This window comes from Trichosurus vulpecula, chromosome 3, assembly GCF_011100635.1.
Source record: "Trichosurus vulpecula isolate mTriVul1 chromosome 3, mTriVul1.pri, whole genome shotgun sequence".
Lineage (NCBI taxonomy): Eukaryota > Metazoa > Chordata > Mammalia > Diprotodontia > Phalangeridae > Trichosurus > Trichosurus vulpecula.
In genome coordinates, this window is record NC_050575.1 from 21,305,686 (window position 1) to 21,377,774 (window position 72,089).

The 72,089-nt window shown below is 42.5% G+C and overlaps 1 protein-coding gene across 4 annotated transcripts; it reads left to right on the forward strand.

Moving 5' to 3' along the window:
• Positions 1-8,071: 8,071 nt before the first annotated feature.
• C3H14orf180 (chromosome 3 C14orf180 homolog) lies at positions 8,072-51,650 on the forward strand. 4 transcript variants are annotated; one of them, XM_036748315.1, is made up of 8 exons: positions 8,131-8,554; positions 14,183-14,472; positions 29,640-29,762; positions 35,383-35,509; positions 36,438-36,572; positions 46,125-46,151; positions 48,385-48,471; positions 49,765-51,650. In XM_036748315.1, exons 3-8 carry the CDS (start codon positions 29,745-29,747, stop codon positions 49,965-49,967), a joined length of 597 nt encoding a protein of 198 aa, XP_036604210.1. In that variant the 5' UTR covers positions 8,131-8,554; positions 14,183-14,472; positions 29,640-29,744; the 3' UTR covers positions 49,968-51,650. The 4 variants fall into 4 exon arrangements, with proteins under 4 accessions (XP_036604213.1, XP_036604212.1, XP_036604210.1 ...); XM_036748317.1 differs by lacking the exon at positions 36,438-36,572 and having other exon boundaries at positions 8,110-8,554; XM_036748316.1 differs by lacking the exon at positions 48,385-48,471.
• Positions 51,651-72,089: the final 20,439 nt, after the last annotated feature.

The window sequence follows — 72,089 nt, forward strand, 5'->3', positions numbered from 1 at the left end:
GAATATTTTCCCAAGGAAATCATGTTGGTGGTACTGCCAAATAACTCCTTCCCTAGACAAAAACATGCACAGACAGACAGACACACACACACACACATGCACACACGCACACACACATCTTCAAGTTGATGCATCCTTTCTGTGCCTAGGATTGTGCTGTTGTTCTGGGAATCACAGGGCAGGAATAATTGGGAGGGTCTTTGGCCCTAACACCGGAGAGAGAACGTGGCTATGGCATCCCTCTGTTCCCCAAACATGCTTGGGATCTTCCTGCCTCTGTCATTCTTAACACCTACCCATTCCTTAATGTCTAACTCAAATGCCATCACTGATGTTCCCAGTTTATAATCATGGTTGACTTTCTCCCTTGAACTTTGCAAAGCATTTTGTTCCCACTTCTTGAGGGATCATAGGAACCAGAACTGGAATGCAAATATTTATATTACCTCCCATTTTCATAAAGATTTAAGATTTACAAAACGTTTTCCCCTCAAGAGTCCTTTGAGGTAGGTAGCTCGAGTATTATTAACCCTCTTTTGTAGAGGCAGAAAATGGGGTTCAATGAAGGAATAATTAGTAATAATGATGATAACAATAAAGCTAGCATTTATGTTTGTTGTTCAGTTGTATCTGACTCTTTGTGACCCTATCTGGGGTTTTCTTGGCAAAGGTAGTTGAGTAGTTTGCCATTTCTTTCTCCAGTTCATTTTGCAGATGAGGAAACTGAGGCAAACAGGGTTAAGCAACTTGCCCAGGGCCAATAAGTATCTGAGGCCAGATTTGAACTCACAAAGATGAATGAGTCTTCCTGATTCCAAGGCTAAGTGGTCTATCCACTGCACCACCTAACTGCCACCCAGCCTTTATACAGAGCTTTAAGTTTTTCAAAGTACTTTACATATGCTATCTCATTGGCCCTCACAGCAACCCCAGGAGATAGGTGCTGTTACTATCCCCATTTATATATGAGAAAATTGAGGCTGAGTGGTTACATAGGAATGGGACTTTCCTGAGGGCATGGAGCTTATTAATAATACAGATGGGATTTCAACCCATGTCCTCTGATTCCAAGTCCAGTACTCTTTTGAATGTACTTCTTCTACCTCCTGAAAGAAGGAAGAGATTGATATGGGCTTGGCAAGTCAAGGGGGGCATCCTGGCAACCTCTTGGGGTTGAGCCAGTGGAGAAAAGGGTGAAGGTGGGGTGAAGCAATGTGATCCAAGATCTAGTGCCTGGAGGGGACAAGACCAGTTGGCTGATGGTCCAGGGAGCATTTCTGACAGGCAACCTCGGGCAGTCACCACCCCTGGCCTCTCGCCCTGGTCTCTAGTTTGTTTACAGAATCATGTGCTAAGCAGGGTGGCCACAATGTGACACTTTGCTAGGGGGTTATTTTGGATGCAGACACTCTGGTGCAGAGATAATTATAGGGCTCTGGAGCCAAAGTCCTACCCTAGGAATCCCCCCCTCACACACACCCCATCTCACTGACAAGGGCAGTCCCTCCTCCCTGGAGGGCAGAGAATCATAGACTGACAGCCTGAGGGCCTTCAAAATCATTTGGTCCATTCCCTCTCATGTAGAAGGGTAAATTAAGGTCTCAAGAAGTAAAGGGACTTACCCAAGGTCTCGTATCAAGTTTCTGACAGCGTGGGATTCAAATCTACGCATACATCCTAACTCCAAGCCCGGAGTTTATTCTGCTAGAATCTTAGAAAGAATCACAGACCTCTGAAATTACATAATCCAGTACATGCTATAAGGTGACTAGGAATATAGAGTGTAGAATGTCAGAGCTGGAAGGAACTTTAGGGCATGCAATGCCAGAGCTGGAAGGAACACTGGAGCATCGAATATAAGATGTCTTATTTGCAAAGGATCTTAGAAGTAGAACATCAATGACTCCCCAATCTACGTATCCAACCCTAACTTCTCTCCTAAATTCCAATCCTCTGTTCAGTCTTCTGCTGGACATCTCCCCCAGATATCCCAGGGGTACCTGACAGTATGCCCAAAGTAGTATGATTATCCACTCCACATTGAAGGAGTTAGGGGCATGGTGCCCTACAACATGGAAAATCTGCAAAAATAAATTTGGCCCTCCCTTCGTACCATAGAAGAAGCCTTAATTATTATAGTACTAAAAGACAAAATATGATGATATTTTACAATAGTATACACATATTTTATGCATTTCTGAGTTTCTAAACTTTTTCTGGGTCATTTGCTGGCCTTTGAGTTGTCATCTGCAGCAACTTCTACAAAACTCCCCCCAAAAATCCCATTTAATTCCTTATGCCAACCCAAGATATATAAAAACCTCGACAGGGAAAGTGGCAATGTGGAAGGGATACTTGTACATATTTTCCCAAAAACTTATTCCTCTTCCAAACTTTCCTGTTTCTGTTTAGGGAACAATTATTCTTTCAGTCACCTACGTTTGCTCCCTTAGAGCCATCTTTGACTCCTTCCTCTCCCACATCCCCCGGATCTAGTTGAGTATGAAGTCTCATCCATTTGACTTCCACAGCACCCTTTGCATGGACCACCTTGTCTCCACTCACTAGGCCTCCATCTTTATTCAGACTCCTCCTCTCTTACCTGGACTCAAACAATAACCTCCTCATTGGTCTCCCTGTTTCCAGTCCCTCCCACCTATTATTCCATCCTACCCGAATTGATATTCCTCAAACACAAATCTCACCCTGTCACTCTTGCTCAGAAACCTTCGGTGACCTCCTATTGCTTCTAGGATAAAATATTAAATCATCAGCCAGGCATTTAAAGTTCTCTGTAAAGCGGTTCTCTTTAAGCTGTAACCTGTGCATGACATTGCATTTCTGTTCTCTGTTGTACCTTTGCGCAGGTTGACTTCCCTTCTAGAATATTCTCCCATTTCCTCTTGGAATCCCTAGCTTCTATCAAAGCACAGAGCAATGCAACCTCCAAACAAAGCCTTTGTTCACTCTTCCCCAAATTATTGGTATTGTCTCCCTCTTTGAAATTTCCTTATATTTACTTCTCTGTGTACATGTTATTATATTCTCCCAGATCGTTGAGAGTTCGGAATGTTTCATTTTTTTTTGTTTTATCCCTAGCATCTAGCCCAGAACTTTGCAAATGGGAGGTGTTTGTTGCTGAATTGAATAGAATGTGTGAGCCTGAACGAGATGTATATGTCCACATGGGCTGTTAGAGGTAGTACATGGATAAATATGCCTGGAATCTGGAACCCTAGAACTCTCTGGAACTCCTTACCAAGGGAGTCTTTGATTTCTACCTTGAAGGGAGCAGGACAAGGTCTATATATTACTAACGAAGAGGTACAAGTCTGGTTCAGAACAAATGCTACTTCCTGGGTTGTTCTTAGTGGGTAGGGTATACTCATGCCTACACATGCCAACTTGACTCCTTTCCACCAAATACTGGTTATATAAACTATCATCACAAAAAAGCAAATGGTGCAAAAATCCATTTATCCAAGCAAACAGAAATCAGAGAAGCTGTACAGATTAGAATATATAAGAAAATAGAGGAGTAAGATAAGATCTCATATCAAACTAAGAAAGAGGATTCACACCAGCAGAAATTCACTAGCTACAGTCTCTAAGGAGGCAAGCTGGAATTCAGGGACCTGTTGAGGACTCGATTTCCCCTATGTGTCTGTAGCATCCAAAGTCTTTTTTTCTCTACATATCTCTTCTGCATAGTCTCTGGAACAATCCCTGTTTCTCTGTCAAGCAGCTCAGAAACTAACTCTACCCCTTATAGAGAAAGTCTCTCTACCAGTTAGAAGTCACATCTCATTCCACATACCAGTAGCACACAACATATCCAGGCTTAATTGGAAGTCCAGGTAACAAGAATATAGACTGCCAGAGAAGCTTGGAGATCATCTAACCTAATCTTATCATTGTGCAGATTGAAACTCTAAGGGAAAGAAGGGGGAATGCCCAGGGTCTTACAGTGAGCTTTTGGTGGCTGAGCTATTTTTTTTTTTGCAAATACCCAGAGAACAGAGTCTTGGAGGGTCTAACTCTCTTGGACAGCTCCAGGTCCTGCTGTGATGATGTGAGATAATAGTTAGGAAAGATAAAGAATATATTGATGAAAGTTTCTATCAGAAATCAAAAAAAAGGAAGGAAAGAAATAAGATTTTTTTAAATGCCCAATATGTGCCAGGCATTGTGCTAATTACTTAAAAATTTTTCCCCTTTAATCCTCACAACCTTAGGTGGTAGGTGCTATCTCCATTTGACAGTTTAGGAAACTGAGGCAGATAGAATTTAAATAACTCACCCAGGGTGACACAGCTAATAAGAGTCTAAGGTCACATTTGAACTCAGGTCTTCCTGACTCCAGGCTGAATATTCAGTGTATATACTTTGCCACTTCTCTGTGTGTGTCTCTCCTAAAAGGTCTCTGGAACCACCCTTTTTTCTCTCCCAAGAAACTCTAAAACCAATTCTACCCTTTATGCATATAGGCAGCATTGCCTAAGCATTCTCTCCACCAATTAGGATTCATGTTCCATTCCATATACTAATGCACAAAATGTTCTGAGGTTAGAAATTCAGATTACAAGAACAAAACTCCAGAGAAGCTTAGAGACCACCTCATCTAACATATTGTACAGATTGAAATACTGAGGGGAAGAGGAGAGTAAATAAGGAAGTAAAATCATCCTCTGATGTCTCACTATAATGTATCAGGGAACCTAGGCTCTTAAAGGCCGCAGTAGGTAAAGATAAACTTATTTGTAAAATGGGGTCATTGGCCTGGAACAGGAGTTCTTAACCATTTTTGTGTCATTGACCCTAATGGCAGTCGGATTAAACCTATGAACCCTTCTTATAATAATATTTTAAAATGCGTAAAATAAAATGCAAAGGATTCCATAGGAAGCCAATTATATTAAAATACAGTTATTAAGAAAAAAAATTTAAGTTACTGGATCCCAGATTAAGAACTCCTAGACTAAAGGGCAGCTAGGTACCACAGTGAATAGAGCACCAGTCCCGGAGTTAGGAGGGCCTGAGTTCAAATCTGACCTCAGACCCTTAATAGCTGTATGACCTTGGGCAAGTTACTTAACCCCTGATGGCCTTAAAATGAGAGAGAACTCCTAGACTCCAAGTTTGCTAGTAATCTTTCCAGCTCTGTATCTATAAGACCTTTTCCAGCTCTGAATTTTTTAGTTCTAAGGTTCTAGGATTCTTTATAGTATTATGCTCTAAGGATCCTTCTGGCTCGGCCATACTATGTTCTGTTCTAAAGCCTCATTGTCAACTCCCAGATCTAAATCCTATGATCCCACAGATTAAAGCCTTGTTAGTAAAGATATTTTTCAAGCAACACCATTTGTCAGTGAATGACATCTCCCTGCCCCTCCCCTCCCTCTTCATACTAGCATCCTGGGCCTCTGGCTTCTGGCATTTCTCACAGAACAGCTTCACAAAATACCAGAGTCAGGGACCTTTGAATGAATTCACCCAGGCAGAAGCCCATACTTTTCCTTCCTGGTTCATTCTTAAGCTGGGAGAAATTCAATCTTCAGTTCGATTCTGGATGATTGCTTATTGGAGATATTATAGAAGGGATTCCTGTTTACGGATGGATTAGACTAGTTGGTCTCCGAGATCCCTCCCAACATGGAGCTCCTATGATTCCATGACTGCTCACACAGGGCCTTGTGACTAACTGTTGTGCCACTGAGAATAAGATTAGCTACCGAGGGAATCTTGTCAGAAAGCCATTAGTTGGGCCTTATTAGATGCTTCTCATTTGGGTTTGACTTTTCTAGGTCTCCTTATTGGGTTACTGTGTGCTCCGTAGACATTCACTGATAAGGTTGCTCACTGTTCAAATGTCTCCTGCCAGCTTTCATTTGGGTCACCCTACCCCACCAGGCCCCCCTACTCACCTTGCACTAATACATTTTGAAAAAAAGTAGAAATTCTGTGCTAATACATTATTGCTGAGAAGAGCCTTGGAGACAAACTCCCTCATTTTATAGACGGAGAAACTGAGGCTCAAAGAATGGGAGAGGCTTGCCCAAGTTCACAAATTGAGTTGGTGACAAAACAAGGACAAAAGCCTGGCATTCCTCACTGCAAGTCTAGGGCTTTAAATAGTGTAGTGTGAGAAGAAGCTGTAAAAGAGATAGAAGAGTCCTGCATTCATAGTCAGGAGACTCTCGGCCACTTTCTGGGTTACCTTGAGCAAGTCATAGAATTTCCAAGCTGCAAACTCAGAATCAAATCCACCTGTGAGCAGGGATCTCCTCTTTAGCAGCCTTGACAAATAGTCACTCAGCCTCCAAGGACAGGGAACTCACTACCACCCAAAGGAGAGCATTCCATTTTAGGACAGCCTCCATTGTTAGGAAGCTTTTCCTTACGTAGAATCAAAATCAGGCTCTGTTCAACTTCCTTCCATGGCTTCTGCCCATCTAGTCATTTCCCTATTCCTGGACCTCAGTCGCCCATTGGGATGATTTCAAAGGCCCCTATCAGCTCTGCCATTCCATGATTCTGTTGTTGCTTCATTGTGATAGACTTTTAGAACACGGTGATTACAGAATGAAAGACTGATAAGGCCAGGTCATTGTTGGTGTCCACTCTAGGCCTGACCTTTTAAAACTAGAACAGACCTCTTCCATACTTTCCCTTTAGCTTCCTTCACAACTATAATGCATATATATAATATTATACAGTTATATATTGTGTTACATAATACCCAGAGTATATGTATTATTACCCTTTTTACAGATGAGGAAACTGAGTCTCAGAGAGAAGTGACTTGCTCAAATTAACACTGACAGTAAAAAGATTAAAACCCAGGTCTTCTACAAGTCCAGGGTTCCTCCCACTATCCTATTTTGTCATTCCTGGTCACTTGTATTTCATATCAGTGGCCCCAGTAGTTTCCTTAACATTTCTCTACTACATGCCCACCATCAGGGATGGGGTGGGGCCATAGGGGAGAAGGAGAAGCTAAAGCTAAAGATTTTTTTTTAATGGAACAAGTCAAGATATCTGGAGCAGTGGAAAGAGTCCAGAACTGAGAGAAAGAATGCCTGGGTTCTTGGCACTAGATTTCTGGGCTAAATATGATCAGACTATGTGACATCTGTCAACTGTTTGAGGGCTTTTCACGTGGATTCAACCTGCTCTGTTTGCCTCCATAGGGCAAAAGTAAAATCTAGGGATAGAAGTTTCAGAGAAAAAGATTTTGGCTGGATACAAGGGAAGTTCCTTAAAATGAGTTGCCTAAAATCGAATAGGCTGTCTCAGAGGTAGAAAATTTTCCCACATCAGAGGCGTTCAAGCTGCCAGTGGAACCTAGATGGTAGCTTGTCGTCGACGGGATTCCATTCCAAGCACGTTCTGCAGTTCCATCTCAGGTCCTGTTCTGCTTGTCCCAGTTCTGCCATAGACTTATGGGGTCATACAAAGGTGTGACCTTTCCCCTTTCCGGTCCTCAGTTCCCTCTTTGGCATAATTAAGGGGTTGGATTAGGTAGGCTCTAGAACCCTTCTGGTTCTGACATTCGGTGTTTCTGGTTAATAGTTTTACCCCCATCTGTTAACCCTGAGGGGACCAAGGGGAGGAGACAAGTTGGCTGGTACATTGGTTCTCTAGGGGATGGTCCCCGAAGGCTTCTAAGAAACACCAAGGCCACTGGGTGAACCAGAGAGATTTCCCCCCTCAGAGCCCAGCGGGCCCTGCTCCTCTCCTGGGGGCATTCAGCCCAGAGCCTGCTGCTGCTTGTATGCAGATACCCCATAGCAAAGCAAGAGGATGAAATGGGCCCTTTCCCCTCCTCTCTTCATCCCTCTTCTCTCCCATTCCTACCCGTTGCCCCTCCCTCTCTTCCTCCTGGCTTTAAATTCTCCCACTTTTCTCCCTCTCCCAGCTCCCTCCGTCTCCCCATCCTCCCCTCCTTCCCTCCCTAATTCTCCCCCGCCCTTCCTCCTCCTTCCCCTCCCCCTCCCAGCTCTGAAATTCCAATCCCGGGAACCTTCTCCAAAGAGATTTGGGATGGAGTGGGGGCGGGGAGGGGGGAGGAGGGAGAGGGGGGAGAGGGCAGGGACGGGGAGGAGGCATGGGTTGTGTTCGCAGTATACTACCAAGCAGGGCTCGAGCTGGGAGGTTCCTCCCCCTCCGGGCTGTTTCCCCCGAACCTGGCTGAGTCGGAGAGCCGGGGGCGGCAGAGCGGGAGGAGAAAGGTGCAGGACTGGTCCCCGGCTTGGGAGAATCGAACCCCACCTCCCGATGCACCCTCCCCGCCAAAATAGGCTACAGGATCCGCCAGGGAGGAGATAGGCCTTGGCCTGGGAGAGCCGGACCCAGGGAGGATCTCCGAACCCCAGCGGCCGAGAGAGGGGCCGCTGTACCCCGAGCTTCACGGCTCCCTCCTAAGCCGCTGTGCCCCGCCCCTGGAAAGCTTGGGGCTAAGCAGCCATCCCCCTCCCTCCACCTTCTCGCCATCCCCATCCCCCACGCTGACTTTCCCTTTCTTCGTGCTGCAGCTGCAGCTGGAGAGACTCAGGTAAGACCTCAAAGAGAACAGGGCGGGCTCAGTCTACTGCGTCCTTTGGGTTTTAGAAAAACAAGGCACAGTTTACAAAATATCCATTTTGCTGGGCTTAGAGCTAGAAGCGATCTTAGCGATCACAGGCTTTAGAGCCGGGAGGGACCTAAGGGACCTCGTCCAACCCTCTTATTTTATAGATGGAAAAGCTGGGACATCTCCATCCTCAGGTTAAACTAACCAAGTAAAGGTTCTGGAGGGATGACTCGGCCAGGGAATCATGAGAACGGAATTCTAACCTCAGCTTGGCCATGCGGTGTGACCATGGCCAGTTTGGGGGAGGGGGACGGACGGTCTTAGTTCCCTCAAAGGCTCAAAAGAGAATGCACTTGGAAAGTTGACCAAAAGGAGCAAGGCTGGAAGAGCCCCTGGGGATCATCTGGGCCAGCCCTCTTGTTTAAAAAAAAGAGACAAGGCATAATCCTCTGTTCATCTGTGGGAAGACCAGTCCTGGGATTTCTCCTTTTTCTGTGTGCGCCAAGAAGGGACAAGTTGGGGGAGAGGGGAGAAAGAGATCGACAGAGAAAGAGACAGAGGCAGAGAGACAGAGACAGAGAGACAGAAAGAGACAGAGAGAGAGGAAAACAATTAAGGGAAGTAGACTTAGACTTCAACTCAACACAAGGAAAAACTTCCTGACAGTCCTAACTGAAAGAGGAAGTGTAATTGTAATCCTTCTGTCCCTTGAGGTCTTTAAGTGAAGGATAAATATAAATATTTGTCCAGAATGGTATAGACAGGCTTCCTGGTCAGGTAGAGGTTGGGCTAGATGTCCTTGGAAGCTTCTAACTTTGCAATTCTGAGAAAGCCTAAATTCCCTCTTTCCTGTTAACCTTCCTTTGTGTAACTTAGATTGGGCATTTAACCTAGATGTAGAGCTGCTCTGCTTCCTTCTCTCCTTCCTTATCCCTTTAGGTCTCAGACCTGCCTTGTCCATTTGTCTAAGCTGGAAGGGATCTCAGAGAGGGGGGTGAAGTGATTTGTTTAATGTCACAGGATACATTAGGGCCAGAACTGGGTTGAGGACCCAGGTGCCCGTTTCCTCCTTGCTTCCATTCTAAGAGGCTAGAATTCTAGCTTAAACAAGGTTTGGGATCAGTTTCCAGTTTGCCATGAAGGTGTGAGGAATCTTTCTCCCTGTGCCTGTAATGCTTAACTACTTTTGAATGGTCCCTATGAATCATCTTTCAGTTGATAACAGACAGCAGTCAAAGGCAGGCATTGACACTTGAGTTTCCTTCTGGCTTCTTCTCTCTCCTGTTCACTGGAGTTTCCAATTCCTACACCTAATAAGATAATTACTCTTACTCTAGACTCCCTGAGGGGAGTCAAAGATTAAAGTCATCAGGAAGTTTTCTCTATTCAAAATCAGCTGATAATTAAAGTCTGTATTTTTAGACATCCATTTCATTTTCCGAGAGGGTTATGACTGCCAAAGCAGGCCCCTGGGGCTATTGGATGGTCCAGAAAACTAGGCTGAAACTTAATGACTCATTTAGCGAAATAGAAACTAGACCTGTGTTTTCTAGCTAATCAATATTCTGGAGCAAAATTCTCTTGAAAGACCCACCTCTCCTGAGGGAGCAAAGGTTTCTATTTTAGATAAACCTCAATGGGCACTCAATGGGTAACTTGGGGCACACTTGATGTAGTGTTAGAGGGCTTTGGTTCAAACTCCAGTAGGCAAGGCATTTAACTGCTGTGACCCTCAATTTTCCCACCTGGAAAAATGAGGGAATAAGACTACACTTTTTAGTGTTGCTAAAAAAATAACTGCAAAAAGGTTAAACTCGCCTGGTTTTAGGTTAAGGACAGAGTGTTAAGACTTTAGTCAATAATTTAACACATTTTATTGTTGTTCAGTCATGTGTGACTTTCCATGGCCCCATTTGGGGTTTTCTTGGCAAAAATACTAGAGTGGTTTGCCGTTCCTTCTCCAGCTGATTTTACAGATGAAGAAAGTGAGGCAAACAGGCTTAAGTGACTTGCCCAGAGTCACACAGCTAGTAAGTGTCTGAGGCCACATTTGAACTCAGTTCTTCCTGCCTCCAAGTACCTAGCTTTATCCACTGTGTCACCCCATTGAAGCCATAATCATTTCGTAGCATGGAGCCTTTGTTGAAATCAGTCACATTTTTGGATTAGGGATAGGGAGAAGAGAGAATGGCAAAAGATAAAAGGCAAAGAGAAAGGATAAAAGGAGATGTAGGCAGTAGATGCAAGCAAGGGACAAAAGCAGCTTCCTGAGGGGGAAAAGAAGGAGCTGGGAGGTGGAGGAAATTCTGAAATATTCAGTAGTAAACTACTTTTTTCCTCACCCTGCTATTTATATAAACTATTGACATACAAGTCAGCAGTGGCTTTTAATGTGAATTAGCTGATTAATCACAGCAGTGATCTTAAGATCATAGATTTAGAACCGGAAAAGGTCTTGTAGATCTTCTATTCCAGTCCCCTCATTTTACAGATCTTTATCCTTAAAAGCAAAAATACTCTGGGAGAGGCAGCTAGTATGGTGGAAATAGCACAGGACTTAGAGTCAGAAGACCAGGATTCCTGGTACTTATTTGCTGTGCAACCATGGATGAATCACATCATTTCTCTGAGCCTCAGTGTCATCATCTATAAAATGCAATAATACCATTTGCCTTCCCTACCCAGGGTCATTGTCAAGGTAAAATAAGCCAATGCTTGTAAAGTGCTACGGAAATTTCAGCTGTGATCATAATTATTATTGGTGAAAACATCCAGATTACCCAAGCTTCCCCGTCAAAAGACTATGCTTGTTTCAGTTATCTAATTTATGAGGAATGCGGTATGTTTTGGCCAGTCAGTAGATCTGTATTCTCGTACCATCTAACCCACCTGCTAGCTTTGTGACCTTGGGAGCTTTCGTTTGTCCCTCTAAACTGGCAATGGCAGTCCTTGCCCTGCTTCCCTCTCAGCACTGCTATTAGGATCCATGGAGATAATGGGTGGGACCTCCCATACCCCGTGACACCCCACACACACTTGAGGAATTATTATCCTTGTCTTTGCGTTCATTAATTGCATGTCTCACCATACATATCTACATCTATATGTATATATACACACATACATATATATATGTATATATGTACATACATACATACATACACATACATACGAGTGTGTATGATTAACACCTCACTGTATGTTAAAGTCTGCTTGGGGCTCATATTTCTCATGCTATTCTTATTTCCTGACTCCATCACATCTCAGGTGAATAATAGGGTTATATATAGAATGTCAGAGTTGGAAGGCCCCTTAGAACATAGAACATAGGATGTCAAGACTGAACAACAACCTTTGGTTGTCCGGTCATTTTTCAATTATGTCCAACTCTCTTTGACCCCATTTGAGGTTTTCTTGGCAAAGATGCTGGAGTAGTTTGCCATTTCCTTCTCTAACTCATTTTACAGATGAGGAAACTGAGTCAAACAGGGTTAAGTGACTTGCCTAGGGTCACACAGCTAGTAAGATGAGTCTTCCTGACTTCACGCCTATCACTGCCCCCAAAAAAGACCTTAGAACCAAATAATGTTAACTAGTATTTACGTAGCACCTTTAAAATTTGCAAAGCACTTAATATATGCTATCTCATTTGAAACTGTCAGTGACCCTGTGAAGTAGGTATATTATCTTCATTTTCCAGATAAAGAAACAGAGGTTTACTGACTTGATAACGAGTTACACAGCTAGTAAGTGTCTGGGAGCACAGGCAAGGTTGTGATAGAACCAGCTCTTGATCCTATGATTAAATATTAGTGTAAACATTAGAAATGTTTGCAAATCAGGGCTTGAATTATTATATTTAGTTGATCATGTAGTCTTAAGAAAGTGATATAGAATATAGTAATGATGCCGATTAACCTTAAAGGTATCTTGTGGACTTCTATTTCCGGAGACGCAGTTGTTAAATATTTATCAGCCCACCACTGACAAGTCTCCTGCCTCCAGAATTAGTATGTTATCCACAATACCACAGTGCTTCTCATTGTCATAACTGACAGGACCCTAAGAGTCCATCCATCCTGCCCAACCCCCCATTTTACTGAGGAGAAAGCACTTACTAGCTCTGTGACCCTGAGAAAACTGAGAAAGGATTCACAACTCATTGCTTACTGCCATCAGGTGAACTTAGCCAAGCTCTCTCCATCATCAGCATCCATTCTGGAGAAGCAACGTTTAAACTGGCTTTGCCCCTTCTCCCCAAAGACAATTTACAGCACACGATTCATTATATTGCTTTATTTTTCCACAGAATGGAAACAAACTGGGGCTTCACATGGCTTTTTGTCTTCTTAAAAGAAGACACAGTGTGGTATAGTGGTTAGGCCAGTAGACTAGGAGACACAGGATCATAAATTTTAAGGGAATTCAAGAAGGCACCGAACCTAGTCCAACCCTTACCTGAACAGGAGTCCATCAACCATCCTCCACCTCAGAGCTCCTGGGATGTAGAGCTTCCCTCCTATGTCTATTCTAGTCAGGGGCAACTCCACTTGTTAGAAGGTTTTCCCTTTGTCCAACCAAAGTCTAGCTCTGCTTCTCTCTCTACCACTGCCACCATCACCATCCCTCTGAGGTCAAGCAAAGTCTAATTGTTCTTTCTTAACTTCTCCAGTATCTTGGCCAAGAAAACCCCAAATGGGGTCACAAAGAGTGACCGAAACAACTGAATAACAACATGCAGCCCGTTCATCCCCCCTGAAATCAGATCTCATCTCTGAGACTTCCTAGCTTTGTGAACTTCTAAGATGGAGATAAGAGTCCTGACGCCACCTGCTTCCCCGGATTTTATGAGAAATCTAAAAGCACCGTGGAGATGAGAGCTGATGTTCCTGTTGCCTCTTTTTTTACAATATGGTTTTATGCTATTATTTTCATAATAACAGCTAGCCTCCCGTAGTACTTTAAAGTATTTTGTTTGGTTCTCACCACTCATTGAAACGTAGGCACTATCCCCATTGATTTTAAAGATGGGGAAACTGAGGTTCACAGAGGTTGAATGATTTACTGAGCAGTAATTGTCTGAAACAGGATTCGAACTCAGGTCTACCTAACTCTTAGGCCCAGCATTATATTTACTCACAATAATACTCACATAAATGTAACATTGCCGTGTCATGGGTTAGGACAAATTGATAAATTGGCAAGCATTTATTAAGCACCTACTATGTACCAGGCACTGTGCTGGGTGCTAGAGTTATAAAACAAGAGTCTTTGCTCTCAAGGAACTAACATTCTATCCAAGGAAACAATGTATGTACACACAGAAGAATATACATAGTAAATAAAATGGTCCTCTCTATTACCTTATGTGTTTTTACATTTGATCCAGTAATAAAACATATCTCTGTAGACTTTAGACTAAAGTTTGTATCTTGTTCCTGGAGTCACTGAATAAACAGCCCCTTGCCGAGCTCCTACCAGGGCTTCTGGCCTCCTTCCAAGGCGTGTTGGCTGCCAGGCTGCCCCTCAAGCTGGCAGGATTCCCCAGAGGACTCTACAGTGAGTGAGCAGCCCCGTGTTTCTAACGACTCCTCCTGTCTTCTTTTCTAGCAATCATCGTTTCCTTTTTGCCTCTTGGATGGAAACTTTAGAGTTGGTTTTGAACTTGGCCGGTGTAGCCAGATGCTCCCTCTTGAGATCCGGTTCCCAGCGTGCCCTTGGGGGATCTGTTTCTGATGACCTGGTCTGATTGCCACAGCCACAACAGCAGCAGTCCAGGAGAGGGCTTGGCCAGGCTCAACAGGCGATTGCTTTGCTGACGGTGCTCTCCCTGGGAGAAGCTGGCAGGTCCTCCAGCCCAGCAAGGAGATGTTCCTGGGACATCTCATCCAAAGTCACAGGTAAGTCAGAAACATGGCACACTGGTAGAGAGGGGGAAGGATCTTGTAAGGAGTTCTTATTTTATGGAATATATAAGGAGGGGAGAGAGAGAGACAGAGAGAGAGAGAGAGACGGAGAGAGAGAGAGAGAGAGAGAGAGAGAGAGAGAGAGAGACAGAGTCAGAGAGAGAGACAGAGAGACAGAGACAGAGAGAGACAGAGACAGAGAGAGACAGAGAGAGAGAGAGACAGAGAGAGAGAGACACAGAGAGAGAGAGAGAGACAGATGGAGAGACAGAGAGAGTGAAAGTGAGTTAAAATAAAATGGTACAGAAGGATACCATATTAAAAATCAAAAGCCCTGCGTCCAAATTCCATCTCTGCTTCCTGGTGCCTATGTAAGCTTGGACAAGTCTTTTGACACATCCCTGGAGCTTTGAGTTAGACTATATGTCTAATTGTGATATCATATGACTTTGGTTTATTGCAGAGGTCACTAAGCAAGTCACCTAATTTCCCTGGACCTCAGTTTTGTCATCTGTAAAATGAGGGAGTTAGACGAGGTGGCTCCTGACGTCCCCATCCAGCTGTCAATCTGTGCTACTATAATCTTGTGCCCTGGTTTGAATCCTGTCCCTGCCCCTTTCTACCCATGGAAAACCAGGCCTGTCCCTTCATCTTGCTGTGGCCTGGTTTTCTCCTCTGTAGAATGAAAGGGTTCTTTCTCTCTCTGAACTAAATGACCCTGAGTACAGCATCAGGTTCTTACCCACGCTGTCTGAGATCTATGCAGGGGTGTCTGAAAGAGTATGTCTCCATCCCCAAGGAAAGTGGAGAGAAGAGGAAATTACCTCTCCTTGGCAGGGAGAAACCTAGATTTAAAGAAATGGAAAGTGTGAACTCCTTGAGAGCAGGGACATGTGTGTATGCATGCAGGTACACTTAGCACCATTAGCACATAGTAGGCAGTTAATAAATGCTAGTTGACTTACTGAGTGACTGAACCCTGGAATACTGTGGGATTCTGAAACAGGTGATCAAAAGACACTAGAAATCTCAGGGCGTTTTGTCTTGTTACCTCAGCCCACATCACCCCTCACTATGACCCCCATCCCCAAGATGAGTTTGACTTATCCAACTTTCCTTTGTCTCATTTGCGATTTGTGCGCATGTCTATCCTTTAAATTAATTTCTTGAGGTCAGATAACAGTACTATTTTTCATCTCTATAGCCCCAGCACCAAGCACAGTGCATAGCACATAGTAGGTGCTTTATACACCTGGTGATTTGAAATGAATCAGAGAGATTTTAAGGTCATGTAATCTGGAGGTGTCAAACATGCCACCTGTGGAGCACCTGACTAGCAACACTCCCTAATACTCCTGCATCAGATTAAAATGGAATTAGAAAATATTTAACAAAATGAATAAAAATACAATAAAACATAGGTAACATTACATTTTAAAACTAAGTCAATATGTGACCCACAGGAACCTTTATGTATAGTTTAGTGTTCCCATTTCTATATGAGTTTGACACTACTGTTGTAGCCCAACCTTCTGTTCACTAATTAAAGAGGGATGATCTTATCCATGGTGAGTAATTGTGGGGGTTGCAGATGACAAGAGATGTCCAGCTACATCAGACTGGTGGGTATTGGAAGGCAGATTTGCCACACAAACATTAAAACATGGTGGTGCCCTTTGACAATTGAATGTTAATTTCAGAAACTCTCTGTGAAGCTCCAACCCCTGTTTAATCTTAGGACTGACTATGATCTGGCACTGGAGGTGGTGTGGTGCATTAGAGAGTATGCTGGCCTTAGAGCCAGAAGGCTTGGGTTCAAATCCCAGCTCTGAAGCTTACTACCTGTGTGATCTTCAAAAAGTCATTTCCCCTTCTCTGGTCCCCATGTTCTCCATCTGCAAAATAAAAGGGTTCAGCTAAAGGATCTCTAGGGTCTATTCTAGCTCTAAATCTTCCAATCTCCTATCTCTTCATTCAATCCACTCAGCCTCTGCCTTTGAACCTGATACTGACCTTCTGATTTAGATACTACTTTCCACCTCTAGGCCCTCAGCTCAGCCATATGGCCCTCATTTCCAAGTCTGGCTTATTGTACAAAGTTCTAGGTCCAAACCTCCTGGACCTCCTGGACACGGCCTTTCCTCATTACAAAGTGGGGGAGATTTCTGCCTCCCCCATAGATCATTCCAAGCCTAAACACATGACAAATAATATCCCTGTCCATGCCCCTCTAAAGTATGCTATTCAGCCAATGCCAAGAATCCTTTCTGCCCCACCTGCAGCTTCTCTGGCAAGGGCTCGTCATCAAACCTCTCCTTGGACGCTTCCATCGATAGGGAGCTCACTACCAAATGAGAAAGCTCATAAATATTTATTATTCGTGAGTTTAGTTACATCGCTATTCTACTCAAAAATATTCAGCGATCCCCTATTTCCTACTAAGTAAACTTCAAACTCCTAATCACAACGTTCAACGCACTCAACCGTCTGGAGCCAAACGTACCTGGTCGCAGAACCTCAGTTGCACTCCCAGCTCCACCACAAGGTCTTTGTGACCTTGAGGAAGTTATTTGATTTCTCTGGGCTTCAATTTCCTCATCTTTAAAATGAGGGGTGGTAGTAGTAGTACTAGTAATAGCAGTACCTACTATGTGCCAGGCACTGTGCTAAGCACCTTACAAATATTATCTCGTTTGATCCTCACAACAATCCTCTGAGGTAGGTGCTATTATTATCCCCACTTGACAGTTGAAAAAACTGAGGCAAACAGAAGTTAAGTGACTTGCCCAGGATCATACTGCTAGTAATCTGAGGCTCGATTTGAACTCAGATCTTCCTGATTCCAAGCCCAGCATTCTATCCATTGAGCCACTTACTTCAAAGGCTCTTTTTCTAGCTCTGGTTCCATTATCCTGAGATCTTTTCTAACATTATCTCACATTACTCACCTTCACAAACTCCATAGTCCAGCTGAACTGTATTTTTCCCTGCCCCAAATGCGCCTTTTGCTTTCTCTTCTTTATGCCTTCATTCATGTTATCCCCTGTACCTGGAATGCCATCCCCCCCTTAACCTGGTGAATGCTCACCCATCCTTTTAAATTCCAAACATGTCACCTCTTCCTTGAAGCCTTCCGGGAACCCTCTTTTCATAATAATCTGCTCCCATTGGACCTCATAGAAGATTGTGCCTCTCTTTTACACGCTCATAGAATGTCGTTGTTTTGTCATTTTGTTGTTTTTCAGTTGTTCTGACTCTTTGCGGCCCCATTTGCAGTTTTCTTGGCAAAGACATTGGAGTAGCTTTCCATTTCCTTCTCTAGCTCATTTTACAGATGGAGACACTGAGGCAAACAGGGTTGGTTAAGTGACTTGCCCGGGGTCACACAGCTAATCTGAGACCAGATTTGAGCTCAGGAAGATGAGTCTTCCTGATTTCAGGGTCAATGCTCTATCCACTGTGCCACTTAGCTAGTTACTGAGTGGTATTGCATATCGCTGTTATCTGTGTTGGGGCCTTAAATACAGATTTATATTCCAGAAGTGGTTTATCCGTCCTCTAAAATCTTCATACCTCCCTCTCCTAACTCTTAGCCTATTCTGCCTTATCTTTTAGCTGTTTATGTAAATGCCATAGCCTCACAGATTTACAAGGTATCAGTGCTGGGAGGGACCACAGGAATCCTGCAAGGGGGCAGCCCTGATGCAGTAGATAGGAGTATTGGGCTGGGAGTCAGAAAGCCTGGTTTCACATTTTGGCCCTGATGCTAATCCATTGCATGATTGACAGGCACTGTGACAGGCTGGGGTGGTAGTGGGGGATAATTTGGAGCAAAATCAATACACATTGAGCTGCTCTTCCTTTGTCTTCAAAGAGGACCAACAACATCACTGGTGATGTCTTGACTTGGGCATAAATTGAATTTATGGCAGTGAATTGCATAAAATCATTAGCCTCACTTTCTCTTCCTGAGTCATGCAAGGCTAGGGGCCGGGCAATAGTCAGGACAATTGCAGTGGTCCAGGATATAGTGGGTGACCTTGGGATCTCCGACGTGTGACCACAGCCCCTGCTTCAGCCACCTCTGTGGCCATTGGAACAAATTGTTGTCATCCACCCATTCCACTGGGGGAAGTATCCACCTGCTTGGGGTAGACACTAACTCGCTGAAGGGTTTGAGGCCTATTGAGGGCTCAACCTAGAGAAGTGCCCAGGTGTGGCCACTGTGCATGTGACAGCTTCTTGGAGCCACAGGTGAGAGTTGGGTGAAGGTGGGCACCAAAGATGGATGAGCAGCCCTAAAAAGGGCTCTGCAAACCCTCACACCAGAGGGGCTAGTCCTCCCTTAACACTCTAGTCACATGTTGAGTACCTATTCAGCAAAGGGCTCCATGCTAGGAAGGGGGTCCTACTAGCTTCGCTTACATCACACCATCATAGTCAGCTTCCTACTCTGCCTATGGGCTGAACTGGCTCATTTCCCCAGGTTCTCAACCCTAACAGATGAGATTTGTTCTGTGTGTCCCCAGAAGACAGAATTGTGACCAAGAGGGAAAAAGAGGCAGATTTCCATTCAGTGTAATAAAGAACTTGGAATAGACTGCCTTGGGATATAGTGAGTGCCACAGAAGGAATCCAAGCAGAGGCTGGACCAGCCCCTTCCAGGGGACACTACAGAGCAGAAGTTCTTCACCGTTTTTGTTTCATGAATCCCTTAGGCAGTTTAGTGAAGCTGTGGGACCCTCCTCAGCATCATGAAATAATTGAAGGAAATGCTAAATTTCCCTTAGCAGTCAATGAAACTGAAGTGTAATTTTTCCCATCCAAATTCATGGCCCCTTTGTCTGGGAACCCCTGCTATAAAGGGATGCAGGCACTAGGAGGATGATGGAGCCAGATGATCTCTAAAGTTCCTTCTCCTTCAGGGGTTCAGCCATTTCCATTCATTAAGCACTTAAGACACTCCTGTTATGTACAGAGAAGTATTCTGGGCCTCCAGGGAGAAAAACAAAATTTAGGTGAGCCGCAGCCTCTACCCTTCTAGAGCTCAGCCTCTACAGAGTGATGCAGGATTGTATCTACCCTGTGACATTTATTACCATACATCCCACAGTAATGGAGTTGCAAGAGACCTTGGAGGTTATATAATCCACCCACCCTGCTTGGCAGATGGAGAAACTAAGATCCATAAAGGAGAAAGTACTTCCTTAAGGTCACACAGTCATTGACAGAACTTGGATCTAAACCCAGTTTTCCTGATTCCCAGTCCAAGGCTCTTTCTTAACAAAAACTGCCATTTGATAAATATTAAACACCTCTGTTATGTCAGATATGACATGACTAGAAGAAGAGGCTGGTTGCCTAGGGAGATAGGGACAAATGGATGGGCTGAGTGTTGTGTTATTCTCCCAAGAAATTTTTTTTTTGAAATGAAAATTTTTTATTTTTTTCTTTTTAATATTTAATTTATTTAATATATTTAGTTTTCAGCATTGATTTTCACAAGAGTTTGAATTACAGATTTTCTCCCCATTTCTACCCTCCCACCCACTCCAAGATGGCGTATATTCTGGTTGCCCCGTTCCATAGTCAACCCTCCCATCTGTCACCCCACTCTCCTCCCATCCCCCTTTCCCTTCTTCCCTTGTCGGGCAAGATACATTTCTACACCCCATTGCCTGTGTATCTTATTTCCTAGGTGCATGCAAAAACTTTTTTTGTTGTTGTTTTTGAACGTCTGTTTTTAAAACTTTGAGTTCCAAATTTTCTCCCCTCTTACCTCCCCGCCCGCCCTCCCTAAGAAGGCAAGCAATTCAACATAGGCCACATGCATATCATTGTGTAAAACCCTTCCATAATCTTGTGAAAGATTAACTATGTTTTGCTCCTTCTTAACCTATCCCCTTTTATTGAATTTTCTCCCTTGACCCTGTCCCTTTTAGAAAGTATTTGTTTTTGATTACCTCCTCCCCCTGTCTGCCCTCCCTTCTATCGTCCCCCCTTTTTTATCTTCTTCCTCGTTCTTTCCTGTGGGGTAAGATACCCAGTTGAGTGTGTATGGTATTCCCTCCTCAGGTCAAATCTGATGAGAGCAAGATTTACTCATTCCTCCTCACCTGCCCCCTCTTCCCTTCTTAGAGGACTGCTTTTTCTTGCCACTTTTATGCGAGATAATTTACCCCATTCTATCTCTCCCTTTCTCCCTCTCTCAATATATTCCTCTCTCTCATCCCTTAATTTGATTTTATTTTTTTAGATTTCAACTCACCCTATGCCCTCTGTCTATATATATATATGTATATATATATATATGTATATATATATATACACATATATATACATATATACATACATAGATACACACAGATGTATATATATGCTTACACATAGATATATATATATATATATATATGCATATTCCTTTCAGCTACTATGATATTGAGGTCTCATGAATCATACACATCATCTTTCCATGTAGGAATGTAAACAAAACAGTTCAACTTTAGTAAGTCTCTTATGATTTCTCTTTCTTGTTTACCTTTTCATGCTTCTCTTGATTCTTGTGTTTGAAAGTCAGATTTTCTATTCAGCTCTGGTCTTTTCACTGAGAAAGCTTGAAAGTCCTCTATTTTATTGAAAGTCAATATTTTGCCTTGGAGCATGATACTCAGTTTTGCTGGGTAGGTGACTCTTGGTTTTAATCCTAGCTCCATTGACCTGCGGAATATCATATTCCAAGCCCTTCGGTCCCTTAATGTGGAAGCTGCTAGATCCTGTGTTATCCTGATTGTTTTTACACAATACTCAAATTGTTTCTTTCTGGCTGCTTCCAGTATTTTCTCCTTCACCTGGGAGCTCTGGAATTTGGTGACAATATTCCTAGGAGTTTTCTTTTTAGGATGTTTTTGAGGAGGCGATCTGTGGATTCTTTGAATTTCTCTTTACCCTCTGGCTCTAGAATATCAGGGCAGTTCTCCTTGATATTTTCTTGAAAGATGATATCTAGGCTCTTTTTTTGATCATGGCTTTCATGTAGTCCAATAATTTTTAAATTATCTCTCCTGGATCTATTTTCCAGGTCAGTGATTTTTCCAATGAGATATTTCACATTGTCTTCCACTTTTTCATTCCTTTGGTTCTGTTTTTAAATATCTTGATTTCTCATAAAGTCACTAGCTTCCACTTGCTCCAATCTCATTTTTAAGGTAGTATTTTCTTCAGTGGTCTTTTGAACCTCCTTTTCCATTTGGGTAATTCTGCCTTTCAAGACATTCTTCTCCTCATTGGCTTTTTGGAGCTCTTTTGCCATTTGAGTTAGTCTATTTTTTAAGGTATTGTTTTCTTCAATATTTTTTTCAGTATTTTTGGGTCTCCTTTAGCAAGTCATTGACTTGTTTTTCATGGTTTTCTTGCATCATTCTCATTTCTCATCCCAATTTTTCCTCTGCTTCTCTAACTTGCTTTTCTAACTCCTTTTTGAGCTCTTCCATGGCCTGAGACCAGTTCATGTTTCTCTTGGAGGCTTTTGATGTAGGCTCTTTGACTTTGTTGACTTCTTCTGGCTATATGTTTTGCTCTGAGACTGAATCTGAGTGTATTTTCGCTGCCTGGCCATGTTCCCAGCCAACTTACTTGACCCTTGAGCTTTTCTTCGGGGTATGACTGCTTGTAGAGCAAAGAGTACTTTGTTCCAAGCTTGAGGGGATGCGCTGTTGATTTCAGAGCTATTTCTATACAGCCAGCTCTGCCACCCCAGCACTCCTCCTTCCTGAAGAACCACCAACCCAGACCTGATGCAAATCTTAAGCAGGCTCTACACTCCTGCTCTGATCCACCACTTAATTCCTCCCACCACGTGGGCCTGGGGCTAGAACTAACTGCAGCTGTAGCTCTGTAGCTGCCCCTGGGTTGGTGGCTGAACAGCAAACTCCTTTCACTCTGTCCCAGAAGCTTTTCCCAGTAACCTTCTCCGTTGTCTTTGGTGTTTGTGGGTTGAGAAGTCTGGTAACTGCCACAGCTCAGATTCAGGGAGCTAGGGCCTGTACCGCCCGGCTCCTGGTCTGGTTGGTCCTGCCGCCACCCACGCTGAGCTCTGCTCCCCTCTGCTCCGAGCGTGGTAGACCTCATCTAGTGACCATCCGGGCTGTCCTGGCCTGGATCCCTGTTTCCCTCTGCTATTTTGTCAGTTCTGCAGTTCTAGAATTTGTTCAGAACCATTTTTTATAGGTTTTTGGAGGGACCTGGCGGGGAGCTCACACAAGTCCCTGCTTTCCAGCTGCCATCTTGGCTCCACCCCCCTATTATCCAAGAAGCTTTTAAAGTTTCAGAAGAAGGTCTACAGTGAATGGGTAGGTCCCCTATAAAGGAGTTATTGAAGGATAGGGGCAAAAATTACCTGGAAATCACAGAGAGGTTTCCATGTGTCCTGTGCTACACACACAGAAGAAACCTCACAGATACCTCAAAGTATAAAACAGAAGCTGCCAGGCACTGACAAAAGTAGAACATGACACAGTCCTTGCCTGCAGGGAGATTACAGTCTGCCAGAGTAAATACAACAGATATACAAATAAGCATAATACAAGACAGGATGTGATGAGGCTGATGAGGGATCCAGACCAACCTAGGACTTTTTCAGGAGGGATAGTTCCTTTTTCACATGGGAGGCACAAGGAAGGCTTCATGAGGACATAACCCCTGAGCTGCAACTTGTATAAAGGAAAGGATTTCTATCACTGGAAATAAGGGGATACTCTGGGGTACTCTGGGGGTTGGGAGTAAAAGGCACCAGATTAAGTGAGAACTGAATGAGCTGCAGAAATGTATGGAATCAAGATAAAGCAGAATGAGCTACTGGCAACTGGGAGCTGTCCAGGGTGATATGAGCTTCCTTGAGAACTAGAGTAAGCCCTCTACTGGGAGCAGCTAGGTAGATTGCTGGGCCTGGAGTCAGGAAGACTTCATCTTCCTGAGTTCAGACACTTACTAGCTGTGTGACCCTGGGCAAGTCACTTAATCCTATTCGCCTCAGTTCTTCATCCGTAAAATTAGCCAGAGAGGATTCCAGCACAAAGTCCTGATTCTAGGATCCCTTTCATAAATTAACTGTAGAAATAAAAAAAAGGTCTACACTCATGGCCTTGACTTCCTCTCCTCTCACTTTTTTACTATCTCATCACTCAACTGACACTAGTCTCTCTGTGTTTACCTCTTAATTGACAAATCTGAAGGCCTCTTTTCAGTCATCCTTCTTTACCTCTCTACAGCTTTTGACATTAATGGCCACATTATCCTTCCAGACATTCCCTCCTGTATTCTCCTAATTCTCTTAATGCCTGACTGCTCTTTTTGGTCCCCTTTGCTATGTCCTTCTTCTCACATATGGGTATGCTGCGGGTTCTTGTCTCTCATGACCCGTCTTCTCTTGCTATATCCTCTTTTGGTGATTTCATCATCTTTGGTGAGTTTAATCATCACTGCCTACTGTGGGATCGTGGGCACATTACCTAACTACCTTGGGCCTCAGTTTCTTCTTCTGTAAAATGAGGGGAGTTGGAGTAAATGGACACTGAGGTCCTTATGAGATCTATAGATGACTCTTAAGTTTATATATCCTGATCTAGTCTCTTCCCTGGGCTCTAGTCTTGTTACACCAACTACCTAGTGGATATTTCAGAGTGGATGCATCACAGCCATCTTAATACTCCAACACAGTCCAAAACAGAACTCACTGTCTTCTCCACTAAATCCTCCCCACTTCTTAACTTCCCGCTTTCTGTTGAGGGCTCCACCTTCCTTCTAGCCACTGACATTAATAGAGCCCTCTTCCCCTCCTCACTCTCCCTCACTGTATTTCCTTATCATCCAGTCAGTTACCAGGACCTGTCAATTCTATCACTGCCCCAAATCTGTTGTCTTCTCTTATTCATGCAGCCAGCATCTTAATTCAAATCATCATCTCTCCATCAGACTATTGAAGCAGTCTCCTGAGTGCTCTCCCTGCCTCCAGTCTGTCCTTTCCAATCCACCCTTCACACAGCCACCAATTGATGTTCATAGAGCACAGGTTTGACCATGTCATTGCCCTGCCCAAGGAGCTCCAGGTCAAGGCTTCTCAGCCTGCAGTTCATGACCTTGTTTAGTTTGTTTGTTTTTCTTAATATTTCAGTGCTATCATTATCCCCACTTTATAGATGGAGAAACTGAAGCAGACAGAGATTAAGTGACTTGCCCAGGGTCACACAGCTAATAAGCATCTGAGGCTGGATTTGAATTCAGATCTTCATGATGCCAGGTCCGGTGCTTTAATTACTGTGCTGCCTTGCTGCCTCAGTGGCACAAAGAGTGCTAGACTTGAGGTCAAGAGATCTAAGTTTGACTCCCACATATAGCATTTATAACCTATGCATGTGCCCATGGACAAGCCACCTAAGCAGCCTGAGCCCCAGTTTTCTCTTCTGTCAAATAAAGGGGACTTCTGAGTTTCGTTCTGCCAGAGGTGTCAAACACGCCCACATGCAATTTAACAACACTGCCCTGCAATCTGAACCAGATTAAAATCTAATTGGAAAATATTGAACCAGGTGAATAAAAATTTAACAAAACATAAATAACATTACATTGGAAAACTAAGTCAATATGTGATCCACAGGGATGCTTATGTACAGATTCATGACCCCTGTTTCCGTGAGTTTGACGCTGCTGCCCCGAGCTTTCTATGAGAGCTCACTTTAGAAATACCTAAAAGGACTGTTACATGGAAGGCAGAGTGGACTTGCTATGTTTGGCTCCATGGGACGAAACAAAAAGAGAATAACTAGAAGAAGATAACATGAGACCCTGGAAAGTCAGTCAGTCCACCAGCTTTTTTATTAAGTGGGAGAGAGTACAGAATGGGATCAGCATCTGAGTTCAGATACTGCCTGTGCTCTTTACAAACCTATGTGATCTGGAGCCAATCACTTAAGCTCACCATGCCTTAATTTCATCACTATAAAATGAAGGCCTTTGGACTACCAGAGGTTCCCAAACTTATTTGGCCTACCGACCCCTTTTCCAAAAAAAAAAAATACTCAGGACCTCCCTCAAAATCTACTTTCTTTAACATTTGAATGGTTTTTTTTTAATTTGCATCATTTCAAAAAAAATATAAAATATTTTCTTAAATGACACATCTTAAATTTAATAATTATTGTAAATTTGTGATTTTTTTCCTGCACTGAAATTTTGATGACACAACATTGCATCATGTAACCACGTAGTATCATACTGTAGAAAAGTCATTACACTCACATATTTCTGCTGATGCATGCTGGACTTCCCAATAATGTACAACACACTCACCTCCAACACTTGCTTGTTAAGAAACCTGTCAGAAGACTTGATCACTGATCAGTTATAACTTGCATTTTGTGTGTTTGTTTGTAAAGTAATGTAACCACTACAATTTCAACTCTGTTACACAACAGATGAAAAATGTACGAACAGTTTTCAAGATTTTCTTATCTTTTCGTCTTTCCTTACGCTTCCACTGCCCCCTTATTTTTATTCAACACTCCCCCAATTTGCACATGAGGCTACTACCACCCCCCCGGATAATTCCAGTGCGCCCCAGGGGGTAGAATTGCCCACTTGGGAAACCTGTGGACTAGATGATCTCCAAAGACCCTTCCAGCTTTAAACCTATGGTTCTAAATTCTAAGGAGATAGATTTTGGCTTAATATTTTTTAAAAAGTCAGATGGTGCATCATAGTGGAAAGAGCCTTTTGGCTAGACTCAGGAGACCTACATTCAAATTCTCACCCTGACTGTTACTATCTGGTTTTACCTCGAAAAAGTGTCGTCTCTTCTCTTGACGTGAGTTTCCTTGTATGTAAAAACAAGGCCAATCATTCTTGCATGTTCCTGCTTGATGAGAATGTTGTGAGCAATGCCCTTTTAAGCCTTGAGGGGGCAGCGTGGTAAGGTAGGAAAAAAAATTCTAGATTTAGAGTCAGGTTGTGAGCTCAGAATTCAGATTTGCCACTTATTTATTGGTTCTGTGACAATGGATAAGTCATTTGACCCATTGGAACTTCAATTTCCTCCTTTGTAAAATGGAGGGTTGGACTAGATCTTTGTTCAGCCCTGTCTTTGTGATGCCATTTGGGGTTTTCAGGGCAGAGATACTGGAGTGATTTGCCATTCCTTCTCCTTCTTCCTTCTAGCTCTAAATTTAATTGAACAAAAATTCATTAAAAATGCCTACTCTGTACCTAGCACTATGTTAAGTCATGGGCATAGAGAGACAAAAATAAAACCACCTCTTCCCTCAAGGAACTTATATTGTACCGATCGACCATCGAGAACACAGTCCCATAAAATGAACACATTTAACAAAATGTCCTATAAACTCACATTTCTGTTCAAATTTACAAAATGTGAATGTATTTGAGTATATCTCTCTGCAAGTGTGAGCATCTGTATGATTGTGAGAACGTATATGAGTGTGTATATGTCTCTGTGAGATTGTACCAAGAGCACAATGTGGCTTTGAGATTGTGTCTGTGCGCTGTGTAAGTATGTATGCCAGCACTCATCTGCCTCCCTGACCACTGCGAGTGCCAACCTTGGGCAAAACTTAAAGGCAACAAAGTTTGACTTTGGAGTCCTGTTTTTTCACCGTCAGCACAATGAAGGTGGAGGCTTCTTCATCACTTATGCATCACCTGCCTGCTGTTCTCAGGTTCACCCCTTCCACCTCCAGTTACATGGGCCCCCACTGGCTTAATTTGGATTGTCCAAGAAAGGCCCAGATCTCTTGTTATTAATCCACCCACAGGAGGGGGAGCGGTGGGTGGGGGAGCTCAGGCACACATGGTGGGCAAGCCTGTCTGAAGTGTGGAGAGCTGAGATAAACCACATTCCCCATCAGTCCTGATGGCTGGCTCCAGCTATAACCCTATTTGCAATAAAACCAGATTCAGTGATATGAGAAAATTGCTTGGTTTCAGGATAATTGAACCAGCCAGGACAGATCTGCACAGAGGCATCATTAACCGAATACTTTGCTCATCTGCAATATTTATTCCTGCGGCAACGTGAACAGTCACCCACCCTGTTATCTCCCAGGCGTAAAATTGTTTTATGGCCCCACACACCATTCTCTATCTAGCTCTCTTCACCGGGGAGCATCCTGCCCCCCACTTCCCACCTCTCCCTTCTCAGAGGCATCTGCTCCCTTCTAGAGCAGACCAAGGGTGAAGATAATAATAGAATTTGTGGGACTTAGAGCTGGAAGGGGCAATCTGGCCTAACTACCTCATTTTACAGATGAGAATACTGAGGCTCAGAGGGGCTGTGACTTGCTAGAGGTCCCACAGTTAGAAACAGAGCCCATATCAAACCCAGGGCTTCCTGCTACACAGACGCTTTTGCTGCAGAGCAGCACCGCCATATTGTTGTGCAGAGCTTCCAGCAACTCACACTTCATAAAGGAAGAGCAGGAAGGGAGCTTAAGCCCTCTAGTTCAACCCCCTCCTTTTAAATTGAGGAAACTGCCACCCAGCGAAGTTAAGTGATTTGCCCAAGGTCGCACAGGGAGTACATGACTGAGACAGGATTCAAACCCAGTTCCTTGACCCCAGAGCCAGGGCTCCTTCTACTGTACCATGAGCACATAGGTCTTGAAGTCGACACCCCTTTTCAAATCCTGCCTTATCCCACTTACTAGCAATGTGACACCGACTAGGCACCTTGCACTCAACATCTCAGTTTCCTTTTAATAAAGGAGATAATCCCTAGCATGACTGAGGGGAAAGGCATCTGTAGACCTGTAAACTACTAGAAAGTAAGCACCAAAGGGCCAAAAATCAAGGTGTATTTACCCTTGGATCTCCCCTAGGCCTTGCATGATGCCTTCTGGCTGTTGCATAAAGGCTTGTCAACTTGACCCTTAAAGCTCTATAGACATATTTCTTTGGGCCGCAAGGTTGGATAGAGCACTGGGCCTAGAGTCAGTAAGATCTGAGTTCAAATCCAGCCTCAGACTCTTACTAGCTGTGTGACCCTGGGCAAGTCACTTCACCTCTGTTTGCCTCAGTTTCTTCAACGGTAAAATGCACAAAAAGGATAAAAAAATCCACTGGAGTAAATCCTTAATCCCCCGGAAAAGGAAATGGCAGACCACTGCAGTATCTGCCTAGAAAACCCCAAATGGGGTCACAAAGGGTCGGACACGACTGAAAATGACTGAACAACAAAAACTAGGACTAGTCCCTTAACCTTTCTTGGCCTCAGTTTCCCCATCCCTCATCTAAAATGAGGATAATGATATTTGCACAGCCCACTTTGCACAAACCTGATGGATTCTTATTATTCCTAATGATCAAGGCTGTTGAACAATGGAGTGCTCCGTCTTTCACTTTAGGTGCCTGAGAAGAGCCTGGATAGCCTCCTGTTATGAAAATTGTAGTGCAAATTTTTGCACTGAGTATTCAGTCATTAGATCAGCATTTATTAAGCGCCTACTATATGCCAGCCACTGTGTTAAGTACTGGGGTTACAAAGAAAGGGGAAACATAACCCCTGTGATCAAGGAGTTCACAGTCAAATGGGGGAGATAGCATGCAAACAATTATATGTAGTCAAGGCAGATACAGGATGTGTTGTATACAATCTCAAAGGGAAGGCACCAGCGATAAGGGGGTTGAGGAAAGGACTCTTGTAAAAGGTGGGCCTCTTTAGCTGAGACTTGAGGGAAGCCAGAAAGAGATATAAGAAATGAAAGAGTTCCAGACATAGGGAAAGCCAGTGAAAATACTCAAGAGTCCAGAGGGTAAAGAAATGGAAGGAGAATGGGAACTCCCCTTCTTATCCTCCCACTCCATCTTGGGCAGATGTAAACCACACCTGCTTTTCAGAAAACCAGCAGATGGAGTGGGGGAGGGGGATGTCTAATATAGCTCTCACACTCAATAAGGTCCTTCATGTGTCTAGTTCAGCCTCTCTTATTGTGGTATCAACAGTTTCATCCCACCGCTGAGGAACTCCTGACATCCTACCACCAAGGACTGTTCCTCAGGTTTCGGTCTAAGGAGAGGTATTCAAAGTAGAGAAACGTTGATGTGAATGGGGAATTAAAAATGCATCTTTCTCTTTTTCTCCTTTTCCATGTCGTGAGGTCTCACAACCTGCAGCTTTCAGGAGCAGGCTCGGCAAAGATCCAGGCCCTAGGCCCAGCATCAATTTGGGACAGCATGAGAACACACAAGATTCAGTTACACCAATGCATGAAAACAACCAGGTAAGGAGGCCAGGCCAATGTCATCCAAAGGGTTACAGAATCTCCAGTCTGGAAGGGACCTCAGAAGGAGGCTAGTTCTGAGCAGGCATTGTCTCTGCGGTATCTACAAGTGGGTACCCAGCCTCCAACTGGATAGGTATGATTTCAACAAATAAAAAGTGAGAAGAGGGAATTCCAAACAAAGGGACCAACATAAACAGACTTGGAGACCAGAGGTCAAGCTCCCCAGCCCCTAAGAGAGGAGGATGACTAAGACCAAGAAGGGTCAAGACTTAATGAGGATACCATAGTGGTCTTCAAGTATCTAAAGATGGAAGATATTTTCAAGCTGTTTGGCCTCTCTTAGAAGAAAAATGGGAGAAAGTCTGTATAATAAAATAGAAAGAGTGGTGTAGGAAACAAATAGAGAGGACCCAGGTTCAAATCTCAACTCAGCTGTTTATTAACCTGTGTGAACTGGAGCAAGTCACAGAACCTGGTGGCACCTGAGGTTCGAATCTGTAAAATTCTTTGATTTTTAAAGTGGTACGGGAATAGGTGTTTTTACTTTATTATCAGGGCTTCCAAAAATGGAAGAGAATGCCCTATATCACTCCAGGTGTTCAAACAGAAGATGTTGGTCCCATGAGCTTCCTGTCAATGCTGTCCAGTAACGGAGCTGGGGGCTTCTGGAGGCCATGAGTTCTATGTCACTGGAAGTGTTCAAACAGAGGGTGGGTGACCTCTCGTCAGGAATACTGTCAAGAGGCTTTCTGTCCTTGAAGGGAGTTCAGACTAGGTGCCCAACGAAGGCCCTTCAAGTTCTGAGATTCTGGGATTTTATAATTCTGTGAATCACTTCTGACAGCTAGGTCCTGCATTGGGGCAGGGCAGTTAGCTTTAAGGCACATGAAGAGAATTGGGCTGAAGTAACAGCCTGGGAGCTTTTAAAATCTGGTACTGTAAATCAGGCAGGAGCTGTGCTCCCAGCACTGAGGGTGACACCTCTGCAGAGACTTAAACCAAACCTTCCCTTAATTGCTGAAATAATGGACCCAGTGTCAGAGACTGCTGTGAACATCAAGGGGTAGAGATGGGTGGGAGAAGGGGGAGGGAGAAGAGGTGAAATACAAACTCTGGCAGAGAAATCTGTCATCCTTCTATGAGCTCCATATATTCAGTCATCCTGACGTTTAAGATCAGTCATGTTGGAAATGGGAATGGAGAGGTAGGGGAAGGGAGAGGGAACAGAGGTGAACACCATGGTATCCTGATTTCAAAGGCATATGATTTATACTTGAATTACAGAGGCAGGGAGGACACCTCCAGCCTCATACAACCCAAGCAATAGGGTTGACTGGATTTGATGAGAATTGTCAGAGTGGGTAGGCAGTGGGGAGAAGGGAGAAGAACCACAGACTGGGAACCAAAGACAACTCAAGTCTCAGCCCTGTATGACCTCAGTCATTTCCCTTCCTCTCTCTGGCCTTCCAATTTCCTTTCTGAAAAAGTGAAGGAATTGGACTAGAAGACCTAGATGTCCAGTTTATTCTGTCTATACCCTTGTTTGTATGTAGTTATTTGCATGTTGCCTCCCCCATTAGATGGTGAGATCCCTGAAACTGTTTTTTGCCTTTCTTTATCCCCAACACTCTGCAAGTAAGCACATAATAGGTACTTAATAAATGTTTGTTGACTGACTGACTGATTGAGCTCTATGGTTCCTTCCAGTTCCAATGGTTTATGCTCCATTGAGTTGGAGAGGTCCATCTTAATCATCAAGAAAAAAAGGAATACAGTTGGAAAAGCCATAACTTGTGAATCTGAAGACTCGGGTTTTAGTGCCAGGCTTATTTCAGCCCTTTGTATGACCTTACACAAGTCCTTTCCTCTCTCGGGGCCTTTGTTTCCTCCTCTGTAAAATGACCCCTCAGCTTCTCGGCCATGAAGCAGCAGCTGTGGATCCAGAGCTTTTTGGCCATGGGGCAAGTTCCTTCCCTCTCTCAGCCTCAGTCTGCTCAGTTGTAAGGTGACGGTGAAAATCGGAGGCCCCTTCAGTTTCTAAATCTGGCCATCCTAGGTAGCATCAGAAACCAATTCCCTTCCCATCCTACCATCCATCCCCAAGAAGTTCTCTCATCTATGCCTGGGGATTGGAGAAAGACCTTATATCCTCTCATTTGCTCTAGTAGGAAAGTCTAACAAATCCCAAGAAGCAACCTCGACTCTCAGCCCTAGAAGGGAAGGGACCTCAGAGCTCATTAACATAACAATCTCTCACACTCATATAGCACTTTACATACATTGTCTTATTTGTTCCTTATAACAAACAGTCCCATGAGGATATTCCTATACCCATTTTACACACAAGGAAACTGAGGCTCTCAACATGGCTAATAGGATTGCAGAACTTGAAGGGAGATGTTACTGAAGTCTTAGAGAAGATAAAATAATTGAGTCAGGGTCGTATGGCTGGTAAGCGGCCAATGGATGGTCAGCTAGGTGGTGCAGTGGATAAGAACACTCACTCAAGTCAGCAAGACCTGAGTTCAGTACTAGCTGTGTGACCCTGGGCAAGTCACTTAACCCTGTTTGCCTCAATTTCCTCATCTGTAAAATGAGCTAGAGAAGGAAATGGCAAACTGTGCCAGTATCTTTGCCAAGAAAACCTCAAAAATAGGTCACAAAGAGTCAGACACGACCTAACAACAACTTCAAAGTGGTCAGTGGAGAGTTTGAGCCTTTCTTCCATTTGTGATTCTGAGACTGGCATTTCACCATGTTGCCCAAGGCCTGGAGGCCAGGACTGGCACCAAATTCTTCTGACTTTGAGCTCGAGGCTTCTGACTGTAAATCAGAAGCTGATTTCATTATACCCCAGCTCTCCAAACTATTTGAACAGTATTTGCCTCTACAACATCTCCAGCAAGTGACTATCGAGTCTGACCTCCAATGACAGGGGACTCAATACCTCCTCATGTAGCTCATTCCACATTTTGAGAACATGAAGTGCTGGGAAGGTTTCCTTTGTGTTGAGCTGAAATTGGCCTCTGCAGATTTCCCATCCCATGCCCAAGGGCCGTCTCCAGTCTTCATGATCTATGCCTTGTCACTGGGCCCAGATGGCTCCAGAGGAGAGTGAGGCTGATGATTTTACACAGCCCTCCCTCACTTAAATCAATTCACTTGCATGTCATAGCATCGCCTTCCTGATGTCATGGTCCTCTTCAAGAACAAAGGACAAGCAATCCCATGCCCACTTTGAGGAAGCTGAGCTCTTGGTTTGCCCACTGAAGCACCTTGGTACCCCCTTGGTATTCTATAATTCTGAGTCACACCCAGGAGAAAGAGCTTTCCTTGGGGTGGGGCTGTGGGTGTGTACACCCAAGTGCAATACTGGCTTTTTGAGGACCCATGAGGAGGGCATGTTAGGGGGCAGATGAAAAGGAGAGCATGAGCCCTACCTGATGTCATGACCTGGATAGGGCAAGAAAGGACTCATCCTGGAATAGGAAGGGAAGAGTCCACCTTAGTGTGCTTCATGGACTCCTGGGGGACATTAGCCAGCCAGGCTAGGCATAGAAAATCTTCAGGAATGAGAGTTAAGAACTTTTTCATGGGGTAGCTAGATGGTGCAGTGAATAGAGCACCAGCCCTGGAGTCAGGAAGACCTGAGTTCAAATTTGACCTCAGACACTTGACGCTAGCTGTGTGACCTTGGGCAAGTCACTTAATCCCAGTTGCCTTCTTCTTTTAGGAAGGCCAAAGGATTTCCTAGCATTGTAGGATCTAGAGGTCATCGACTCCAACCTCCTCATTTTAATTATGAGAAAACTGAGACCCAGTGAAGTAATGGGATTTGCCCAAAAATAAATAACCTAAAGAGGCAGTTTTGTAGAGGGCTAACCGCAAAGTCAGGAAGACGTGGTTTTAAGTTCCTCCCTTGGATATAACTAGTTGTATGATACTAGACAGCTCTTAGAACTTCTCCTGACAGCCCCCTAAGACTGCAGTTACAGGCTAGATGCTAAACTGCATTAGTAAAGGAAGTTTCCTTAAAAAAAATTGGTTTGTTTTTCTTACAAGAATTTGTTATCTTTCCCTCCCACTGTCCCCAGCACCAGCACTACCACCATTGAACAATTTTAAAAAGAAAAACCTTGTGCACGGCAGAGAACAAAAGAAAATGCACAAGGAAGCGAAGATGGACAGCTCTCAACACAATGCATAGTATTTATTAAATAGGCCTTCTTGAAATGGAAATCTATTGCGTATATTTTGAATCCTCTCACATTCTGCTGTGCAAATGGCAATTTTTTCTTGTCTTGTATTTAAGTTTCAATATTTAAGTTTATAACATGTTTCTTTTTCTTTTCTTATTGTGTATTTAAGTTTTAGTTTAAGTCTTAAAAATTAAAAAAAAAAACCTCATAACCAACACATGTATAAGTCCACCAAGATAAATTCCCACATTGGCCATGTCCAAAAACGTACATCTCCTCCATGTTAAGTCCATCACCTCTCTGGCAGGAGGTGATGATATATTTCATCTTCAGACCCAAAAGAGGGAGTTTTCTCATCAGGAGTTCCTTATACCAGTGAAATTACCTAGACTGTGGCAAGACTGCTGGTGGGTAGCTTATTTGTACATAGTTGTTCTCATGCTGTCTCCCCCATTAGACTGTAACCTCCTTGAGGGCAGGGACCCATCTCTTGCATTTCTTTGTATCCCCAGAGCTTAGCACGTAGCTGGGCATATTTTATGGTTGTTTGGTTGTTTAAGTTATGTCTGACTTCATGACCCCTTTTTGGGGTTTTCTTGGCAGAAATAATGGAGGAGTTGGCTCATTCCTTCTCTCCTCATTTTACAGATGAGGAAACTGAGGCAAAGAGTTAAGTAACTTGCCCAGGGTTGCACAGCTGAGTAAGAGTCTGAGGCCAGCTTTGAACTCAGGTCTTCCTGACTCCAAGACTGGTGCTCTATCCACTGGGCCATCTAGCTGCTCCTGAGAGCTGGCACATAGTAGGTACTTATTAACTAACTAAAATCTCAGTATTAGTCCAAAAATATGTAATAAATAATCTAGATGTGGGATTCAAATCCTGGTCCCTTGAATCCAAGCCCAAGGTTTTTTCTATTGTCCATCAAACTCTTTGCCTTCCCGCTTCTCTAACAGCAAATCAAGGCACTGGACAGGCAAGACCTGACCTTCATTGTCTTCAGGGACTTTATCATTCAGTCAGACTGGCCTTCTTGCTGTACCTCAAATAATAACCCATCTCCTCTCCCTGCACCTTTTTACATCCTGTTAATTCTCTCTGTCCCTTAAAATTCCTAATTTTCTTTATGACTCAGTTCATGCCACCTTCTACAGGAAGCTTTTCCTGATCCCCCCTAGATGCTAGGGCCTTCTCCCCTCCTCTCAAAAAATTTAACTTAAATATATTTTGTATATACATACACACATATACATATATATAAAAATATATACCTCCCCCCAAGGAGATTATAAACTCCACAAAGATAAGGGATATTTTTCACTTTTGCATCTCAAATGCTAAGCACAATTCTTGGCACGTAGTTGATGCTTAATAAGTGCTTATGCATTCATGAATTGATTGAATCTTATCCCCCTCCCAGACTGGCAGGTGTAAGTGCCCACCTTCCATCCTGAGACGGAAACCACCAGAGTGCCCTATAACAGGTGACAGGAGAAGGGCTGAAAGGCGGGTACGCTTCCAAGAGCCTGCGGAGACGGCTGTGCATGGTATGTATGCAGAAAAGGATGTGGGCACTGGTGTGGGCCTGTGGGAGGCAGTGGATGAAATGCTCCAGATTTCTGGATGTCAAATCCAATGTTCTTTCTACCACCCCCCTCTTTACCTCCTTCCTTTCTCATAGACAGGGCCCCAGGGTCCATAGTCATACTTGTATTATCAGCTCCCACTTTGATAATTTATTAATTTGTGCTGGTAAAATTAAGCCCTCTTGAACCTCTAAAGTGAAGAGAAATCCTGTTTATTCCCAGTCCAATCATCCTACATCTTCCCTGTGCACAGCCCTATACAGCTTCAAATACTTTCCAGCATATTCCCTTTTGAGCTCCGCAGCAACCCTGATGGAAAATCAAGGCAGACGTTATTGTCACCATTTTACAGATGGGGAAACTGAGGGCCAATCAGAGGAAGTAACTTACCCAGCATCACACAGCTCCCCAGTGTTGGAGCAAGGACTGGAAGACAAGTGTTCCAACTCCTAAGCCAATATTCCATCCATTACACTGAGCTTGTTGTTCATTCGTGCCTGACTCTTCATGACCCCATTTGGGTTTTCTTGGCAGAGATACTGGAGCAGTTTGCCATTTTTTTGCACCAGCTTATTTTACAGATGAGGAAACTGAGGCAAACAGAGGTTAAGTGACTTGCTCAGGGTCACACAGCTAATACGTGTCTGAGGTCAGATGTGAACTCAGTTCTTCCTGACTCTAGGGCTGGTTTTCTATCCACTTAGCTGCCTATATTTTTTTTTTATTACCCTGAGCTACTTCTCAATAAAACCAGAAAGTTCAAGGTCTCAAAATGATGTTAACATCTTATAAAATGGCAAATAAGAGTCATAATAGTGACTCTATGTCGTGGTAGAAAAAAATTTAAACCAATATAAATCATTAAGGGAAAATTACTATTACCCTATAGGTAAAACACAGTGCCTCCCCTCAGAGAGGCAGCTAGGTGGACCAGTAAGGAGAGCACTGCCTATTCATCACCATCATCGATTTAGACCTGGAAGCAACCTTAGAGGATTCCTTATTCAGCCCCCTCATTTTACAGGTGAGGAAATTGAAACCCAAGGAGGTTAAATGATGTGCCTGACATTGGACAGGTCAGATCTGATCTCAGGTCTTCGCGACTCCAGGCCCAGCACCCAATACTCTCTACATTCCTGTCTCCATGATGAGCACACATCATGCATTAGTCCATAGGGTCCTGGGACTTAGATCAAAAGGAACCTTAGAGAACATCTCATACTGGGGTTCATCTTTTTTATGTCATGGACCCCTTTGGCAGTCTGATGCAGCATAGCTATGGACCCGCTCTTGGAATTACATTTTTTAAATGCATAAAATAAAATACATAGGATTACAAAGGAAACCAATAATATTGAAATATAGGTATCAAAATGTTATAAAAGCAAGTTCATAGACCCCAGACTAGGAGCCCTTGATTTGATCCAGTATGTTATAGGAAGTAACTAAAGCCCATTGAGTAAAAGGACTTGCCCATGGTCACACAAATAGCAAGTAACAGAATCCAGGTTGAAACTTAGATCTCCCCTTCAAATCCAGAGATTTGTATACTGCACCATGCTGCCTTTCCTAAAGAGAAGTCACTAGAGAGAGAAAAATAACAGATTAGCTTCAATAGTCACCCAAGAAATGAAGCTTGATCTAATACCAAAAATAAAGCAAACAAACCAGTATTGGATAATAATCACTTTAAAGGGAATTAACAATTGTTTTGGCATCGATAAAGAAATATCTGTTATCTTTAATGGGAGTTCTATCATCAATAAAAATGAAACAAACTGATAGCAAAAGTCAGCTACATGGAAAAAGCAGTGGAAATATTAAATAAAGAAATGGGATCAATGGGAAATGAAATTCTCTTGCTGGAAGGCAAATTAGAAGCAACCAAGCGTGAAGCAAAACAAGGTCAAAGGATAACTCAACTGGAAGAAGGTTTGATGACTTTAGAAGGAAAAATGGAACTAGGAGACAGCTTAGAGAAAGAATTTGTTATTAGATTACCTGAAAATGAAAAGAAATAAAGTCTAACCACTGTTTTTCATAAAACTATTTAAGAAAAGTTCCCAGAAATAACAAGATTTCAAGACAACTATAGATAGATAGAATCCACCAGACTTCCTCAGAGAGAAATGTCAGTTCAACTCACCCCAACACATATTGTCCTCAAACATCAAAGATGCCCCAATCTGAATTTCACAGGATTATTCACCCATCATGAGAAAACAGAGAAAAAGCTGGAACATGATGTATAGAAAGTAAAGAAAAATGGACTTCATCTGTGAATATTCTACTGAACTAAACTGAGGAAAATATTCAAAGATAAACAACATATGTTTGATTCCCCACATTTCCAAGTTTCTATAGTAAAAAGACTGACTGGTGCCTTTCATATGCAAATCAACCCAGGAACAAGCCTCCAGGTACTATAATTCCTGGAGAGACCATATTTGAAATGCAAATCACTGGTGACCATGAAGTAAAATTCTGAATCTGTAAATCACTAGAAGGGAACTCTGTGTAAATGTTATATGGGGTTAGCAAAATAACAATAGTCATGTTATGACCTGAAATTATCTCTTGGGGTAGAGGAACAGAAGTGGATGGGAATGAATTATCATTCATGCTCAAAGGGAACAGAAATTCAGAAGGGTTGTTATAGTCTGCTGTGCTCTCGTGGGATGGGAACACAGACTCAGGAAGGGGAACATGTAAATGTTGTACAGAAATAGCAACACTTATGCAGTTAGAGAAGCCTGCAGTTGTATTGTTGGAAGATGAGATATCCGAAAGTACATCAGAATGACCAGAATGTTGGCATGGTTCCTACCCTGGAACCATCACATGGGATCATCCAAACAACAAAGGATTTTTCACAATTAGCAAATGCCAGCAGCAAGGACTTTTTGATTGACAGTTAAAGGTCACAAATGGGCTCCTGGTATCCGGGCGAGGGAGGGAGTGTTGGAAATCAGTTAACAAACAAATCATATTTATAAGCCTAATACAACAAATAACAAAAGTAAATGAAGGATCATGAAGAGGAAGTTTTTGACTATGAAGGTCACAAATACTGAACAAAAAAGATTGGGGGGAAAGGGGAGGGTAAGTAATCTTAAAAGCAACACTGCTAGGGGAGAAAGATGAGAAAGAGAAATCAGTCCAACAGCATTTATTAAGTACCTACTATGTGAGAGGCACTGTGTTAGGTACTATAAAATAAATGAATAAAACTCCAGAAATTGGAGTTAGTGCTTTGTGACAATGTTGAGATATCTTGGGGGACTGCAGGGGCAAGGGTACAAATACAAAAAAAAATTCTTTTTGTGTCAGGCACTGTTCAAAGTCCCTGGGATACAAGGAGTGGGGGGAGAAGCCCTACCCTTAAGGAACATACTAAGGGAGATAAATGAACTAATGCAGAAATTGGGGTTGGTATCTAGATTCAGATTTTGTCAAAGGTTTCGGTTGTCACAGGAAGTGTCTGTGTGCTGGGTGGCTTAGTAGGTGGAGCGCTGGGCCTGGAGTCAGGAAGACCTTGGTTCAAATCTAGTCTCTAGCTGTGTGACCCTGGGCAAGTCACTTAACCTCTGTTTGCCTCCGTCTCCTCTCCCGTAAAATAAGGAAAATAATAGTACCTACTACCCGGGTTGTTGGAAGGATCAAGTGAGATAATAATTATAAAGCGTCTAGCCTGACACATAGTAAGTGCTATGAAAATGTTAGCTACTATTAATTTACACAGAACGTGTGACAAAAAGATATGGGCCCAAATAGAGATTAAAAAAGAAAAATGACTTGCTTATGACTAGACCAAAGACCTAATTATAGAAAAATATTCACATACATGTATAATAATGCAGCATACCAAAAATTGTGGAATGCAGCTAAAGTAGTTCTAAGCAATTTATTTACCTATTAATAAAAGAAAAAAAGATTAAGGCACTCTTTTTAGTTTTAAAAAATTAGACTATCAGCAAATTAATACACTTAAATGAGCACTAAAAGAAATCTTTAAGGTCAAATGAGATTTAACAAAATTTGAATAAAAAAGCCAATTTAACTAATAAACAAAACAAATTTTAAAGGCATTTAAGTTAATAAACTATTACCTATATTAAAAAAAAAGACAAAAGGAAACAAGTTGGCCAGAATAAAAAACAAGAAGGGAGAAATCATAAAAAGTCATAAAGAAATAAAAGAAATTATTAAAGAATACTATACAGTATTATTTGGCAAAAAAATGAGAATGTAAAAGAAATGAATACTGACAAAAATATAAAATACTCAAATATACAAAATACAAAATAAATTATATTGTTAAATATATATTGGAAAAAAACAACCAAGTGAACTCCCCTTTAAGGAAAAAAAAAAACTTAGCAGAACGAAATGTATTCCTGAGTGAATTCTAGCAAACATTCAAAAAATAAATGATCACAAGTTTTAAGAAAAGATGGCACTCTATCCAATTCCTTCTGTGAGACAAATGTGGTTTTAGTATGCAAAACACAGAATCACATGGCAGAGAAAGAGAACTTCAAACCAAATAAATGAATCTAGGTGCAAAAATATTAAGTAAATTACTGGCAAATACAGTATGTCCAAAATTTACTCGCTCATCAAGTGGGACTTACAGGAAGATTACAAGGATAGTTAAATATTAGGAAGTTAATTGGCATGGTATGGTCTCACCATTATTAATCAATATAACCCTAGAAATATTGGCAATAGCAGTAAGAAAAAGGAAAGGATAGGCATTGGCAAGGAGAAAGCAAAAATAGCTCTACTTGCAAATGGTTTGATAGTTTATTTAGATAACCAATAGAATAAACAACAATATTAATGAAAATAACAGGTCAGTATAGGATAACAGGATATGAGTAACAGGATATAAGACAAACCCATAAAGATCAGCGGCATTTCAATATATCACTGATAAACAGCAGGAAAAACATGATAGAAAGAAAATATCCTTTAAAATTACAATGAAGTATATTAAGCATTAGGGAATGAACACATATATGCATATGTCTTATTTAAACTCAATTATAAAACAAACTTTTTATATAAGTAAAGGAAGAACTATATAATTAGGGAGGTAATTAATGTTCATAGGCTGACTTAAATAGTATTGATGATACTTCCAAATTAATATATTTAATCAATTAAATCAAGATATTTCAATTAAATCAAGATATTTCAAACAGCACTATTCCATCTACTAATAGCATGCCTTTAATTAAGAATTAAGCATAATAATAACAAAATTAACATGGGAGAACAAAAATTCAAGTATATCAGAGGAAATTAAGGGAAAGGAGGAAGGGGCACTTAACTCAGAACGTTAATACCAGCTAGCATTTATACAGTCTCCTATGAGCCAGGCACCGTGCTAAGTGCCTCCCAATTATCATTTCACTGAACCAACTGGCTGCTTCCTCATTCCCAAGACTTGAGCATAGAAAAAGATGTCAGAGGCCACCCAGTCCAAACTCTACCTGAACAAGAATTCTCCCTAACACGTAAACATTTATTATCACCAACATATAATCACTCAGTCTTTGCTCACAGACTGTTCATGAGAAGAAACCACTAGTCTTTCTCCCATCAACACTTAATCTACATCTCTGCACCTTCTACCCATCATTCCTAGTTCTGTCCTCTGAAGCTAAGCAGAACTCTTCTAATCCTTTTTCTACACTTTAAATATTGAAAATTGCTTCATCTTTATTGTCTACTATCAGGATTAATTTAAATAGTGCAGCCAGGTGAAATGGTTGAGAGTACATTGGACTTGGGGTCAGAAAGACCTAAGTTTGAATTGGGCCTCAAGCATTTCCTAGTTGTGAGACCCTGGGCAAGTCACTTAACCTTTTTCAGCCTGTTTCTTGATCTCTAAAATGGGGATAATAAAAACACCTACTTCACTGGGTTTGTCATGAGGATCAACTGAGTTAATATATGTAAATTGCTTTGCAAACCTTAAATTACCTATATAAATGCTAGCTATAAATTATTCAATTAAATATGTTGGGGAATGGGTTAGTAATCTGGTCAAAAAAACTGGGACCACACCAACATCTTATACCATAAAGCACAATAAATTCCAAATGGATCAGTGAATGAAATATGAAACACTAAGAGAGGAACATGCATCACTTTTTTTTAAAAAGCTACATAGAATGAGGGAATGTCATAATTGTAAAATAATTAAATTCTTAAATTATGATGGAGGAAATTTTAAGAGCTAAAATAGATGAATTTTATTATGTAAAAATAAAATTCCTTTGCACAATGAATAGCAGTGTATCCAGAAGTAGGAAGAAATGGAGGGAAGTAATTTTGCATTAGTCTTTTCTGATAGAAGTCCAACATTCAAAAATTGTAAAGAACTCATAAAAATGTTTTAGAGTAAGAGCCATTTTCCAATAGATAGTCATTGTATCCAAAAGAAACTTCCTCAATGGATGAAACAAAAACTTACAGCATGAAAAGGTGTCCAAAATATCTAATTCTCAGTGAAATGCAAATGTTTAATTCTGAACTCTCACTGAAATTTATCAGATTGACAAAGATAATAAAAGACACAAAGATCCATGGCTGGCATTGCTAAGGTAAAACAGACACGTTCTCAGCTGCTGGAATCACACGTTCATAGTACATTTTTGGAAAGAATGTAAAATTAGACAGCAAAACAGTGATACACAAACGTGTGTCCCTTTTGACCCATTGATTTCCTTCCTGGAACTGTTCCTCAGGGTGATGATTGACAAGGTGGTGGTGGGAGATGGGGAGGGGGAAGAGTTATCAGTACATGAATATTCCTAGCAGCACTATTTATAACAGCAAAAAATACTAGAAACAAACTAGGTGCCCATCCATTATGGAATTGCTGAGCAAATTGTAGTATATGAATGCAAACAGAAAAATAGTATGTCATAAGACATGATTAATATGAACAATTTAAAGAAGCATCAGAAGATTTATATGAAGTTAGATAAACACAAAAAAGTAGAACCAGGAGAATAATATACACATTGACAACTACATAGTTAAAGTCAACAGTGAGAACAGCAAATTCATCTTATACACACAGTAAAAAAGTTCAAAAGAGATTGGGAAAAAGGGAAGAAATGAATTAAAAACAACATACACATTTTTAATGGGGTCAGTGACTAGGAAGTTTCAGGAGCTCATAAACCCATCCAGTTATTTACAATCTCTTGTCTGTTTCATCTTTCATGCACATGTTTTTTGCCTCTTCTTAGTCCTTTGTTTATATGTTTAGATGCCTATCAATGGAAATCAAAATAAAATTTATATTAAAAAAAAGAAATATGATTTGCAGTTCTCCAGCCCTAATGAAGTATGAGCTATTTTGATTAACTGAACAATCTGGGAAATTGAGCTCATATTCCAATCAAATCCATCGCCATGCCCCATCCCCAACTTCCTTATTCTTTCCTAATATTTTACTCTATGCATCCTTTGCTCCCCCACCTGCCACATCAATCAGTGTCTACGACATTCATTCCCCTCCTTTCCGTCCTCATTTCTACAACCTGAATTCAGGCCCTCCTCAGCTCTTATCCAGATTTTTATAATAACCTCTCTGGTCTCTCTGCCTCCTATCTCTTTAATTTTTCAAAGCTCTTTTAATTAATGACTGAAAAAACATATGTTGGGCATTGCAGAATCCCATGCTTGACTTCACTGTGGGAGAGTCATAGACAGATATGAACCTCCCATTTTCAACACACATTACATCAGAGTCCTGGCCAATGCAGTTAAATTACAATGGTCCTAAATACATTTCAAAAGGATTCTGCTTTCAAAACCCCAGTGAGGTATGCGTAGTCCCTTACGCTCTCTGGAGAAAGGATGCTATTGGACGCGAAGCAAACCAGTAAAACGTCACCTGCAAAAGACTACACTGAAGGTGTCAAGCTCGTTGGCCCACCAGGCATTTGGCCAACTCCTGAGTGGGGCCTGAAGCAAATAAAAATGTAATTGGGAAGTCTTTAACAAAAATAAGTACAAAACACAATATAACATTAAAAAAGAAAAGGCAGTAACGTCACATAGCTTTTGCTAAGGGACCAATGAGAGTAACACCTGGAGTTTGGAGATCAGTGTGGGCCAAAGCAGTCATGAAATGGTTCCCTTAGGTTGCTAAGGGGCACTGGGCCTGGAGTCAGGAAGACCCGAGTTCAAATCCAGCCTCAAACACTTACTAACTGTGTGACCCTGAATAAGGTGCTTAAACTTTATCTACCTCAGTTTATTCAACTGTGAAATGAGAATAATAGCATATAGATAATAATAACAATGCTTAACAAGATGCCTGGCACATAGTCAGTTCTTCGTAAATGCTTGTTCCCCTTTCTGAAAGAGGTGGATGTAGGAAGGGGAGAATTCAGGTAACTGAAGTAAGAGTGGGAAGCCCCACCTCCCCATGCCCCAGTATTAGGCCCCACTAAGTTTCAGCTTCCTGATAGTCCTGCAAGATCCAAAATTATCCCTTTCTCTTATTTACACTTGGTCAAAATCCTACACCCTAATGGATGTTACTGCCAGCCATCTGAAAGCCATTTATAAAGTCATTTATAATAATAATAATAAAATATATATATATATATATAATAAAGCCATTTATAATAAAAATTTGTACCTACACAGAGGTGCAAATGATTGATGAGAGTTCAAAGTAAGCCTTCCTGGTATGGTGCAGATGAAAAGAAGCCTAGAGAGGGCAAGGAATTAGGTACTCACGGGTAACAAGACATTAAAACAGGTCAGAGACGCTTTCCCTAATCTGCCGACATGTAGGGCTTACCTCAGGAGTCGATCCTGTAGACATTGGCTTCATAGACAAGAAACTTGTAAGAATCAATGTCATGGAGTAGAAAGATGCAAGAACTGGGAGTCCAGAACCTGAGTTCTAGAACCACCTTTCCCATTTCCTAGGCTTGAACTCTGATTCAGAGCCAGCTCTGAAGAGAAACTCACTGCTCCCCAGAGATAAGGAACCCAGACTGGGTTTGGAGAAGAAGCTCAGAGGAGAACTTCAGTTTCTCCATCTGTAAAGTGGAGATTTCTTAAAGGATCTTGGGGTTATTGTGAGGAACAAATGAGAGAATAAATAGTAAAGCTTTTTGCAGATTACAAAGTGCTGGACATACAAGAGGGATTTTTACAACTTTAGTGCACTTGACACTTAACAAGCATTAAATAGAGGAAGGTAGGTGGTACAGTAGATAGAGCTCTAGTCCTGGGGTCAAGGAGACCTGAGTTTAAATCTGGCCTCAGCCTCTTAGAAGGTGTGTGGTCCTGTTTGCCTCAGTTTCCTCATCTGTAAAATAGAGATAATAATAGCAGCTACCTCCTAGGGTTACTATGGGCTCCAATGAAATAATAATTGTAAATCTCTAAGCACAGTGCCTGTCACATAGCAGTCATCAAGATAAATGCCATCTGTTATTCTTGTTACCGTGAAAAGAGGATTGTACTTGGAAGGAGGAGACCTGGGTCTGATGTGTGATCATGGACCAATCATTTGACCCCTCAGAGGCTAGTTTCCTTCATCTTCATCTGTGTTACTAACCACCACTGGGCCCGCAGAGCTGGAGGCACGTGCCCCTCTCCCTGGATCTATTCACTTCTTCAGACTCAGTTCAGATTGAGTTTCCTGAAGCAGAAACCTGACCTCTAAATGACAAGGGTTGGACTCCCTTTTTTCACATTTTCCCTAGTTACATCCCTACCCTATGTGGCCGGCTGGAGTCAGGAAGGAAAGATTTACACACGTGTCACACTGAACTCCTGGTTACATTTAAAATGGGGCTAGTACTGCTACATTATCCACCTCACAAGTTTTTTTGTGAGGAAAACACCGTCAAATGTTATATGTGAGTTCTTACCGTCATTATTTTTGATTGTGTCCTATCTCCTTCCTAGACTCTAAGCTATGAAGGCAGGAACTGTGTCTGACCTAAACTTTACATCTCCCCAGCCCTGAGCACAGTCTTATGTATAGAGCAGGTGCTTAATAGATGGTTATTGTATTGCATTTTTAATGTTGCCATTCTAATGCTGTCTAGTATGGTGGAATGACCTCTTATCTTGGAGACAATTGGGATTTGAGTTCCAGCCAGCTCTGACACTCGTCAGCTGTGTGACCTTGGGGTAGTCACCTCACATCTATGACCCTTAGTTTCCTCACCTGTAAAAGAGGACCAACATTTGCAATCCCTACCTCACAAGGCCATTGTGAGAAAAGTATGCTTTTTTGTAAGCACCAAAGTGCTCCAAGAGTGGTTATTATTAGAATTATGGGATCTAGGAATAAAGAGATGTAAGAAATCATCTAGCCCAGCTCCCTCATCTTTCATATAAAGAAGGGGATGATCAGAGAGGGACCTTCTTAAGGTCATGAAAAGTCACAGAATTGGGAGGCCAATTCAGTTTCTCTCCATATCAAGTGTTTGTTTTACCTCCAATATACTACAGCCCCATCCCACCTTTCCCCAGTTATAGGACATGTGTTAACACTCTTGTCTTCTGTTTCAATTCCTAGACATCTCCTGCGTTGACACCATCATAGGTAAGTGCTGAGTTCCTACCTAATGCTATTCCCTGCCTGACTGGCTTTGTCCTGGAGCCAGCTCTGAAGAGAAACTCCCTGCTCCCCAGAGATAATGAACCCAGACTGTGTTTGGAGAAGAAGGTCAGAGGAAATCTTGCCCCATTCCGCCCTGCTCCTTGTTCCCACACTGCACAGGAGACCAAGGGCCCAGGAAAGGGCTTCCCCCACCTTCCCACCTTACCAGGTCATCCTCACTCAGATCCATACCAGGTACTGTGGGAGATAGGAGAGAAAGAGGAGAGAATTTTAGGGATTCTAGAAGAAGGAAGCTCAGAGACCATCTCATCCAATCCCCTTGCTTTCTAGATGAGGTCTAGAGTAGAAAAGTCAAGGTCAAACTCAAGGTCACACAAGAAGTAGCAGAGACAGTAATTGAATTTTTTCTACTCATCAAGACACAGGCTGTGCCCTCATACTTCCAGTGAATGGGAAGACAAGCTTTACCCACAGTAATCCTTGGAACAAGACAAATTGTAGCTCAGAAAAAATAGCACAGAATAGAATCTCAGAGAACTCAGCGGCGGAAGGGTAGGGAATGGGTATTTATATAGAATATACTCCGTGCCAGGCACTTTACAGATGGCATCTCATTTCATCCTTGTAACAACCATGCGAGGTAGGTGCTATTATTATCCTCATCTTACAAATGAGGAAACTGAGGCAAACAGAGGTTCAGTGCTTTGTCCAGGATCACACAGCTAGTAAGCATCTGAGGTCAGAGTTAGACTTGGGTCTTCCTGATTCCAAGACCCAGCGCTCTATCTGCTGTACCACCTAGCTGCCCTTGCCTTCTTAGTCCAGCCTAAACCAACTTCTTAAAGAGGCCTATTCACTGAATAGGCATTACCTCACTCTAAGTGAAAGGACCTTAGCCTTAAAGGGCCAGGGTCTCCCACTGCATCCTGGGCCTCCTGGTGAATATCAGGCCACTGGACCCAGATGGCTCTGAAGAAGAAAGTGAGGCTGGTGACTTTGCACAGCCCTCCCTCACTCAAATCAAAGTCAACTGCAAGTCATGTCATCATTTCCCTGACGTCATGGTCCTCTTCAAGAACGAAAGACAAACACAACAACAACAACCAGCCTAAACCTATGCAGGCAAGCCCTCTACGACATCCCTCATAAGTGGTTGTCCAGGCTCTGCATGAAGCCCAATTCACTTTCAGGTGGGTCTCATTGTGAGGCAGTTTTCCTGACCTCAGACCAAAATCCACCGTTTCATTCAATTCTGCAAACATTTATTAAACAACTGCAAATTGCTAAACCCTTTATTAGGTGTTAGGGATACAAGACCAAGTTCAAGCTTGGAGGGAGTTCCAAAAATATCCCTTTCTTTGGCTGCCCCCACCCAGAGTTCCCTGGTGGTAGTGTTGTTCGGTCATGTCCAACTCTTCATGACTCTCTGAACCACAGCACACCAAAGCTGTCCATGAGGTTTTCTTGGCAAAGATACTAGAGTGGTTTGCCATTTCCTTCTCCAGAGGATAAAGGTAGTAAACAGAGGTTAAGTGATTTGTTCAGGATCACACAGCTAGAAAGTGTCTGAGACTGGATTTGAACTATCTCCCCAACTCCAGGCCCAGTGTTCTGTCCACTAAGTCACCTAGCAATTCCCTGGAAAACATCTCGAAATACAGCTCTGTGTCTAGGTCTCCAAAGGTGTTAATTAAAGGACACCCAGTGCTATGCAAGCAAGCACTCAAGATAATGTGCATATTGGGTAAAAAAAAAGTATAACTCACAGTAGCCCATAATAGCAAATACAATTCTCCTCTTTTTCTGATAAATTCCACCTTTCACTGAGGCCTCTGCAGTCACCCCACCCTTACCCCTACTCTTAGTACCACCTTGTAGTTTGGCCTTCACAGGGTAAGGAACTTAATTCGCCAAGCATTTATTGAGCACCTAATGTATGCCAGTCACTGTGCATTAGAGATGATTTGAGATTGCTTGGAAAACAGCCCCAGAGCATTCTCTGGAATTTTACTTTTGCCACAGAGACCTATAAAACGTCCAACCTATAGGCTTGTACTCCTCCAGAAGAGAAGTGTACTTGGGGTTTCTAGAGACTTACAGTGTCCAAAAAACTTACAGAACCACAGTCTCTTCCTCTCTACTGTCATGGATTATATATTTTCTTGCCACTCTTCAAATTGTGGAGCCACATATTTGATTCTCTTCTCTCTCCAAGAGGCTGACATTGACCAGGGACTCCCCTTCTCCTTTGAACTGGGCCCAGGAACTCCCACTACTTGGCCATGCAGTTTTCCTCTCCGGGGTATGTTTCACTACCACTTGTGTTTGCCCCTGCCTCTCCAGGATTGGGTCCAGAACTCCATAGACCGCCCCCCCATCTACATCTGTTGAATTCCCTCCCTTCCTTCAAAAGCCAACTCAGATGCCCTTCCTCTAAAAAGCTTTCCTAACACTCACCAACCCTATCCCACCCCAAACACACAAAACCTGTGTGAGCACGCAGATTTCTCATTCCACTTTGTCTGGCTCTCCTTTGCTTTTTGAAGCACATACTCAGGAGCAATTTTCTCAGTCCCAACTCAGACTATCAAATCAGCAAAGCTGCTCCTAATCTCCTCAGTCTGTGACACGCTCTCCCACAACTGCACAGAGAATCCAGGGGAAAGTGGGTGCATGCTTAGAATGCATAAATAACAAAGTGGTAACTAACAGCTTCTAGTTCCTGGAGGTCCTTTTCTCCCTTTAGTAGGAGTGTTCATGAAGTTCCCTTTTAGCATGGTATATAGCTTTTCCGCTGGGCTCCTTGTGGAGGCTGCCAGAATTTTGTGTCCCCATTTCTGAACTGACTTCCTATTTTATAAACAGCCTCCAGGGCATGACAACATCTTCTCAGCTAATATCAATATACTTCTTGTTGCAACTCACTCCCTTTTATCTAATGGCTTTCAAGGTCTCCTAAATTGATGAAGGACTTCTCACACTTTGATTTATTGATTTAATAGAAATGTCTATGCCTTGTTCATGCCTATGATTTATTGATTGATTTCTCTCTCTGGACAAAGCTATCAGGGCATAGCATTTTGTTGGTTACTTTAAGAGGGGTTGATGTGATGGATTGACTCAATCGACCACACCTTCACACATTCTTCCTCATATCATCATTATTTCTGTCCATGTCCCATCTCCTCTAATTAGAGTATAAGTTCCCTTTAGGGTGAGTCAGGGTCATAGACCATAGCATCACAGAATTTCCTGTTACAAGAGGCTTCAGGGACCATCAAATCTAACCAATACCAGAAAGAGAATCCTCACTGTAATACATCTGACAAGTGGACACAAGCCTATACTTGGAGACTTCTAATGAGGTCAAGGATTTTTGAGTAAGGCTCTATTTTGAAAAAAAAAACAATTTCTATGAGCATATTGCAGGATTTGGGGTGAGAAGAAAGGTAGGACCATACCCAGAGAAAACTTTGGGCCTCAGTTTCCAAGTTCTGTTTTCATCCTGCTTGACCCCAAGCATGGTGAGGGGATGCCCACCAATGAACCAACACTAACTCTGTTCTGTTGCTGTCTCCTCCTACTGTACTTGCAGCCCCGGACAGGTGGTCATCTGGATGCCCTCTCTTCCTGTGCCTCTGCCTTTTTATCCTGCTTGGCCTAGCCCTGAGTCTCTATTGTGGTCAGGCCAGGCTGGGTTCCAAAGCCCTGGAGGAATTCCGAGCCTGGCTCCTCCTCTTCCTCCTCCGGGTAAGACATGTGGCTATGACCTTCTGGAAGTGGTTTGGGAGACAATGACAGGAGCTTCCACAGAGTCCCAGCATTTGTACAGATGCCATTCTTCTGCCTTTACCAGTTTGAGGAACATCTTCAGTTGCTATTTGGGAAAGTGACTTCTACATGACTTCTACAGCCCTACACCCTCCAAGGCAATGAATGGTGTCTGAGCCTGGAATATGGGGCATTCTGGTCCTAAGTCCCAGGAGGCTGAGGGCTTCCGAGCAGCATATTCAAATTCAAGGAGAAACAAACAGTGGATCTGCTGAGAAACCTCCAAGCACCAAGACCCATGTTCTAAAGGGTTCTCCAGGGCCAGTTATGAGAATTTCCCACTATCACTACTACAATACACATGCATGCACACAGAGAGAGAGACAGAGACAGAGATAGAGACAGAGGGAGATAGAGAGAGACAGAGAGAGAAGTTCAGAGCTGGAAATGATCTCAGAGAACATCAGGTTCAACTTGTAGTTACCTGGAGGAATACCTTCTACAACGCGTCCCACAAGAGATCATCTAGCCTCCACCTGAGCATTTCTATTGATGAAGATCTCATTACATTCAGAGGCAAACCCCTCCACTTTTGGTCAATTCTAATCTAGGGACTTTTTCCTTCTATTGTGCTAAAAAATCTGCCTCTCCTTGACTTTCACCCATTGCTCCTGATTCTGCGCTCTGGGCCAAACAGAATAAGTCTCTCCCACGATACCCCTTCAGGTCATTGAATGTAGTGACCTGAGTATCTGCTGAGCTTTCTCTTCTCTAAGCTAGATATCCCCAGATCTGTCAACACATCCTCATATAGGGTAGTCTTCAATCCTCATCATTTGGATCATTCTCCTCTCAACATACTCCAACTTTTCAGTGTCTTTCCTAATACATGGCACACTGAAGTTAATACCAGCTGTGTGCTTACCATGGCAGAAGTCAGCCAGACCATTGCCTCCTTCATTCTGGACTCTTTCAATGAGTCTGTTCTGGACTCTTTTAATGAAACCTATAATTGCATTTGCTATTTTGTTTACCATGTCATCCTGTTGACTCTTATCAAGCTTGTGGTCAGTCCATTAAGAATCCCAAGTATCTCTTTTTAATACACATGTATAGTTATACCCACTCACACATACACACACACCCATGCATGCACATGCGCACATGCACACACATACACACACACACACACACACACACACACACACACTCCTCTAGACTTCTTGGAAGCCCACACACTGCCAGGTTAAACTGCTGTTCGACTAATCACAAATTGAATTTGTATTACTACAATTTTTGTCAGAGAACATTGGATCTTAGGCACAATACTCTCAATCGTTAAAGAAAGTTTCATTTGTTTATCCACAAATAAATTCCACTCTGTTTTCCAAATTTTTCACCTTTCTCCAGTTCAACTTAATCCCATTCAATAAACATGAAGTGATTACTACAGGCAAGGTGAAGGGCAGCCAGGGTATGGTAGATAGAGAGATGGCCTTGGAGCCAAAAAGACCTGACTTCAATTCCTATCCCTGATACATATTAGCTGTGTGACCATAGGCAAGTAACATAATCTCCCATGCCCTAAGACTTCTCAAGACTATAAGTTACAGATGTGTTGCTGGTCAGCAGTGTGAAAGAGCTTTCTACAATGAAATTTCACCTATGAAATCACATCTGGACAAAATAAAATGTATGACACTGTGCTAAGTTCTGGTGAACATAGTCCCTTCCCTTAAGAAGGTTATATTCTAATGGCGGAGGGTAGAAGCAGATACAAATTGTAAGTCATTTTATAAATATACATATATGTATGTATGTGTGTGTATACATATATACAAATATATATAAATATATATATGAGTTATAACAGCAAGAATGAGACATAGACAAAGTGCTCTAGGAAAATTTGAAGAGGGGAGAAGTTTGGCTAAGGGGGGATTAGGAAGAGGCAGCCCCTGAGCTGGACTTCAAAAAAAGATGAGTATCTCAACAGGAAAAGATGAGGAAGGCTTTAATTTTGGTCATGGGAGGGAAGCCTTTGGGGCCGCACCAAAGTGGAAGCCAGCCAGACAATGTCTGCTAACATTCCGTAGGAAAGGTGTATGCCATTTTTGTCTGAAATATACAATGCGTGAAGGTGGAGGTGGGTGAGTTGTCAGGAAAGATAGGTTAGAGTAAGATTAGAGAGAGCTTCAAATGCCGATTTAACAGGTGTTTGTTTTATCCCGTGGTTAATTAAGAGCTACCAAAGGCTTTTTACAAAGGAGTAATATGGTTGGAGCTATGTTTTAGGAAGATTACTTTGGCAGTTATTCAAAGGATATGTTCTGCTCTGTGAAAATGTGAGATCCTTGAGAGGAGAGACTATGGTTTTCCCTTTCTTTGCATCCCCAGTGCTTAGCACAGAGCCTGGCACATAGTAAGCACTTAATAAATAATTGTTAACCGACATGACTTAGTTCTTGAAGATAATGTCAGCTGTGAAAGCTCTCATGGTTTCTACCAAGCCGGGAAGGCTTCCAATGTAGTCAAGGCAACAGACACTCCAGCTGGTGACCTGCCTAGCTAAGTGGAAAGGCACAGCGGGTTGGCCACAAGATAATGAATTCTTGGGCCATGGAAACCCATGAAAAACATTTTTAAATGAAATAGTCTTTAGCCGTGTGTGACTCCCTTCTGCGTTCTGCAGAATGGCAGAAAATGAGGGAGAGGGTACTAGGAATCACAGTTTTTACATAACCTACAAACATTAATTTAATTGTTTCTTAAAATATCAGATCTCTATCCACTAACAAAAAGGTTAGTATACTACCAGAGGTAGTGAAATGCACCAAATGGTTGTTTTCTCTGATAATGAAGTCAGAAGTCACACACACACACACACACACACACACATCCACGCACATGCACACACACGCACACACACACAAACCTTGTATGCAAATGTAAGTATCGATCATCAGTCATTTATTAGATGCTACTAAGTGCCAGGTACTGTGCTAGGTACTAGAAACTCAAAGATGAAAGTGAGGAAGTTCTGAGGGAGACAGCATGTAGGCAAGTAGATATAAATGTATACAAAATAGAAGATAATTTGTGGGTGAAGATGACACCTCCTGAGCTATTTCCTATTCTCTCAGGGTGCCTGGATCAACAGTCATGTGTTCCACTTACCATCTGTGTGAGCTGAGATTTGTTTTTTAAACTCTTTGAGCTTCCATGACTCCTTTACAAAGATGAGGAGAATGATAATAGGCTACATACCTCATAGGTTTGCATCAATGATCATATGAGATAACATGTGTGAAACACTTTGGTACCACAATCCTGAAGGTAAGTGAATTAAACCATGGGGCAAAAGAAATGAAACACTCATAGACCACCTGCCATTTAACAAAACGAGTGTTACATAACAGTAGCATAGAAAGGGCATTCAGCAAGAATACAGTATTGATTCCATTGGGTACCACCCCTGATTGCCCTCCCATTTGCCATGGTTGCACACCAGGTCAAGAAACATGGTTCAAATCTGAGGAGTCCCAGCCTCTTCATGCACTAGGTTTTTGTTCTTAAGCCACCAAGAAACCATGTCAAATTCAAGCCTTAGGGGGAGTTGAAAAATGGCAACTTCTCCCTATAGAGGCATCCATCTCTCTCTTTCCTTGCTGCCCTCCCACCACACACACACACACACACACACACAAACACACACACACACACACGTGTGTGTATACACACATTTAAAAAGAGCCTAGACCTTTGGCTATTATTTTCTAAGTTTTTCCAAGCAACTTCCCCAAGAACACAAAGGTTACTATAACTGCCAGAACGGTGAGTGAGCCCTGTTTCTCAGAGTCTCTACCAGCATTCATGCTATGGCCCCATGCTCACTCCTTAGCCCAACTCCATTTTACAGATGAGGAACGTGAGATTGAATGAGATTAAGTGACTTGCCCTGGGTTCCACTGATAGTGTTTGAGGCCGAATTAAAACCAGGTCTTCCAGACTCCAAATCTAGCATTCTATTTACAACTCTCCCTTTCCTCTCTAAGCCCTATCAACTCATGACCTTGCCAACAGGGTAGACTGAGAAACAAACCTAAAATCCTGTATTTGTGGTGGAATATGGCTTGGTAGAAAGATGCCTGCTCAGGAGTTTGACACACCTGGGTTCAAATTCCACCTTTGCCCTGGACTTACTTTGTCACCTTGAGTGAGGGGCTAAATCTTTCTAGACCACCATTTCTTTATGTGTGAAATGTCAAAGAAGGGTCAGAAAACCTGAGTCTGAGTTCCAGTTCTAGCACACCTGTGTAATTTGGAGCATGTCAGTTGCCATCTGTGGGCCTCAGTGTCTCCATCTAAGATGAGAGCGTTTTCCTAGATGATCTCTAACATGGTCCCTTCAAGCTCTAATTTTCTGACATTCTCAAATGCTGAATGCCTGAGTTATTAGTCCCTGCTCTGTCCCTCACATGACTGTCGTGAGAATTGGAGAAGATGGATAGAAAAGCACTTTGGGAAGCCTAAACCTTGAAAAGATACCACAAATAGCTCAAATTCACATATAATTTTATGTCTGACAAAGTTATTTACATACGTCCTATCATTTGGTCTTCAAAACAGCCCTGAGGAGGAATTATGGCAGATATGATTATACCCATTTTAAACAAGGACAAACTAAGTTTTGAAAAAAGGAAGGTCAAACAGAAAGTCATTGGCAGAACTGAGATCAGTGCTCAGGTCTCCTGGCTCAAAATCAAAGACTCCTTCCAAAGCACCTAGATCCCTGTTGTTTAAGAATCTGGGATATAAAGATGTTGTAGAAAAATGAGTTGTGTTTAAAGAGAGGAATCGTTTTGTTTTTATAAAGGGAATAAAGAGAAAAGAAGATTCTTCTGTTCTTCTCTTATCATGCGGAAGGTAAACACATCTTCTATGAAACCAGGTCAGCCAGATGACTCCCAGCTGTCCCCATCTCCCCTGGGGATTCGAAGCTTTACAAAACTTGACCGCCAGCAAGAACAGCCCTCGATGGGCACTGAGCCTAAGCAAGGGCTCCGAGACAGTGACAGATGCCTTAAGGGTGGAAGGAGATGGGGCAGGCCGAAGTCAGCAGGAGGGAAAACAAGTCAGGGACCAGACAAGAAACAACTGAGAACCTACAGAGACAAATGAGCCAGAAGATTATTCTTACCCCCAGCTGGCCATCATAAGCTGTCATGGGTAATTAGGGTTAGACATGAGCTGTCCAGGATAGTCACAGTCTGTCATGGGTACTCATAAGTGGTTGAGGGCAGCCATGTAATCAGAGGGAGTTACAGGAGGTCAGAGGCAGTTGCAGGCAATGAGAGTCGAGTGGTAGATTCAAGGCAGTGACAGACCATCCATTGTAGGTAGTCACAAGGAATTAAAGGCAGTCACAGGAAATGAGGGTTGATAATTGGCAGTCATATGTCATCACAGGAAATCATTCGCGATCGTGGTTAGTTACTAGTTGCAGATGATCGTGGACCACCCTGTGCACTCCCAGGCAGTCCTGGGCAATCCCCAGCTTCCATATCTCAATTTAGCCTCCCCTGCCCAGCTTCCCCTCTCAAATCACTGTCTTGTCATGGCAGAAGGGCTTGCATAGCTCAAACTGTGAGCGATGCTATGCAGGATTACCCAAGAAAGACAGGTCATGGTGGAGAGTTCTGACCAAAGATGATCTACTGTAGAAAGAAATGGCAAACCACTCTAGTATCTTTACCCAGAAAACCCCATGGACAGTCCTGCTATGGTCCATGGGGTCAAGAGGAGGAGAACAGAGGAAGTAAAAGGATGCCATGAACCCAACAAGCAGTCACATTTAGATATTATTCCCAGGGGGCTTTGCTTCTTAGCTAAAGAGCCACATCTCTAGACCAGGCCCAAGTTGGCTTCTTCCTTCAGATCCGAAGCAGCCACTAACATTACCCTGTCACCACCATCCAAATGCCCAAATAAGGTTTGAGGTCCCTTATGATACAATGGGGGAGGTGAGGTTCAGACCTTGGCAGTGGGTCTACTAATCAGAGAGGAGCTTTGCAGCCATGACCTCAAGCATGAAATGCATAGTAAACTGGGTACCAGTCTCCAGTCAGCATGCCCGTGTCCAATATCCAGGCAAGGTTAGCTGGCCAGGCCCAATTAAAGAGCCCTCCCTCTACTGCAAATTGCAGAACTACCCCAAGTTGGGGGTAGAGCAGCATCCCAGCGACCATGTTGAGTCTCAACCATAGCAAGGGGATGTCTGAGTGTATCCTGAACTACCCACGTGTGCCTTGAGGGCCTCTCCCCTTGGCTCAACCCTTCTCTTCCATTACAATTGTCTAGGACCTGCCCTCCTTCTCAAAGCATGATCATCCTCCTCTTACATGAGTGAGTACTCTTCCTCAAGAGCAAGTCATCCTACACCTTGCAGACCAACAACGACAAACCTGATAAACTCATTTTTAGGGATGGAAGAGAGCAAGAAGAGACCCAGCAGCCACATCCTTTCCTACCCAGGAAATTTGTGACCTTTAATAATGACCTTCCAGAGAGAATGTCCCTGATTCTATTGTCATTTGTATTATCATGGAATGCTAGAGATAGAAGGGCCATAGAGATCATTTAATCTGACCTTCTTATTGTATAAATGGAGAAACTGAGACCTATAAAGAGGTAATGACTTGCCCAAAATCAAATACAGAATCAGCGAGAAGGCCAGAACTCTAACTCAGGTCTCCAACTCCCCCTCCAATATCCTTCCCAGTCCTCCATACCTGCAACTATTGTCTAAACAGCAAACTCCTTTGAGCTAATGGTGGGTTTTTCAGACCATGTTAGAGGAGACATTAGGGTCATGGCTTACAGGTGAGAAGAATATTAGGTCAGCTGGGACCATTCAGTGCCCTTCTAACACTGTGTGAAAAAGCTCCTTCTCTAACAACTTAAGCTATAAGACTTGCCTGGGGAGAAACCCTAACCCTAAGTGCCTTCCAGTTTTAACTCCAGTAACGCTATGGATTGGCCCCCTGCTCACTAATGTGTTTCTTGTATTTTCATTGATAACCTTGGTCAGCATAGATCTGATTTTCCTACCAAATATTTTGTAGAGATGAAAAAGTAGACACATAGGGGAGTAACTACTGCTATCTCTGATTACCATTTTTTGGTTAATATCCATTATTTTTCTTCATTTGACATCTTCCATTCTTTCCAGATGTCTTGAAAAATCAGTACCTCGGTAGTAGTCTAAAGGAGGTGAATCAGGGGAGTTTCTAAGCTAAATGGAGGTATTCTCCAATTAACTACTTAAGCTGTGGTCTGAACTATGGCATCTCTCTACCTAGGACTAAGAATATTATTATTAAGATTATTAATTAAGATAATAGCATGTGGGTCATGGGAGATCACCTCAATTTGGTCATGCGCTTCTCTTTTCAATACCCTCTTTATTTTTTATTCCTTCAGGACTTCTTCCAAAGTACAACCAGCTTGGGAGGGGCAGTGTGGTACAAAGAAAAGAGCATTGTAGCTAGAGTAAAAGAACCTGGGTTCAAATCCTGGCTCTATCACTTGTTATGTCTATGACCATGGCCAAGTCATCTCAGCCATTTTCTAGGCCCGTTGCCTCATCTATAAAATGAGGGGCTCTAGGCTAAATGACATCTGAGGTCCCTTCTGCCACTATAGCTATGATCTTGTGAGTGATTCTCCTATTTAGTTACAACTTCCTCGGATCTTCTGATTTCCTTTGTAGAATGAATGGGGATATCGATAATGCTTCAGTTCTTCCAGCATTGTGTCAATTCACTGATTGTTGGACAAAGATCTCACACATGGAGAGCAGCAGGCAAATTAATTTTTATATGATCTTGGAGGATGAGGGGTGGAGAGGGTTTCTCATGAATATGGAATAGGCTATACACAGTCAGATGCAGTTATTTTGTCTGTTCATTTTGCTTAAAGGTTTTCCTCTAATACCAAGGTGGATAAGGAGAAGGTAAGAGGATTAACGTTAAGGGGTGTAAAAATAAAGGACGCTTTAAAAAAAATTATAGGAAGTTTAAGAACTCTGTGATTAATAGAATCATCAGCTAGGTGGCACAGTGAATAGAGCATTGCTTCCCCACACACACCCCCATCAGAATCAGGACTTCAGTTCAAATCCAGCCTCAGATACTTACTAGCTGTGTGACCCTAGGCAAGTCATTTAACCCCAGTTGCCTCCAAGAAAAAAATAGAATCATCTGACCTTCAAAAAATCTTTATAGAAAGTCTAAGAACTTGACTAATAGAATCATCTGCTCTTTTTTTCCAACACTTATTGAACAAATGAAAAGGGAATCTCACTGAACCAAGTCATTTTGCATTTTTCTTTGTTTCATGGGTTGCCACAGACAAAGAATGCATCATCTAGTGCAGACCTACACAAGTTGGCAGTAGGTAGGGATCAAAATTAAAAGGGACTACAAATAGGTTTTTAGCAACCCATTTTCCAAGTAAAAGTATAATTAATAACTTAACTATTTTTATTTTTAGAAAGGGAAATTTCAATTAATATCAATTAATTACATTTATTAAGATTTTGTCATGAAATCACATTAATGATAAAAATTACTTTGCTCAGTGGTGCAAGTTTTAATACATTTTTCAGATTTTCTTACTGTTTAATTAATGGGATAGATTATGCTTCTTGTCAGTAATCAGTTTATTGTACTCTGGAATCATGTTTGAAATTGATTTCTTTAGAAATCTGAAAACTAACCTTAGTAGCCACCTCATTTTCTGAGTTTACTTTCTTGAAAAACCGTTGTTCCCCACTGAGATTTTTCAATAGTTTGGACACTTTAATTTGTATTTCATTGGTGTCCAATTTGCTTAAGTCAGGATGTTTTGAATCGAAATGGCGATGAAGATTATATTCCTTAGGAATGACTATTACTTCTTGACAAACAAAGCACAATATTTTGTCTCTCATATAAGTAAACAAGTATCTATTTGTCCACTCCACACTCTATGTTCTGATTCAATCTTCTGTTTCTTTTTTTTCACCCATTTTACAAAGTCACCCCAAAAACTTTAACGTTAGAACCAAAAAAAATCTTCACAGCAACTACTCACAGACAAAGAAATACTGAACTGAGCGTCTGACCTTGGAGAGAGCACCAGACACTCATGTAACTTGGAGGGCAATAACCGTGCAGTGAAGGAGGGGAAGAAGCCCTCAAGTTGTTGCCACTCATCACATAGCCGCAGTGGTGGGTAGTTGCACTCACTTTGTCCCTGTTCAATAACAATAGAAAACACAGTGAAAAGATACGTCTCTGGCTCCTCTTAAACTAGCAACAGATTGAGGATGGTTGGTTGCAGCAGGTCATGTGACAAACAGGAAAGAGTGTGCAGTGGTAACCCACCCACGAGGTTACATGATGGGCACGATAGGGACTAGTGGGAGACCTGTTAAGCGGGGCATGGACAAAACACTCGTTGCATCTTTACTTTCCTCTACACCATCTACATTTTTCCCAGGCTGCCTGAAATCCTGCAGTGGGCCTGCAAGTGACCCACAGGCCATATGTTGGGCAGGCCTGATGTAGTGTAATTGAACTTGAAATCGGACGATCTGGGTTTAATTCACAATTCTTCTGTTTATTTATTATCTATGTGCCCTTGCATGAGTCATTTAAATTCTCTTACCCTCAGTATTCTCACCTACAAAAATGTGTACTTCATAGGTTTATTGTAAATGACCTTATGGGATAATGTACGTGAAACACATTATGAGACCCCAATCCCAAATTAAGTTGTGAGACAACGGTAAGTGAAACATTCATAAGCCATCTAGCATTTTTTTAAATTCTATTTTTATTTTCAGTTTCAGATTCTCTCCCCACCCCACCTCATCCCTCACCCATTGAAAAGGCAAAAAATACAAAACCATTACAAATATGAAGTCACACAAGCCAAATTTCCACATCAGCCATGTTGGGGGCAGGAGGAGGAAGGGGAAAAAAGAGAGAGGGAAAAAATATACTTCAATGTGCACTCTGAGTCCTTTGGGTCTCTGTCTGGAGGTGGAGAGCATTTTTTCACCATGGGTCATTTGGAACTGTGGTGGATCAGAGTTACTAATTCTTTCACAGTTGATTGTCTTTACAATATTACTATTACTGTGTAAATTGTTCTCCTCACTTTGTATCAGTTCATACAAGCCTTCCCAGGTCTTTCTGGAACCTTCTCCTTCATTATTTCTTGGAGCACAAGTGTTCCATCACATTTATATACCATAAATTGTTCAGTCATTCCCCAATTGATGGACATCCCTTCGATTTCCATTTTTTTGCCACCACAAAAAAAGCTGCTATAAATATTTTTCTACATACGGATCCTTTTCCTTTTTCTCTCATCTCTTTGGCATAGAGACCTAGTAGCAGTATTTCTGTGTCAAAGGCAGTGGTGGGATTCAGCCAGTTCACCAAATTTTATGTTTAGTTCAGCGAATGGTTGTTAAAATGGCACTTGTAATCAGGGTTCTCTCTAAGGTGGGTGCCTGGGCAGCCACCTAATGTGAAAATCACAAATATATGTATTCCCCACCCCCACCCCAAAGGCAGTGCTGTGTCCTGGCCCAGGTTTGGGGTCTGGGATGGAGGCACAAGGGAAAGCAAGAATGCAGTAATGAGGTGCCAGCATGAGATGGAAGGAGGAAGGGAAGGGGAGAGCCAGTCCCAGGATGGCAGGGCTGGCTACACCCCCAGCAGAAGCTGCTGCCACTGGGGTGGGGTGGGGGCAGCACAGGGGGGTGATAGCAGCAGCAGCAGAGGCTTCGGGCTTAAACTACCCCCCCTCCCCTGCTCCTTCCCTCTCTATATGCTTGTGAATGAATTACCTGCCAAGCCATGCCTCCAGGAGCCAACAGCAAAGCTAGAGGGCTGGGACCACATCTCTTAGTGTAGAGGCGAGAAAAAGCAAGCAGTTACTTTGGGCTTCCTCCCAGGGCCTTCTGCCTCCTGCCTGTTTGCCACTTCTACTGTACCTAGCGTGAGGAGGCAGAAGGCGCTGATGGTGGAAGCCACTCAACATATAGCCTCCGCTGTGCCACCTCTTTCCCCCTCCCCCACCACCACCCCTGACCATCATCACCCTCTGGCCTTTACACACCTGGCCCGGCCTTTACCGACTCCACTCCCTCTGCCAGCACCCTCTCCCTTCTTGTAATCAGCCTGCCTCTTTCTCCCTGGGCCTGAGCCCTGACCAGAACTGGTCCCAACTGATCCTGGTGACTGAGGGACCATTGTGTCATGGAAATCAGGGATGCCAAAGGCTCAGAGAGAGTGTTTTGTGGGGGACAGGAGGAGGGGGGTGGAGGGAGATGTGCTAAAAAGTCAGATTGTCCTTGGTGCCTCAGACTTGGCCTTTTAGTGTAACTAAAGCTGTTTGAGAGAAACTCCGACTTTTTCCCTGGCCCTGAGCTCACCTTAATCCCGATGTCTCCAGGTCTCAGGATGGTGTTGGCTGACTCCTGGGAGAAGTCGGGCTGCGACTCCAGGGGTACAACAACTCCATGTATACAACCCAACATAAGACCATTTTTCTGAGCTGGTCCAGTGCCTTATCACAAACACACTCACACACACACAAACACACACACATTCGCCAACATTCACTCACACACATTCACTAACATTCACTCACACACTTATACACATTCATACACACTCACAAATACACATCCACACACAGTCACAGACTCATATGCATTCACATATGTTCACTTACACACTCATACACATTCACACACACACTCTCACACATACACAAGCTGACACACACTCACAGACTATACATATTCTCATACACACACACACACACACACATACACACACATTCATACACATTGGCCAACAATTACTCAACAGTCATTAGAGCAGAGAACCAGTTGTTAATTTATCTGAATCCCACCACTGGTCAAAGGGCATGCAGAGTTTAATAGCATTTGGGGCGTAGTTCCAAATTGTTTTCCAGAATGATTTCATTAGTTCATAGTTTCACCTGCCTTAGTGGACCTATTCTCCCACATTTCCTCCAACATTTGTCATTTTCTTGTTCTGTCATCTTCGGTCTAATGGGTATGAGGTGATACCTCACAGTTGTTTTCATTGATTTAGATAATTTTTATATCTTTATATTGCTAGCTTTAATTTCTTCCTCTGAAAACTGCTTGTGCATATCCCTTGACCATTTATCAATTGAGTAATTACTCTTATTCTTACAATTTGTCCAAGTTCCCTATATTTGATAAATAAAACTCTTATCAGAGAAATTTTCTACAAAGCCTTTTTTAACAATACCTTGCTTGTTTTCTAATTTTAGATGCATTGGTTTTGTACTTTCATACTTTATGTGGTCAAAATTATTCATTTTACCTCCCATCAGCTTTTCTATCTCTTCTTTAATCATGAACTCTTCCTCTATCCATAGATCTCACACGTAATTTCTTCCGTGCTTAGCTAATTTGCCAATGCATATTACCTAGGTCTAAATCATGTATCCATTTGGAAGTTATCTTGGTATATGGTGTTATATATTGGTCTATGCCCAGTTTCTACAAGACTACTTTTCAGTTTTCCCAGCAGTTTTAATCAAAGAAAGAGTTATTATCCCAATAGCTGTGATCTTTGGATTTATCAAACATTATATTACTGTGTTCATTTGCTTCTATCTGTTATATACCTACTCTGTTCATTGATCAACCACTCTGTTTGTTATCCAGTACCAAATTGTTTTGATGATTACAGATCTGCATTGATTCAGTTGAGTGCAGCTCCTGTAAGCAAAACATAAAAGAAGAGCCCAGACTTGTGCCATCCTTTTCTAAGAGGATCATTACATTATGGCTGTGCAGATGAGTGTGCTGGAAGGAAGGAGAGCAAGAGAGCCCAGTAAGCCATTATTAGAGCAAAGCAGCACAGTGATGCGGACGTGGTTTCCTGGGTGGTCTATCTTGGCTGCATATCCCATGAAAATCTGGTACATTACAGACTTGGAGGAATCTCAGACCAACCCATGCCTGAAGTCCTCTCATCAATATCCCCAACATGTTGTTATCCAGCCTTTGCTCAGCCATTACTGTCACCATCATTATTATCATTAGTGATCCTCAGGGATGGGAAACTCAGTGCTCTCCAAGGCAGTTCCATTTAATTTAAGGGCAGCCCTGCTGGTTAAAAAAATGTTTGTTAAAGCAAACCAAGACCAGCTTTTTGGAAATTTGCTTCCATTACTCTTTGTTTGCTCTCTAAAGCAAAACAGAAAAAAACCTAATCCTTCTGTCCCATGATAGCCCATCCATAATTATCTCTCCAGCCCCAATCTTCTTCTTCTTGATGCTAAATATCAACTAATCCTTATTTTTATAATCCTTTCCTGATCCTAGTCACCTTCCTCTAGGTGAATTCCAATTTATTAATATTTTTCTTAAAAAGAGATAACCCAGAACTTAACCAGAGTAGATTCTACTCCAGCTATTCTGGGTCAGACCTGATAATTTATTTTCTAATCTTCCCAAGTCAGCGAAGGCTCCCTCCCTGTCCCACTGAGAGGATTCAAGGTAGGCAACCAGAAGCACCGCCAGGATCATGGTGGCCAGCAGGCGTAAGACTTACTTCTCAAGGCATCTGACCATGTAGGACTCCTCTCATCGCACATTGCCATTCCTCTCCTTTAACCATAAAATTAGCTACAATGTCAGTCTTGTCTGATCCTGCCAACTGTTATTAAATGATGTAAGCCAGTCTTCCCTTAGTACTACCCACTGTTTCAGATTCAGAACTGGAATGAAATGAAACACTCGTAGACCTTTTAATAGCTAATAAGGGGAAATTTACTTAGCCATAGCGTGGAAGGGACACCCAAAAGGATGCAGCACTGACTCAGCTGGGCTCTGCTCCTCTGCTTCCATGTGCCATGGTAGCACACTGGGTCAGAAATGAGTCTCAAGTCTATGGAGCCTCTGACTCCTCATGCACTGGGCTTTTGTACTTAGACAACCACAAAGCTGTCAACAGGTCAGATCTCAGTCCCCTGGAGCATACTGTCTGAAGGATGGTTTTACTACCCTTTAGTGTGGCAAGGACCTTACAACATGTACCTTCTATCACTCCACCCTACAATGATTTATCTCTCCTCTGAATCCCCGAGGCACGACACAGTTTGGACCTGGGTCACATGTGATATTATATCACTCTTGATTGTCTCATGTTAGATTTATATCCAGGAAGCCTTTCTTCACCTCGGATCATTCCTTCCTTGGTCCTTTCTTAAGTCATCTCATTCTGCTTTTCATTCTAGTTATTGGTGCCCATGTCTCATCTTGTCAGGGTCCCACAATCACAAACTCCGAGCTAGATAAGCACAGGAGAATAGGGAAGGGAACAGAAAACCAGAAGGCACGGTCAAAAAGAAGAAATCTTCATAGACCTTGGGACATAGTCATCCTCACTGGTCCCTTTGTGGTATCCTGGATTTCAGGTATCTCAAAGTCCAGCCCAATGCATGAGACTTGAGGAGGAGGAGGGAAAGAAGAGGAACAATGATATATTTATTCATCACTTTATGCTTTGTTTATAAAGCACATTTTTACAATGACCCTGTGAAACATAACTCTGGGTGACACAAACATGAAACACAGGGAAAGCCATCCAGCAGTATCCAGTGACCCCAAAGCTACTCGGCTCTACAACGGAAGCCAATTGCTCTCCTTTCAATATAATTAGTTTTACAACCACAGTATAAAGGCCAATTTAGGAAACACTGACTCAGAGATTCAGACTCTCCCTGTTTTTTAGTGGCCCTAATGGGAGAAAAAGACAGCCTTGCTCATTAGGGATATTGGCACCAGTTGCTGCCTTCCTGCTCATCTTCCTGCTTGTAATAATGCATCACCCCTTTCTAGGATGGGAGCTCCTTAAGGGCAGAGAGCCAGTCACTTAGTTTTCTATCTCACCCAGAATTTAACAAATGTTTAGACAAAAAGTTGCGTGATGAATGGTTTTGAATGAATGAACGAATGAATGACAGGGGGTGTGTCTTGGTATTCCCCACAATATATCCCTAAAATATATTCCCCACAAAAGAGCCCAACAAGGACCAGAAGCAGGACTTTCATGTCTCTGTATGCTCACAAGTTGGATTCTTCCTGGTGCTCCCCGCAAATGGATAGTGTAGATCCCATCTTTCTTGTGATAAGCCCTGACCTTGTAGTCAGAAGGGTCAAATTTAAGTCCTGACTAGCAACTACTAACCATATGGCCTTGGGCACATTCCTTAACCTCCATGAGCACCAATTTCCTCCCCTATAAAATGAGGAGATTGGGCGAGAGCATCCCTAAGGACCCTTCCAGCTTTCATCACCTCTGACTTTTGGAAGCATCCCCCAGACCTCCCAGAAGTGGCTTGGTCTGGACATGGGCTGGCTTTTGTCAGCATTTCCACCAAAGTGGCTAATTATCCAGGAAATTGAGGGGAATTGGACAGAAGGTGGTTCATCAGTGGTCCGCCAGATAGCACAGCAAATCCACGGTGGTGACCAGAGAGCAGAGGAGCAGAGAGGTGGGTGGGAGTGACAAGAGCCTGCTGTGTGGCGGATGCTATTGTGTTTCCCCTCCCGTCATCGTTGGACAAAGTGTGGAGTGCTCCTGGCTATCTGTGGGGGTTTGCTGTAATGGTTTAAACTACTCCAGAACTCAGACACCTACTAGCCACGTGGCTGTGGTCAAGTCATTCCCCCTCTCTGAGCCTTCATTCTCTCCTCTCTAAAATGAGAACAACAGCTAGCATTTGTAGGGTGCTTTAAGGCTTGTAGCGACTTTCAAATATTATCTCATTTGATCCCCACAACAACCCCGAGTGGTGAGTGTTTGCCTGTCTCCCAGGGGTATTGTGAGAACGGCAATTTACAAACTGTAAAGTGTTAAGAAAATGTGAATGAAAAGAAATAGCTCCTCCTGGTAGAGAGGAGATGGTCACCCGGTGCAGAGACATACATTTTTAACACGGTCATTGTAGAGAGCTATCTCACTTTGTTTATTTGTTGTCAGGGTTGGTTTTTTTCCCCTCTCAGTTAATTGGGGATCAGGGGAGGAGTTAGCAATAATTATGCCCAAAAAAGAAGGGCCATTGGAACTTTTTTTAATGCAAAGAAAAGAAGAAAGCTCAGAAGGATGCTCTGATAAACAGGACAATTTTGAAAGTAACATGTAGAATGCAGGTTCTTGACATTTTTTGTGTCATGCCAGGGGTAAACTGGTAAATGTTTAACATCTGGCTCTCTAAAATATGTATACATTGCATATTTTTTAAGTTTAATATGTGTCTTTAACATTTTCTCCAGCGCTTTCTTAAATCTAGACTATCGACATAAGAATAAATCAAGCCTTGTTTTGGAGCATTTGCCAATTTCCAAGATATAAATGGTCACACTGAAAATTGAACAAACGACTCTCACTGACTCCAGCCTACCCTACATGGACCCATTTGGCAGTCCAGTGAAGCCTATGGACTTGTCAGAATAATGTTTTTAAATGCATAGGCATGTAGAGGAAACTAATTGTGTTGAAATACAGTTATCAAAAAAAAATTTTAAGTCCATAGATCCCAGGTTAAAAATCAATGGTATAGTATATCAAATTGCTTACTATCTCAGGGAGGGGGGAGGTGAGGAAAAGGGAGAGAAAATTTGGAGCTCAAATTTTTTAAATAAATGTTTTAAAATGTCTTTACATGTAACTGGAGGAAAATAAAATATTATTTTTAAGTTATTTTGTAACCATGAATTGCTATGCAAATTATCTTTAAATTGCTATGTGAAATTATCTTAAAACGCCAACATTAGAAACAGTATATATGCGGGGGGGAGAAGAATCTATGATATAGAATTTATTTTATACCTTTTAAAATGCAAGTGGTATGAAATGGAGATTCACAGTCTCATGCAGAATCCACGTTGGGTTCTACTGCATATACGGTATATATAGAAATGCTCAATGAGAATAAATAGAGCCCATAAAGAGGCTATATTTCTCTTTGAAGACTATTAATTTTTTAGAGTTTAAGTTCAGAAAAAAACCACTTTTAAGTATACATATATATATATATGTATACTTATATATACATATATATATAAGTATATACTTAAAAACCACTTTTAGGTGACCTCACGTCCTTCTCATTCTCAAGTCCATGTCTCTATGGGATGACCCAATACAGTCCTGTCCTATGGGACTTTTCTCTCCTGGGGAGCACCAATAACTCTAGGTCCCTGGTCTCCTGAGAATGGGCCTAAAGTGGGGAGTGGGGACAGAGAATAGGGTCTCTGCACTCAAGGAGCCCCCTATATGGAGGAAAATATGCCCACAAAACTCAGTGATCCTTTGTACTGGGGAGATGACAGAGACAGAGGGCTAGTCCTTGACACTGAGGACCTTAGGTCTCAGATTGATAAGGAAGATGGAGATACAGGTGAAGGATTAAGCTCTGGACATAAATGCTGGGTGTTATGTCAAGCAATCCCAATCAGGTATGGTAAATCTGGTGAGGCTTCTTAGAAGAGGTAAGTATTCATCAAGTCTTTCAAAAAGGAGAGGGCCTTCAAAGACTCAGAGGCCTCATCTATAAACTGAAGGGGGTTGACAAGGGCCCTTCCAGCTCTAATGTTCCATGACTCAATTGGAGCTGTGTTCCTAGTCTAGCATAGAGAGGTAGAGATGCCTTTCTGATCCTCTCAACTGACCTCACTCCTACCATGTGTTCCAAGGAAAAGATGGCAGCAGTAAGGGAAGAGAGAGTCACCTGAGCACACAGAGGGAAATTCAATCAATAGAGTCCATTCAAGACTGGTAAACACCGGGCATCATTTCGCAGTTAAAAATGAATGCAGACTCAGTGATCTCCACTGTCAATGACCTTCCCATAGGACTTATCATATATGTGTGTACATATATGTATGTATTATCATATATACATTGTGTATATGCAGCCCTTAAGACAGAGTTTCCGTCCTGGCACAAAGGGTCTGGGTGCCTTTTAAGAGCAATCTCAATCCTCTGACTCATTTCTCCCACCCAGATAATCTGGGAGTTTCTTATATAACAATATGTTGTCATCAACCTCCCTTGTGATGAACGATTTGGTTCACAAGGCCCAAAGAATGGACTCATTTTATTGATGGGTCAATGAGAACAAGTAAAGCCCACAAAGATGCTATTTTTCTCTTTGAAGGCTATATCAGCTCAATCCCTTATAGCACCCAATGTGCAGAGCTCCTACCTGAACTCTGCCTTGTGGACCTCCAGTACATCTTCAGTGGAATCTCACATGCACTTTTCCTGCTAGGTTAGCCACAGATCATATTGCCCATGTGTAATTTTAATGGGATATGAAGATCTTCCCCATCCATTAATAGGCCTATATGACCTGCTTTGAGCTCTGGCCAAGCTCACAGCAGTGATACATCCTGAGTCACATGGAGCCCATTGGGGGAGAAGGCTTGCTTGTAGGAAGGCTTTCACACCTTTTGTTAATTTCTCATTAGGCACTGAGTCATGAGAGTTGTGATGCATTCTGGCTCTGAGAAGCGTATATATACTCTGAGTTGGTATTTTGCTTTGTGGATTTGCTTATGAGAAAGATATTCTGATTTGCTGGTCAAGACTCTGAGTAGCCATATGTTCAGACCACCCCCCACCACCAGCTGCTCAGAGAGGTAAAGGCTCTCCTGTTCCAGCGGAGTATGTAAAGTGTACATAGCAACATTGCTTTGATTCAGGCACTCAGAGCCCTGTCTGTTGGTCTAATTTCTCTGCTTGTATTTTCTCTGACGTTCAGGGGGCTGACTTTTCCCCTGAACTAGTGAATGTAACTAAAAGTAGGATTGTTAACCCCTTTTTTGAGCAGTCTTTCCTAGAAAAGCAGATTAAAGAACCTGTGCTACCAGGCCATCCTGGGTATGCTAGGGTGCTTGCTGTTACACCATGCCACTCTGCCTACAGCTCCCCTCAGTTCCGAGCAAGTAGTGTGAGCTTTTTCTGTGCAAAACTCCTTCTGGTCCAGCTCTGATAGCATTCAGCTGGCAAATCCAGCAGAAAGATGACACTCTTCAGTGGTCAGAAGTTTTCAGACAGGGATGTAGAATACTCCCATAACTCCTTTGTGTTCTGACATTTCTGACATGCAGTCTGTCACAGGAACCTATTTTAGGCTTCCCCCTTGTCCTAGAATGTGACCATCTTACCTAGCAGGGGAGTGTCTAGCTTCCAAGAGCTCCCCTTCAGGAGTACCACACTTTTCCCCACCCCCATGTTAGATCTCAAAGGCCAACGAATCCCCAGCTTCTTCTTCCTCCAAGTTCCCTCTCCCGATATGTCCGAAGGGAGGAAGTCACACAATCCCAGATACCTTCCTATGAAATGTGGAGTAGAGATGATACACGGAAAGAAAAAGTGAAGTTCCAGCAGCCTATTATAATTAATGGCTTTCTCTCTCTTCCCTCTACTAGAATGTGAGCTTCAATAGTGGTAGGACTGTGTCTTGTCTGAACTATGCAGTTTTCTCTCAGGGTACTCAGTGGACAGTTAATAAATGTTTGCTAAATTTTTAATTTGGACTCAGCTCCATATACTCCCTGGCATTGTTATATTGTCTTATTAAAATTTTCCCTGTGCCATGTATCTACCACATAATCTCCCCATCCAAACACCTATTAGGAACATGTCCCCTTGCCCTAGGGGTAGAAAAAGTGAAAGAATCTGTGCTGTGCTATGAAGTTACCATGAGTGAAAAAGAGATTTCATCTTCAGGTATAGACTAGAAAAGATGATCAGAGCTTTTAGAATGTAGAACATGAAGCGTCAGAGTTAAAAGGGGCATTGGAATAAAGAAAACCAGAGTTGGAAAAGCCCTTGGGGATCCTTAGAGTCCATCTCTTTCATATTACAGATGAGGAAACTGAGGCACAGGCAATAGAAGTGACTCATCTGTTGTCCCACAAGTAGTAAGAGTTGGGAGCTACGATTTAAATCTTGCCTTCTCACTGTCCAAACCTGCTACTCTTTCTGCTATGCCAAACCACCACGTGACTTTGGGCAAGTCACCTAGTCTTTCTGAGTCTTAGCTTCTTCTTCTGTAAAATAAGGGCTTTGGATCAGATGACTTCTATAATCCCTTATACCTATAAACTACTCTTCATTTCTAATCCTCCCTACTCTAAGATTCCATGATTTGTGGTGAGTGAGAGCACCAATCTTGGGACACAAGACTGGACCCCAATGCATTCTCATGTCAAGGCAGTGGTGGGTTGATCTGCACTGGTCTCCATGATGCTCTGAGAAGCCTAATTCTGCCCTAGTCTCTCCAATGGCTGTTGGAAAGTCATGGTGGCAGAGGTTTGAGTGCCTTGACCCAAATGAGAGGTGCGAAGGGGCATGGGATAGAAAGGAAGGGTGCTGCCTCTAAGGCACAAAAGCACACCACACACCATGCTGAACACAACTTTATTGAGAGAGGCTGCAGAAACAAGTCGGAGACACATTGAAGGGAGATAAGCAGAAAGAAGAGGGAGCCATGATGCTGGTCAAGGGTGGGCAAAGGAAGCAGAGTCACCCTTAACTGAGGAAAATTCCACTTCATACAAGCAGCAGGAAGAAAACATCAGGGATCAGCAACAGATGTAACTGTCCGTCTAGGAGGCAGCGAAACAGAGGGTGAGCAGAAGGCCCACACTTGAAATCTCTCCTTGGGCCTGGGGCTGATCATGCCTGGGCCCCAAACCTCATACAAAGACACTGATGAGAACAGAGAGCCATCTGTCTGCTCTTTGATGTTGAGAGCTCTGCATGAGGAACTCTCTCTACCTAGCAGCTCAGTACCTGACCTGCCACTGATAGTCTTAGCACAGAACCAGGGATTAGAGGGCCTTCCCTGGGGTCACACATCAAGCTCGTGTCCACAGCAGAACTTGAACCCACTACACCGTGCTGCCTCACTCCACATAAGCACTTAGAGGTGAAAGTGTTATTAACTATGTATATACAAGTGAGATATACATAATATATATGTATATATATAATATATATATATTTTAAATTGGGTAAAATGGACTTGAAATCAGAAAACCTGTGTTGGAATCAAAGTTCTTCAACTTACTAGCTGTGTGACTTCAAGTTAGTCCCTTCACCTCTCTGGGTCTCAGATTACCCCTCTGTAAAATGGGAAGGTTAGACTCTATGGTCCCAGGTCTAAAGCTCTGAGAGCATCACTCAATATCATATCAAATGAAGGAGAAAAAAAGAAAAGAAATGGATGACAGTCATATTCCAGACCACAATCCTGTCTGGTCCATTGAGAAGGCTCTTGCCAAAGGCTCTCTTGTGACACAAAAAACCCAGATACGCTTGGGGGAATTTCATCTCTCTCTCGGCTCACACACAGCCTTGGAAATGCCCAGGTCTTGCTCCCTGCTTTTTTGGAGGCACAGGAAGGGTGGGAATCTTTCCGTCTCCCCTCTCTTTCATTGACCTGATTGCTGAGAAATCTGGGATTCATTTTCCCTCTTGGAACAACGACCCTTCACCTCTGGAAATGAATTATTCTTCTTTGAAAAGGAATCAGTCTTCCCAGGGAAACTGATTACATCCCATCATTGCTATTTTCTACTTGTGTGAACCCATACAAGTCACAGCCCCTGTTTCCTCTCTTGGAAAGAGGGTGAGGGTGCATGCTCCCTATGGTCACTTTCAAAATCTAAATCTGATACTTTCTAGATAGAGCTTAGGGTCACTCTTAGCAAAAAGCAACGACGAGACCTCCCTTCACTGTCATGCAAACTCTTCCTCCAGCTGACGCAGTGATTTTAGATCCTAAATCTGGAGTTAGGAGAGCCCTTACATACCATGTGGTCCACTTACCTCATATACAGATTTTTTGCAGACATTTTACAGGAAAGGGAGGCCTGGAAAGGTTAAGAGCCATTTCCTTTAACAACTCTGTTAGGCAGGGCAAGTGTCAATGTTCCCATTTAACAAATGGAGACACTGAGGCTTAGAGAATTTAAATGGCTTGACCAAATCCCACAGAGCCTGG

Bases quoted from the DNA above. Each gene is read 5' to 3' on its own strand.
- C3H14orf180 (XM_036748315.1), top strand. The intron at 35,510-36,437 runs GTATGTATGCAG...ATTACCCTATAG, and splicing joins TGCGGAGACGGCTGTGCATG to GTAAAACACAGTGCCTCCCC. The intron at 36,573-46,124 runs GTGAGGAAATTG...TTCAATTCCTAG, and splicing joins TCAGCCCCCTCATTTTACAG to ACATCTCCTGCGTTGACACC.